This window comes from Podarcis tiliguerta (genome assembly GCF_965153285.1).
Source record: "Podarcis tiliguerta genome assembly, chromosome: 3".
In the NCBI taxonomy this organism is placed as follows: Eukaryota; Metazoa; Chordata; class Lepidosauria; order Squamata; family Lacertidae; genus Podarcis; species Podarcis tiliguerta.
In genome coordinates this window covers 5762656-5834744 of record NC_139536.1, presented here as the reverse complement: position 1 = coordinate 5834744, position 72089 = coordinate 5762656, and the positions used below count along the sequence as shown (strand labels likewise).

Here is a 72089-nt window from a genome sequence, read left to right as displayed (position 1 = left end):
TAGAGCCTTTTATTCTGGGTAGTCCTTGGGGCTCTGATGGCTTCAGTTACACACTTTAGTTTCTCTATAACGTATAAGCCATGTGTGCCTCACTTCTTGCTGTCGTGTTTCGTGGACTGACACCCTCCACTCATGAGCAAATATCTGGATAAGCACGTACAGCATTTCTTCCTGTGAATGTAGCAAGGGTGGTAAACACCAGTGGCCACTGGCAGGGGTGGGGGTGGGGGGTAGGAGTTGGGATGCCACAGCACCCAGAGCGTCACAGAGCCACTCCTGTTCAAAGGGCTGTGGAGTTGTCCCTCTCTTTCATCCTATTGTGATTTAACTTCCTTCTCCCCATTTATGTTTGTTTCTCTCTTTGCACAGGATCTGCACAGGGCTGGAAAGCTAGGCAATGCCTTAACAAAGGTGCTATTTGCCACCCTATGTATTGTCCCGATACTCATGAAAAGATTGGAGATTGTTTTCCTAGTTATCCCTGTTGCAGAAGGTAATTTCAGCTGACCAAATGAGAATTACACTCCCATTACCCTCTGGATTGATCATTTTAAGTACCCAATGCAGAGTCCCCTAAACTGATCATCCTTTGCCTGCAAGCTCAATTGCTCCATTGCAAAAATAAAAATAAAAATACCTATGCCAGAATCATCCCATTTTGCCGCTTGATGCAAAATGCTAATTGCTGCTTGGCCATTCTGCCGGCACGGCTCCTAAGCCCATCTACCTGCTCCTCCTGCCATGGCCTGATCTGCCGCTGACACACACCATACCCTGTTGGTTGCAGGCAAAGAAGCGGCACTACCATTGTTGCCCATTTTAAGCAAGATGGTGCCGAGTTCTTTCCCCACAGGCAGAACCAGCAATGTAGGAGGGGCACCAATGGGTTTGTTGTCTGAGGGGCTTCTGCCAGCAGAAGCAGGGTCCTCACCTGCCTCATGGCTGGTCCAGCTGTCTTTGGCCCCTTTGCCCTGTGAGCTTATGCCAGTTCGCCGTTGAAAAATCCCTAAACCACACCGTATGGGCACATTTAATTTGTTGTGCAGCTTCATCCATTATTTATCTCAGTGCCTAAGGGATGTCTAGTCTGCAGCTTTAACAGATGCTGGGCACTTACTCTGTGTGGTGTTCTGCCCCCCACCATTTAAGATTACCTCAGTTTCACATGCCATACATTCCATGCAAATCTCCCACTTTCAATTCCAAGCAGCTTCATTCTTATTTTATATTTTAAAGAAAGAACCTGAGGCAGTAGACTTTTGTCTAGGGTCCAGGCAAAGAAATTAGCAACTGGACTGAAAGAACCCCAGGGTGCCAGTTCTCCCGTGTTTCTCAAAACATTGTCACAAAATTATGAGCAAGCTTCCTGTTTTCCCAGAACTCTTTCTCAGGGCCACATAGACAACAAATCCCTGCCATGCATAACATCCAGTCTGCAGGAGAATATTGGAGACCTTGCAAGCTCCCTCACTATTTTGTGACATATTTAATTGTACCTAGAAAAGGAAGTCCCCCAGGGGTAGGGGTGTCTGAGAGACTTCATTTAATTCTCATCGAAAGGTGAATCTTTGTAATTCATAGTTTCTGGAAATGAAAAACTGAAACAGACCTATCCCTACCCAATGGCTTATTATCATGAAATCTTTCTTGTGGTCCAACATGCCTTGCTTTGTATTTTCGTGTCTCAAACATGGTCACTTTGCTATGAAACTGAGTTAACTGTTGTTTTTTTCTTTCTGGTTTCTATGTTTTAGACGGGAGGAGTGATAGATGCCTTTGAAAAGTGGAAGATGCTCCCTCTCTTTGAGAGCCGCAGGATCCCGCTTGATCCCCAGCTACGGACTTCTTCTCCAAAGCATCCAGATTGAAAAAGCAACATTTTCAAGGCTTACATGAGCTTGTGTCTTGCAATAAAAGCAGATTCAAAAGCCCTTTTCCCTCTGATTTTCATTTCTAAGCATGAGTGCTATTGCTAGTTGTCAGGGAACTGCCATCGGCAGCACAAGAGGTGCCAAGGCTCTCTGAAGTAGAGAGAGACGTAACACCTGAAGAGGGAACCAGTAGGGGGCGAACAGGAATGTCAAGGGAAGGAGAGTCGGAGGAATGGCTCAGAGATGCTTCCAGCGAAAACAGTGGGGATGTCTCAGGTCCTCCTATAGGGACACCCGTTCCTCGCCGGAAACTGTCACGCAGAGAGTCCAGAAGACGTGTTTCCGTTAAGGAGCTTTTATGTTGGAAACGTTTCCGAAAGCAACCACTTTCGGATTCTGCTAGCGACTGACGCAGCCATGCTGGAGGGGCTCCGTCACAGGCAGAGGTTTGAGAAACTGTTCAAACTCTGAGGGATTTGCAGTTTACACACAAGCAGCTCTTCATCCCATCACAGCAATCCGAAAGTCACCGACAGCTAGCTTGTGCCAGGGAGAGGCATCATGAGCGAACCAGCCGGAACTGGAGGGGCAGCTGGAGGAGGTCCAAGCCTGGAAGAAAGGTACAGGACGTTGGAGATCCAGCTTGCCTTGCAGACGGCGAGGCTGGAAGAGAGGAGGGCTCAGGATGCAGAAAGGGGGAAGGAGAAAGCCACCCCACTCAACAGAAAGATGCCAGGATTGGTGCAGAAATTTGGGGGGGACCCCAGAAACTATCATGCCTTTAGGACAGAGATGCAATACGCTCTCAATCTGCAATTTGATGACTTCCCTGATGAGGAATCGCGAGTGGCTTTTGTAATTAGCCATCTCGAATCAGGGGCGAAGGACTGGGTTAGACCCTTGATGGCAGCAAATAATGAGATCCTAAAGGACACAAGGAAGTTTTTTCGTGCCATGGACCTGATGTTTTCCAGCGACATTGAGCAGGGAGGGGTGCGAAGGCAGTTAATGGCTTGCAGACAGGGAAACAGGACTGTCCGTGAGTACTGGACTGAGTTCACTATGCTGATTCATAGATTGGGGTGGGACTTGTCTTCTGAGCCCATTCAGATGCTTTTCGAAGAAGGTCTGTCTTCGTCCTTGAAAGATGAACTTTCCCGGACCCCCAGAGCGGAGTCTATGGACCAGCTGACTAAAGCCGCGCTGGCCATAGGGGCGCGCCAGGAAGCGAGGGCTTTGGAGAAGCGGGAGGGGAAAGGAGAACGTTGGAGGGAGCTCCGCATTCCAGACATTCCAGAGCAGCCTTTCCCGCCGGCAGAGCCGATGGAAGTGGGAACAGCGCGTGCGCGCGCAGTTTCAAACATCGGTGAAGGGCGGAAGAAGGAGGGAAAGGGCGGGAAGAAATGTTATCTCTGCCAACAGCCAGGACACTTTGCCAGAGTCTGTCCACGGAGAAAGGAATGGCAAGGCATGGCAGGAGCTGTTGGGGGAGAGGAGGAGGAAAGCACGGAGCAAGTAAAAGCCAACGCCTGGCTGCCGTCGGGGCACAGCAGCCAGGCTCAAAAGCAGTGAGAGTGCCCGCACCAGAACCTCCCAGACCTGCTCTAGTGATAGAGGTGTTGCTAGAGCTGCCAAACGGACATCCTCTACAGATCAAGGCCCTTCTGGATTCAGGCAGCTCCTGTAATTTCATGAGTAAGGAGTTCGCAGCTGAGCACCAGATACAAACACTCCCCTTAAGTAAACCCCTGCAGGTAACCACGATTGACGGCAGAGAGTTGTTGGGAGGAGAAGTGAACCAACAGACAGTCCCCATGACAATGAGGGTGGCAAGGCACACCGAGCGGATAGCGTTTAATGTGGCCACCTTGGGAGGAGCTCCCATAATTTTGGGGATGAGCTGGCTGGCACTACACGATCCTCTAGTGGGCTGGCACCAGAGGGTGGTCTCCTTTGGGTCAGCGCATTGCCTAGAACACTGCAAGCAGGGAAAGGATCCAGGGGGAGCCAAGCTCACCCTAGCTGGGATGGAGGTAATGAAGCAAGGGGAGGTGCCTCCGCAATATGCAGATCTGAGCAACGTATTTAGCGAAAGGGAAGCGGACAAACTGCCGCCGCATAGACCCTTTGACTGTCAAATCAACCTACTCCCTGGGGCTCAACTCCCAGTGGGCAAGCTGTACGCCATGTCAGACAGGGAGATGCAGGAGCTGAGGGAGTTCATTGACAAAAACCTGAAGAGGGGTTTCATCAGAGAGTCCCGAGCGGTGGGGGGCAGCCCAGTGTTTTTTGTGGACAAAAAAAACACAGATAAGCCGAGGCTTGTAGTGGACTTCAGATCCCTAAATGCCGTGTCGGAACCCCTGGCTTTTCCTATGCCCCGAATTGATGACATTCTGACCAGGGTAAGGAAGGGGAAGATTTTTACAAAACTGGACCTGCGGGGGGCGTACAATCTGATACGGATAAGGAAGGTGGATGAATGGAAGACCACCATGTTCACCCCTTTGGGAGCATTTGAATACCTCGTAATGCCCTTCGGTCTCCAAGCCGGCTCCGCATGTTTTCAAAGTTTTATCAACCACGTCTTGGGACCTTTGCTCTACAAGAATTGTGTGGCCTTTTTGGATGACGTGTTGGTGTATTCGGAAGATGAAGAACAGCATGTGAGGGACGTGAGAGAAGTGTTGGGCCGGCTGCAAGCCAATCAGCTGTGGGTGAAACTGGAGAAGTGCCAGTTTCATGCCAAGGAGGTGGAATTCCTGGGGTACCGCTTGTCAGACAAAGGATTGGCCATGGATCCAGGCAAGGTCCAGGCGGTGCTGGAATGGAAGACACCGAAGACCAAGAAGGATGTGCAAAGGTTCCTGGGGTTTGGGAACTTTTATCGGAAGTTCATCAAGAATTTTGCACACTTGACAGCGCCCATCACCGACTGCCTCAGTAGCAAGAAGAAATTTGTTTGGACGGCGGAGGCGGAGAGAGCTTTTGAAGAACTGAAAAGGGCTTTCGCTTCGGAAGAACAACTTCTGCATGTGGACCTACAGAAGCCCATGAGAGTGGAGACAGACGCGTCAGACAGAGCGGTGGGGGCGGTGCTTCTTCAGCCGGGAAGAAATACGTCGGAGTGGAGACCGTGTGCCTTTTTCTCGAGGAAGCTGAATAAGTCCGAGCGGAACTACACGGTGTATGACAGGGAACTACTCGCCATTCACGAAGCGTTCCGGAGGTGGAGACATTTATTGATTGGGGCACAACACAAGGTGCAAGTGTGCACCGACCACAAGAATTTGGAGTATTGGAGAACAGCTCGAGTACTCAACCAACGACAAGTGAGATGGGCACAGGAATTTTCCAAATTCCACTTCGAGATTTGTTATGTACCAGGCCCAGAGAACGTCAGGGCGGACGCTCTCTCACGCAAACCAGAGTACTTGGAGGGGGAGGGGGCAATCGAAGAAAGACATGTCATTCCTGAGGACCGCTGGGTGTGTGGGGCGGCGCTGGTGGGGAGACGAGAACTGGTAGAAGAAACGGAAAATGACGAATATGCCCAAAATAAGCTCAGAGGTCTCAGGGGAGAGGGTGAGAGCCCGGAGGGTTTTGAAGAAAGAAATGGGGCATTGTATTACAAAGGGGCACTGTATATACCAGAAGGTGAATTGAGAGGGAGGGTACTCAAGCAGTTGCATGATAGTCCCACGGCGGGACATTTTGGACAACACAAGACCATGTGGATGGTCACCAGGGAATTTTGGTGGCCCAAGGTGAGGGAAGATGTAAAGGAGTATGTAAGAGGGTGTGACCAATGCCAGAGGGCCAAGGGGGAAAGAAGGGCGCCGGCAGGGTTATTAGAACCACTACCCACGCCAGAACGGCCTTGGGAGGCGGTATCAATAGATTTTATGACGGATCTGCCCAAATCCAAAGGGAAAACGGCCATCATGGTAGTAGTGGACCTGTTGACTAAGATGTGCCACTTTGTAGCATGTTCACATGCAGTCACAGCGGAAGAAACAGCGAAGTTGTTTGTAGAACACATCTTCCGGCTGCATGGCGCCCCCTTGAGGGTTATCTCAGACCGCGGGAAACAATTTACTTCCAGGTTCTGGAGGAAGCTCATGAGCTTGCTGCACGTGGAAGTCAATTTCTCGACGGCCCGGCACCCTGAAACCAACGGGCAGGCGGAAAGAGCAAATAGCATCCTCCAACAATATCTGAGGTGTTATGTCAATGACAGAGAGAATGATTGGGTCGAAAAGCTGGCGCTGGCAGAATTTGCCTACAACAATGCGGAGCATGTATCCACAGGGATGAGCCCCTTTTTGGCCAATTACGGGTGTCACCCCAGGGCATTCCCGGGGGAGGGAGGCGAGAGATGGAGCGTCCCAGCGGCCGAACATTTTGTAGAAGAGATGGAAGCGATCCATCGTCAGCTTCAGCTCAACTTAGAAAGGGCCAAGGCACAATATAAGAAGCAGGCAGACAAGAACAGGAGGGAAGGTGAAACAGTAAGGGTGGGGGATCAGGTGTGGTTGTCCACCCAAGGGTTGCCGTTCAAAGGGGGTTGTAAGAAATTAAGACCCAAGAGATTGGGACCCTTTGAGGTCATTCAGCAGGTCAACCCAGTGGCTTTCAAACTCCGGTTACCCAACCACATGAAATTGCACCCAGTGTTCCACAGGTCGTTACTGTCACCGTACAAGGGGGGAGGTGAAGGGGAGTACAACAGGGGACCAGTCTTGGAAGAGAGGGAGAGCAGTAACCATGTAGCGGAAATCCTCGATTCCAGGTGGAAGGGCAATCAGGTGGAGTATTTAGTGGCGTGGGAAGGGGAACCGGAGTCGGAAAACACTTGGGTGACAGCAGAGGAGGTCAATGACGAGGTTTTAACAGAAACGTTCCACCAAAGATTCCCGAGGAAACCACAGCCGGCAGCAAGGTTTAGGAGGGAGTATTTCGGCACCACAGACGAGGAAGAGGAACTGGAAGGATTCGCGGAGTCGGAGTTGGAAGAAGGAACGGACTCAGACGACGAGGAGTACCGAGAGACTAGGAACCGCAACAAGTGGAGAAAGGTGTTCGAAACTTCAGACGATGAGGAAGGTTCTTTCCGGGGTTTTGCCTCCTCCCAACCCGAAGGGGAGGAGACGGGAGGGGGTGAAGGGGGCCCTGGAGGGGAGGTGGATGTCAGGGAACTGCCATCGGCAGCACAAGAGGTGCCAAGGCTCTCTGAAGTAGAGAGAGACGTAACACCTGAAGAGGGAACCAGTAGGGGGTGAACAGGAATGTCAAGGGAAGGAGAGTCGGAGGAATGGCTCAGAGATGCTTCCAGCGAAAACAGTGGGGATGTCTCAGGTCCTCCTATAGGGACACCCGTTCCTCGCCGGAAACTGTCACGCAGAGAGTCCAGAAGACGTGTTTCCGTTAAGGAGCTTTTATGTTGGAAACGTTTCCGAAAGCAACCACTTTCGGATTCTGCTAGCGACCGATGCAGCCATGCTGGAGGGGCTCCGTCACAGGCAGAGGTTTGAGAAACTGTTCAAACTCTGAGGGATTTGCAGTTTACACACAAGCAGCTCTTCATCCCATCACACTAGTGAAGCCAAAATGGCACCTTACGTCCATGAGAAGGAGGTGTCAGCAGGCATGGTTGTGGAGAGGCCCAAAACATCATTAGAAAGAAAGACTAAAAGGGGGTGAGGATCCCCCAAAACAGTCTAGTGAGGAGGACTGGGCCACAATGTGGAAAATAAAGAGTGACAAAATATGGCGGGTGGAACAATAGGGAGAAGAAATTCTGTTCAGTTTCCCTTTAAATGGTAACCAACCTGAGTGGCACTCTTTGAAAAAGTATGCCAATTGAAATATAGTCATCCTTCCAAATTCACAGGTCTCTGAATTTTGGGGTTATTACTCTGACCAGACCAGATCTGGAAGTTTCCTCTGATAGATTCTAGGCCCCTCCAGCCACAAGATTACAGGATGGGAAGTAGCCCAGGCTTTTACAGAAACTAGCTCCACAAAGCCCACTCATTACAGTATATTAGGCATAATTGCAGGCATATGTGACTACCAGGAAGAATTCTTCATCCTAGGATCCAAAACCAAAGTGTTCCAAAACTAAGGTGCGCTTTCCCATAGAAATTAATGCGAAATGGATCAATCCATTCCAGACTTTTAAAAACAACCCCTAAAACATCAATTTAACATGAATTTTACTATCTAATGAGACCATTGTTCCATAAAGTGAAAAAAATCAACAATGTACTGCAAACCCACAATCAATCTATCAATAGCTGAACTGGGTTCCAAACAGTCAGAAAAACAATTCCAAGAAAAGTGCCTCAAAAACAAAAAGGCAAAATAAATAGGAAAAAAAGAGCATAACACTCGTAATGCAAGCGTAATACTCAAAATGGAGCAAAACTCCAAGAGAGAGAAGTGTGAGGAGGGACTCTGCTTGGCTTACGTGACTTAAGGAAAGTATTTGTATGGAGAGTGGTTTAGGCAGGTGCGCCATCTCTGGTTGTGGCATCTTAAAGTGCAGTCCTAAAACAGGCCCACTCAGAAGGAACTCCTGTTGGTTTCCATGGGGCCTGCGCCCATGTAAATTAAAGGAGGATTGCAGCCTTGAGTGTTGCTGGACGGGGTAGGGGAAACGGCTTCAGAAACAGGGTCGGGAAGGGGAAAGGGGACTTGGTCATCTTCTAGGTTGAAAACACTGCTTTTCCCTCTGCGCAGTCTTCTAGGAAAACTTCACCTAAGCCAGAATAGCAGAGTAGCAGCGGTTGCCTTCGTGTGGAAGGAGAAGGGAAAGACTCCAAAACACTGCTGTATTTACAACCAAATACAGAAAACTCCATCAGAGCCAGAACACATCCTTGCTTTCTCCTCTTGCTCTCCCTCTCTGAGAAAAGTGAAAGTAAGCACACAGACAAAGGAATTGCATGCCTTCCCATAGAAGTCCCTCCCAGGCACAGGGCATTCCAGAGGTTAACCCATTAACCACCATACTCCACAAATACTTTCCTTAAGTCACATAAGCCAAGCAGAGTCCCAGGGAAGGCAGCAAGGCCACCAGAAGGAGAGGGCCAGGGATGTGCAGCCAGTCCTTTTGTCAAGGCAACGACCTTAAACATCTTGGGAGACCTTCTTGGCTGTGAGTCCTGGAAGCTCTGCTCCCTGCTCAAAGGCCTTTTCCCACCTGGGTTCATTCAGCCCAGCTGCTTGTTACTATGTAAAGACCCAGAGCAAATGTCTGCAACCTCATATGCTTCTTTTATTTATTTTAGAATCATAGAGTTGGAAGAGACCACAAGGGCCATCTTTTAGTGAAGGTGTTTTGAACTGAATGTGGGGCACTTTGCATGGAATATATGGGACCGAATCCTCAGCTGTTCAAGCAAAGTGGAGGGGAGAAAAGCACAGTGAGCAAATGCCCAGCAGCTATTAAAGCTTCAGGATGGAGATTTATAGTGATCCCTTATCCACTGAGAAAAAAATTGGATGAAACTGCAAATTAATCTAAGCATGCATATAAAGTGTGATTGAAGGATTTGATCAAGAGGAACTGGCAAAACCTCACAGAGTAAAACAACCAAAGACAAGGCTAATTCTGGATTGAATTAAGTTTGTAACCTGAGGTATCACTATATACTGGAATCATATAAATTATCATCAACCTGTACATACAATTTGGAAAAGTTTAGGATGCTTGTCATGATTAACTATTGATTAGTCTGCATGTTTACAATAATTTGCCCAGAAGTCACCTCTATTCAATGTCAGAGGTAGAGCTGGCTGCTTTGAGGGAATTTCTGGAGAAGAACCTGGCAAGAAATTCGAAGGAACCAGGTGGCGCTGAAGTTGGATTTGAGTGGGGAGTATAACTCAATTCGAATCAGAGAGGGAGGTGAGTGGAAAACTATATTTTCCACCAGGTATGGCAGCTTCAAGTATTTTGTCATGCCCTTTGCATTTCACTCAGTAACAGCAACGTTCCAAGATTTCATCAGCTACATACTCAGAGTCCTGGTGGACTGTTTTGATAACATTTTGATTTATTCAGAGAATCAAGAACAGCATATACATCCTATGAAAGATGTGCTTCAGAGGTGGTGAGAACACTGGCTGTATGCCAAGTTGACAAAATGACAGTTCCACTTCTCAACAGTAGATTTCCCGACATTTCTCCCCCTGTGTGTAGATTCACCCTTAGAATGGTGTGGTTCCTCCACTCTCAGCAGACCTCTGAATCTCTTTGTTGTTTATGCTGATACACCTTAGCTTTCACTCTGCTTTACATCTTCCTCCTCCTCCTCCTCACACTTCTCTCTCTTGGACTTTAGGATTAGAAGTCACCTCCAAACTCTACACTAGGAGATCAAAGGAGAAGCAGGCCAGCCAGAGCACAGATGGGCAAGAGAGGCTGGCAGGCTGTGGCCTTCAGGGCAGGACACAAGGGGGAAGAGTTGGGGACACTGAATTATAGATGTGATTCTTGGAAGAAGAGAAACAGATGGAGTCTCCCCATTGCTTTCTCCATATAGGGTCCCTTGCTATTCTCAAGAAATCCTCCCAAATTTCTTCCATGAAAATAGGGACATCCTGTTTTATTATGAATAATAATTTTACTACAGTCATACTTCAAGTTACAAACGCCTCAGGTTAGAAACGTTTCTCGTTACAAACTCCACTAACCTGGAAAAGTTAACTCGAGTTGAGAACTTTGACCCAGGATGAGAACAGAAATCGTGTGCAGGCGGCGCAGCAGCAGCAAGAGGCCCCATTAGCTAAAGCATGCCTCTAGTTAAGAACAGTTTCAGGTTAAGAACGGATCGTTCGAATAAATTAAGTTTGTAACTAGAGGTACCATTGTATTTATGCTGCACCCATCTTAAGTGTAGTCAGGATGTCTGCAGATCTCCAGAGGCAAACCTTTTAGTATCTTTATTTCAGATCCTATCATTTATGTCTAATTTGTTCAGTACAGTGGTACTTCGTGTGGGTACCTCCACGGGGAAGAAGAAGAGGACACCGAAGATGCCAAGGGGCAATGTGTGAATGTAGCGCCTCACAAGGGGGCGCTATACTTCGGTTATAGACGCTTCAGGTTACAGAGTCCGCTAACCCAGAAATAGTATCTCGGGTTAAGAACTTTGCTTCAAGATGAGGACAGAAATCGTGCTCCGGTGGCGCAGCAGCAGCAGGAGGCCCCATTAGCTAAAGTGGTGCTTCAGGTTAAGAACAGTTTCAGGCTAAGAACGGACCTCCGGAACAAATTAAGTAATTAACCAGAGGTACCACTGTATGTGTGTTTTTGAATGATTTAAGACTAAATTTTTATGTTATTATTATTTTCCATCTTGCAAGCCGCCTTAAGCATGGTATGAACTATGGAAAGGCACCACTCCAATAAAATTCTGTCTGGAGGTATATAGCCATTCAGCTAAGTACCCACCATTCACATCTTAAAAGAGTGAGCTCTGTTGCCATAGGGAGGGATGGATGTGCATTCTCTTATCTCACCAGGCTGGATGCCATGGGATCCTAGGATGAAGAATTCTTCCTGGTAGGCACATGTGCCTGCAATTATGCCTAATATACTGTAATGAGTGGGCTTTGTGGAGCTAGTTTCTGTAAAAGCCTGGGCTACTTCCCATCCTGTAATTCTGTGGCTGGAGGGGCCTAGAATCTATAAGAGGAAACTTCCAGATCTGGTCTGGTCAGTTTAATAACCCCAAAATTGAAAGACCTGTGAATTTGGAAGGATGACTATATTTCAATTGGCATACATTTTCAAAGAGTGCCACTCAGGTTGGTTACCATTTAAAGGGAAACTGAACAGAATTTCTTCTCCCTATTGTTCCACCCGTCATATTTTGTCACTCTTCATTTTCCACATTGTGGCCCAGTCCTCCTCACTAGACTATTTTGAGGGATCCTCACCCCCTTTTAGTTTTCCTTTTGAATGATGTTTTGGGCCTCTCCACAAACCATGCCTGCTGACACCTCCTTCTCATGGACGTAAGGTGCCATTTTGGCTTCACTAGCAATAACACTCATGCTTAGAAATGAAAATCAGAGGGAAAAGGGCTTTTGGATTTGCTTTTATTGAAAGATACAAGCTCATGTAAGCCTTGAAAATGTTTCTTTTTCAATCTGGATGCTTTGGAGAAGAAGTCCCTAGCTGGGGATCAAGCGGGATCCAGCGGCTCTCAAAGAGAGGGAGCATCTTCCACTTTTCAAAGGCATCTATCACTCCTTCCGTCTAAAACATAGAAACCAGCAACAAAAAGACAAGAGTTAACTCAGTTTCATAGCAAAGTGACCATGTTTGAGACACGAAAATACAAAGCAAGCCATGTTGGACCACAAGAAAGATTTCATGATAATATACCATTGGGTAGGGATAGGTCTGTTTCAGTTTTTCATTTCCAGAATCTATGAATTACATAGATTCACCTTTCGATGAGAATTAAATGCAGTCTCTCAGACATCCTTACCCCTGGGGGACTTCTTTTTTTAGGTACAATTAAATATGTCACAGAATAGTGAGGGAGCTTGCAAGGTCTCCAATATTCTCCTGCAGACTGGATGCTATGCACGGCAGGGATTTGTTGTCTATGTGGCCCTGTGGAAGAGTTCTGGGGAAACAGGAAGCTTGCTCACCAGTTTGTGACAATGTTTTGAGAAACACGTGAGAACTGGCACCCTGGGGTTCATTCAGTCCAGTTGCTAATTTCTCTACCAGAACCCAAGACAAAAATCTACTTCCTCAGGTTTTTTCCTTAAAAGATAAAATAATAATGAATCTGCTTGGAATTGAAAGTGGGAGATTTGCCTGGAATGTATGGGATGTGAAACTGAGGTAATCTTAAATGGTGGAGGGCAGGACACCACACTGAGTAACTGCCCAGCATCTGTTAAAGCTGCAGAATAGACATCCCTTAGGCACTGAGATAAACAATGGATGAAGCTGCACAACAAATTAAATGTGCCCATACGGTATGGTTTAGGGATTTGTCAAAGGCGAACTGGCATAAGCTCACAGGGCCGAGGGGCCAAAGACAGCTGGACCAGCCATGAGGCAGGTGAGGACCCTGCTTCTGGTGGCAGAAGCCCCTCAGACAACAAACCCATTGGTGCCCCTCCTGCCCCGCTGGTTCTGCCTGTGGCGAAGGAACTCAGCACCATCTTGCTTAAAATCGGCCACAATGGTAGTGCCACTTCTGTGCCTGCAACCAACAGGGTATGGTGTGCAGCAGATCAGGCCATGGCAGGAGGAGCAGGTAGATGGGCTTAGGAGCCGTGCCGGCAGAATGGCAAAGCAGCAATTACCTTTTTGTATCAAGTGGCAAAATGGGATGTGCCACCCTTGGCTGATTCTGGCATAGGTATTTTTATTTTTATTTTTGCAATGGAGCAATTGAGCTTGCAGGCAAAGGATGATCAATTTAGGAGACTCTGCATTGGGTACTTAAAATGATCAATCCAGAGGGAAATGGGAGAGGGGCAGGAGGTGTAATTCTCATTTGGTCAGCTGAAATTACCTTCTGCAACAGGGAAGATTATGAGCACACCTTCCAATCGTTTCAAAAGTTTTGGTACAACGTAAAGGGCCGCAAATACCATTGGCACGAATGCACTGAAAAGCATCCTTAATTTCCTGGTCCTGTGCAGATCCTGTGCAAAGAGAGAAACAAACATAAGTGGGGAGAAGGAAGTTAAATCACAATAGAATGAAAGAGAGGAACAACTCCACAGCCCTTTGAACAGGAGTGGCTCTGTGACGCTCTGGGTGCTGTGGCATCCCAACTCCTACCCCCCACCCCCACCCCTGCCAGTGGCCACTGGTGTTTACCACCCTTGCTATATTCACAAGAAGAAAAGGTAAATGTGCTTATCCAGATATTTGCTCGTGAGTTGAAGGTGTCAGTCCACGAAACACGACAGCAAGAAGTGAGGCACACATGGCTTATACATTATAGAGAAACTAAAGTGTGTAACTGAAGCCATCAGAGCCCCAAGGACTACCCAGAATAAAAGGCTCTATATTACATCAATAAACATTTCCCACTAATTAGAAACCTTATACCCCAAATTTTTTGGCAGAGACAAATCAAAATTTTATTTTGTAAAACATATTCCATAAATTTGCATAGAATTCCATAAAATCTAACCAAACTGAGAAAAGAGGAGGTTACTTTTGTTTTTCCTTACCAGTTTTACATGCAAAGCCATTTTCCATATATTAAAAAAAAGGTAAAGGACTGTTTTGACAGTTAAGTCCAGTTGCAGACAACTCTGGGGTTGCGACGCTCATCCCACTTTACAGGCGGAGGGAGCCGGCGTTTGACCAGAGACAGCTTCCGGGTCATGTGGCCAGCATGACTAAGCTGTTTACCTTCCCGCCAGAGTGGTACCTATTTATCTACTTGCATTTTGATGTGCTTTCAAATTGCTAGGTTGGCAGGAGCTGCGACCGAGCAATGGGAGCTCACCCCACCGTGGGGATTCAAACCGCCAACCTTCTGATCGGCAAGCCCAGTAGGCTCAGTGGTTTAAACCACAGGGTCACCCGCGTCCCCTTTTCCTTATATTACTGTGCCATAATGAAGTCAACATGTGAACATCAAAGCACAGCCGTCCTCTCAAAGGCAGCTGTCCCTCCAAGTAATGTGTTTAAAAAATGTACCTGAAAAAGTGTAATTTCATGACAATAGCATGAAAATATAGGTTTTAAAAGCGGAAATTGCATAGCAGTTATGGACATAATGGGGAAAATTCAGCAACACAGTGTATATTTTCCCTAGTAGACACACTTTGGTAGGCAATTTTGTCGGATATATACATTTTTTATGCAAAGAATTCCCACTAAAGAGATTACCACTAAAGAAACGTCTCTAGAAAGAAAAGTGAGTTTCCTTTGCAAGGCCACAGAACAGCCACTGTACTCCTCTCCCTCTTCCACCCCATAATAGGCTGGCAGGTGTCCCTCTGTCTTCTTCCTCTCCATCCCTTACCTGGGGAAGCCAGGAGCAGCAAAGAGAGAACAGCCAAGCACAGGTGAAGGATCTTCATGGCTCAGGATGAATTGTGGTGGCAAAGCCCAATGCCGGCTTTTAAGCTAAATGGAGCCCCAAAGCTTGCCAAGAGAGGGCAGGTAGGGAGAAGAAGATTTCATAATTGTAATTTCTTTGGGACGTTGTGACCTAGGCTGACGTGGACAAGAACATTGCCAAAATCACGTGCCTCTGGAAAAGCACTCCTGCATTCGGTCAGTCATAGCAGTTTCCACAGAAGTAAGATCACAAACATTCAGATGTGCTGTATTCATGTTTCAGAATGAGATGGCTTGAATCAAATAAACATTTATGAGGAGGATGCAATGCCCCACATAGGCAGTGCCTGGGGGATGTATCCCTCAGGTAAATGACTCACCCCTCACCTGTCCCCATTGCATTGCTGGACCCCTGCGGTTACCTGAAGGAAGGGCACTTTTCACATGCTCGCCTCCCATAATGTTTATTCTTAGTAGTAGCCCGTGCTTCCCCCCCCCCTGTAAAAAATGTTTAGGGTTACTCTCATTTTCCTACTCATATTGAAATACTGCTCCTCAATCTGGCCAAACTTAGATTCACAAAATGTTTAGTGGTATGCGGACCCCTGCACCCCCCCCCCCCCGGAAATAGCACTGGTAGTAGTAATAGCTTCAAACAGTTCTCCCCGCAAAAAAGAGATTCAAGTCCACTGATTGAAGAGGTTGAGTGGGAAATGCAGGGCAAGGAGATTTTAAAGGTGAAATGATGGACTCTTTGCTTACTTGAAGGAAGGGCAATCTTCACATGGTCTCTTGTCCTGTTTCTCATTCTTGCAGTCATCATCATCATCCTTTTTCTCAAACACCTTTTTCTAACTAGACTCAATGGAACTTACAAAAATATTTTCAAACTGGAGGGGCTCTGCTTCTCTGCTTGCTCCACCTGCCATGTTCCACTCTGCACCCCATCATAACTGGCCAGCCTGTCCTTTCCTTTCTCCTTTCCACCCTAGAATATGACTAAGCCCCCTTTCCCCCTTCCCAACCCTGTTTCTGAAGCCAATTCACTCTTCTGTCCTGCGCTCCATGGAGTTGCTGTTATTTGTGACTAAAGATCAGGGGTGATGGGATATCCAGATCAGAAGCATCCAAAGGCCAATGAGTTAACCTTCTCAGCTTTGAGGTTTCATTTGAGCTTTCATGCTCAGGCCTGGTGCTTTCATGTGGGACTGAATGTGGGACACTTTGCATGGACCTAATGCTCAGCTAAGGGACACGGTTGGCACTGTGGTCTAAACCACTGAGCCTTGGGCTTGCCAATCAAAACGTCGGTGGTTCAAACCCCCATTACGGGGTGAGCTCCCGTTGTTCGGTCTCAGCTCCTGGCAACCTAGCAGTTCGAAAGCACGTCAAAGTGCAAGTAGATAAAGAGGTACCACTCTGGCGGGAAGGTAAATGGCATTTCTGTGCACTGCTCTGGTTTCGCTAGAAGCAGCTTAGTCAAGCTGGCCACATGACCCGGAAAAACTGTCTGCGGACAAACGTCGGCTCCCTCAACCATTGAGTGGACTTAACTGTCAGGGTCCCTTTACGTTTACCTTTTAATTCTCAGCTATTCAAACAAGATGGAGGGGAGAAGATCACAGTGAGCAAATGCCCAGCAGCTAGTGAAGTTTTAGGATGGACAGTTATGGTGATCCCTTATCTATTGAGATAAACAATAGATGAAACTGCATTTTCATATAAGCATGCAAATAAAGTGTGAATGAAGAATTTGACCAAGAAAAATTGGGAAAACTTCACAGAGCAAATCAACCAAGTCAAGGCTGATCCCAGAGCCTTGAGGCAGGTGAGGATGCTGCTTCATGTGGCAGAAGCCCCCAACCAGGCAGAAGGCCCATGGGTGCCCCTCCTGCCCTGCTGCTTCTGCCAGTGGAGGAGAAGCGCCAGCATAATCAGCACTGATTTTGGACAAGATCACTGCCATTTGGGGCAATACGGGAAGTGCCGCCCTAGGCTGATTCTGCCATAGGTGTCTTTTGCAATGGACAAAGTATGAAAACAACTGGCTGTGCAACCAATTAATCTTGCAATCAAAGGACGATGTATTCAGGGATCACTTAAGTAATTGATGCTTTGTGTAACAAATGGAACAGGTAGCTGGTACTCACTGCTGTATGAAAATGACATTCTTTGTAATAAAGAGGTTGCATTAGAGATACTTTGTACTGCCAGTGGTTGTTTAATTAATGAAAAACCTAACTAAGACAACTGTAAATCTTGCAGGCTGTATAATCAACCTACATAATGAGTATAATGAGTTTTGTTTTGGTTAATTCTGTTTCTGAAGGAATAGAATGGATCTAAGACACGGAAGAAGGGAAGAGGGAGGGAGGAAAGATGAGTTTGTATCGATGCAGTTTTTACATAATGGAGGAAATAATAAAGTTTTAATGGAAAATTCAAATGGATATAGCAGACAAATGCTATATTAAAGGAGGTTAAACTGGAATCAAATAAATGATCATCATCTTGTAAAGAAACCTATTGTTCATGTTAGCAGGCATCATAAAAGTTTTCCAAGTTTTACGTAATGAAACTGTTTTCTCAGTTCACTGGCTCCCTTTGCCTAAATCCGAGAAAGGATGTTCATTTAGGGTGGTAGCCTAAAGCTTCTCAGATCAGAGGCTCCTCAAAATGAACGATCCAAAAAATGCTACAAGAGGGGCAGGGCGTGGGGAGGAGAAATGATACTTTCCTCTGCACTCTTGTTTGATTCTCATTCACAAAGCAGAATTTCCCTTCTGCAACAATTATACAGTGGTGGACAGATCCCAATGGCAGTGAAGACAGCAGGACAAACGAAATCCTGTGTAGTATAAGAACACATAGCATGGTCCACAAGTGAAAGGAAAGTTCATTCAGAAGAGGAAGAAACGGAGGCAGAACTTCATAGGCCCCCCTAAAATAAATCTTGGCTGCACCCATGCTTCCCATAATTGTAATTTCTTTGGGATGTTGTGACTTAGGCTGACATGGAGGAGAATGTTGCCAAAATCACATGCTTGTGGGAAGATATTGCTGAAATCTGTTAGTCTTAGCTGTTTCCACAAAAGTAAGAACCCTACTACAGATCGCAAACATTCAGATCTGCTGCATTAATGTTTCACAAGGAGATAGCTTGGATCAAACAAAAAGTTTATAAGGAGGATAAGCAGTGCCAGGGGGATGTATCCCTCAGGTAAATAACTCACCCCTCACCTGTTCCCATCACATTGCTGGACCCTTGTGGTTACCTGAAGGAAGGGCACCTTTCACAATAATAATTGGCCAGCCTGTCCTTTGCCTTCTCCTTTCCACCGTAGAGGATGACTAAGCCATATTTATTTATTTATTTATTCATTCATTCATTCATTCATTCTGCTGCTTTATAACTGGCGGTCTCAGGGCAGTTCACAAAATAAAATTAAGATATACAGTAATACCACAAAATACCTAATAAGAATAAAAAGCAAATCAATACCTCCCCAAAAAACCACATAGTCAAATATTTTAAGAAGAAGAGGCCTCATCTCTTCTCAATCAGACAAAACAGATCCACAAACTGATTGAATGCATGCAGATGCAAGATGCACACCCGGCTGCAACACCCATGACTACGAACTTCTTGAAGAATCAGCAGGATTCAAAGCTGTTGCCAGACAACAGTGAATACAGGTCGGCAATTGGTAAACTCTTGTATCTAGTTACCACATGTAGACCTGGCTTAGCAAATGCTGTGGGGATTTTTAGTAGAAAAGTGAATTCTCCCACTGAGCATGATTGGGCAGGTGTAAAAAGGGTGGTGCGGTATTTGAAGGGTACCATGAATTGTAAGTTAAGGTTATCAGCTGTCAGGAACCCTAAGTTGGTTGGGTATACAGTAGTACCTCGCAAGACGAATGCCTCGCAAGACGAAAAACTCACGAGATATAAAATTTTTTCGTTTTCTGAGTTGCTTCGCAAGACGGATTTCCCTATGGGCTTGCTTCACAAGACGGAAACGTCTTGCACCTTTTTTTTAAAACCCCCAATGCATTCCTGTGGGAAACCGTTAATACACAGTAATTTCGTCTTGCGAGGCACCACTGTACTGATGCGGATTGGGCTGGGGACAATGCTCACTATAAATCCACAGGTGGATTTGTTTTTCTGTTTGGAGATGGACCTGTTGTATGGGGTAGTTATAAACAGAGCTGTGTAGCATTGTCTTCCACAGAATCAGAGTGCATTGCAGCGACAGAAGCATGCAGAGAGATAGCCTGGCTCGATCAACTCATCAAGGACTTTGGGTTGGTGAGAAAGGAACCTGTCAGCTTGCTAGAGGACAATCAGAGTTGCCTGAAGCTGACACAGAATGAGAAGTTCCACATGAGGAAAAAACATATTGGCGTGAAGTACCATGATATACGTGAGATGATCCAGGACGGACTTGTGGAACTGTCTTACTGCCGCACCAAGGAGATGACTGCTGACATCCTGACGAAACCCCTGCCAAGAGCGTTTCCAGAACCTACGTGTCAAGCTGGGTGGATGAATAAAGTTATTTATGTTTGTACATGTTGTATTGCCTGAGAAGCGGTATGTGGGGTGTGAAACACAAAGCAGTCAAATACAACATTCCTAGATTGGACCTGTTTAGACATGAGAAGGGATGTTTGTCCAGCCAGTAAATAAGCTTCCTGTTTCCTCCTGGGCTGGGACAAACTCACGTTCTTGTGTCCTGCTGGCTTCACTGACATTGGGAGCTTTCCGCCATTGTATAATTGTTACAGAAGGGAACTTCAGCTTGGCAGATGAGATTCAAACAAGTGACCAGAACAGGTGATCATTTCTCCTCCGCATGCCCTGCCCCTTTTCACAGCATTTTCTGGACAGATCATTTTGAGGAACCTCTGATCTGAGTAGCTTTAGGCTACCACCCTAAGTGGACATCCCTTCTTGGATTTAGGCTAAGGGAGCCAGGGAACTGAGAAAATAGTTTCATTATGTAAAACTTGGACTACTTTTATGATGCCTGCTAACATGAACAATAGGTTTCTTTACAAGTTGATGATCATTTATTTGATTCCAGTTTAACCTCCTTTAATATACCATTTGTCTGCTATATCCATTTGAGTTTTCCATTAAACCTTTCTTATATCCTCCATTATGAAAAAACCTCATCAGTACAAACTCATTTCTCCTCCCTCCCTCCCTCCCTCCCTCCCTCCCTTCTGTGTCTTAGAGCCATTCTATTCCTTCAGAAACATCAAAAAACAAAAACAAAACTCATTATAGTCATTATATACATTGGTTATACAGCCTGCAAGATTTACAGTTTTTTACAGTCTTGACCATCTTTTTCATTAATTAAACAGCCACTGGCAGTACAAAGTATCTCTAATGCAACCTTTTTATTACACAGAATGTCATTTTCATAGAGCAGTGAGTACCAGCTACCTGTTCCATTGGTTACACAAGGCATCAATTACTTAAGTGGTCCCTGAATACATCGTCCTTTGATTGCAAGCTTAATTGGTTGCACAGCCAGTTGTTTTCATACTTTGTCCATTGCAAAAGACACCTATGGCAGAATCAGCCTAGGGCGGCACATCCCGTATTGCCCCACATGGCAGCGATCTTGTCCAAAATCAGTGCTGATGATGCTGGTGCTTCTCCTCCACTGGTAGAAGCAGCAGGGCAGGAGGGGCACCCATGGGCATGGTGCCTGGTTGGGGGCTTCTGCCACCTGGAGCAGCATCCTCACCTGCCTCAAGGCTTGTCCGGCTCTGGGATCAGCCCTGTCTTTGGTTGTTTTACTCTGTGAGGTTTTGCCAGTTCCTCTTTATTTGCATGCTTTATTTGCACGCAAATTTGTACACTTTATTTGCATGCTTAGATTCATATGCAGTTTCATCCATTGTTTTTCTCAGTGGATAAGGGATCACTATCATTGTCCATCTTGAAGCTTTAATAGCTGCTGGGCATTTGCTCACTGTGATTCCCCCCCCCTCCACCTTGCTTGAACAGCTGAGGATTTGGTCCCATATATTCCATGCAAAGTGTCCCACATTCCGTTCCAAACGCCTTCATTAAAATAAATAAAAAAAGAATCTGAGGTTGCAGACTTTTGCTCTGAGACTTTGCAGAGTAACTAGCAGCAGGCCTGAATGAACCCAGGTGGGAAAAGGCCTGTGAGCCGGGAGCAGAGCTTCCAGGACTCAGAGCCAAGAAGGTCTCCAAGATGTTTAAGATCGTTGCCTTGACAAAAGGACTGGCTGCACATCCCTGGCCCTCTCCTCCTGGTGGCCTTGCGGCCTTCCCTGGGAGCCTGCTTGGCTTACGTGACTGAAGGAAAGTATTTGTATGGACAGTGGTTGAGGCAGGAGCGCCATCTCTGGTTGTGGCATCTTAAAGTGCAGTCCTAAAACAGGCCCACTCAGAAGGAACTCCTGTTGGTTTCCATGGGGCCTGCGCCCAGGTAAATTAAGGGAGGATTGCAGCCTTGAGTGTTGCTGGACGGGGTATGGGAAATGGCTTCAGAAACAGGGTCGGGAAGGGGAAAAGGGACTTGGTCATCTTCTAGGTTGAAAAGGGAAAGGAATGTTTGTGATCTGTAACTGGGACCTCACTTTGGTGAAAACTGCTATGACTACCAGACTGAAGCAAGAGGCATGTGATTATGGCCATGTTCTCTTCCACGTCAGCCTAAGACACAACGTCCCAAAGAAATTACAATTATTTAATCTCCCTCTCCCTCCCTGCCTTCTCTTGGCAAGCTTTGGGGCTCCAATTGGCCTACAAGCTGGCATTCAGCTTTGCCACATCAACTTATCCTGAGCCGTGAAGATCCTTCACCTGTGCTTGGCTGTTCTCGCTTTGCTGCTCCTGGCTTCCCCAGGTAAGGGATGGAGAGGAAGAAGACAGAGGGACACCTGCCAGCCTATTATGGGGTAGAAGAGGGAGAGGAGTACAGTTGCTGTTCTGTGGCCTTGCAAAGGAAGCTCACTTTTCTTTCTAGAGACGTTTCTTTAGTGGTAATCTCTTTAGTGGGAATTCTTTGCATAAAAAATGTATATATCCGACAACATTGCCTACCAAATTGTGTCTATTAATGGAAATATGCACTGTGTTGCTGAATTTTCCCCATTACACCCATCATTGCTATGCAATTTCCCCTAATATAACCCATATTTTCATGCTATTTTCATGAAGTTATACTTTTCCCTGTACATTTTATAAACACATTAGAAGAAGGAGAAGAAGAGTTTGGATTTGATATCCCGCCTTTCACTCCCTTTAAGGAGTCTCAAAGCGGCTAACATTCTCCTTTCCCTTCCTCCCCCACAACAAACACTCTGTGAGGTGAGTGGGGCTGAGAGACTTCGGAGAAGTGTGACTAGCCCAAGGTCACCCAGCAGCTGCATGTGGAGGAGCGGGGACGCGAACCCGGTTCCCCAGATTACGAGACTACCGCTCTTAACCACTACACCACACTTGGAGGAAGAACTGCCTTTCAAAGGATGGCTCTCCTTTGGTTCGCACATTGACCATTAAGGTGCAGCAATATATGGAAAACTGCATTGCATGTAAAACTGGTAAGGAAAACCAAAGGTAGCCTCTTTTTTCCTCAGTTTCGTTGGATTTTATGGAATTTTAACCTTTAAAGCCCTATACGGCCCAGGACCCTCGTACCTATGGGACCGCCTTTCCTGGTATGTCCCACGGAGGACCTTACGGTCTTCAAACAAAAGCACCTTGGTGGTCCTGGGCCACAGAGAGGTTAGACTGGCCTCAACCAGAGCCAGGGCTTTTTCGGCTGTGGCTCCGATCTGGAGGAACGCTCTGTCACAAGAGAATTGACATCTTTCTGCAGGGCCTGCAAGACAGAACTGTTCCACCAGGCCTTTGGCCAAGGCACAGTCTTTGGTAATCCTCACAGAAGTTTAGCCCAATGGTTGCCATTAATTTGATTTGAACTGATTTTACAATGAATTGGTTTTAGAAAGGTTTTTTGATGCGATATAGAGCCTTTTTTTCTGGGTAGTCCTTGAGTTTCTGATGACTACAATTACAGGCTTTAGTTTCTCTATAACTTATAAGCCATGCATGCCTCACTTCTTGTAAGAGAAGGAGGTGTCAGCAGGCATTGTTGTGCAGAGGCATAAAACGTCCCCGATCCACCTTGTTTAGATAGCTCAGGATTCGGTCCCATATATTCCATGCAAAGTGTCCCTCTTTCAGTTCCAAGCACCTTGGGCATGAAAGAACCAGGACTGGATCCGAACCCATTGCCCTTTGGATGTTTCTGATCTAGAGATGCCATCACCCCCAATCTACAGCCATACTGACAGCGACCCCAGGGGGTTTTGAACAGAAGAGTGAAGCAGCTTCAGAAACAGGGTTGGGGAGGAGAAAGGGGGATTTGTCATCTTCTAGGGTGGAAAGGAGAAAGGAAAGGACAGGCTGGTCAATTATTATGGGGTGTAGAGTGGGAAATCGCAGGTGGAGCAAGCAGAGAAGCAGAGCCCGTCCAGTATTAAAATGCGAGTCCTGTTTGAAAAAGGTGTCTGAGAGATATGGTGGTGATGAGTTAGGAAGAGGAGGAGGAGGAGACATGTGAAGATTGTCCTTTTCATTTGATCCAAGCTATCTCCTTCTGAAACATGAGTGCAGCAGATCTGTATGTTGAAATCCCCATGGACAACCAAACTAGGTGTCTCCAGGAGCACATCCGCCACAACCTGAAGCAGCTCGGACAGGGAATCCTTGGTGCAGCGGGGAGGTCGGTACACCAATAGGAATCCTGTACTGCCCCTATTGCCCAACTTCCAGAACATGCACTCAGAAAACTGGGTCTTCCCAGTAGGATGCCTGATGCAAGCTAATGACTTCCTAAAAATCACTGCAACCCCCACCCACGCCCACATGACCTGGGTTGCTGTGCCTAAGAGAAACCTGGTGGACAAGCAGCAGCAAGGACAGGCCCATCTGCTTCACCCAACCAAGTCTCTGTTACACATGCCAGGTCAAGTCCTCCATCCACAATCAGGTCGTGGATGGCAGTGGTCTTATTCATCATTGACCTGGCATTGCACAGCAGCACCTTCAGGTCATGTGGGTCTCCCTTATTGATTCCAGTATCCATCTGGCCAAGACCAGATCCGGAGGCAGGAATAGACTTCAAACAATGACTAAACCTGCCTCCTTGGTAATGACATGGTCTGGTCTTAGCATAACTCCTCCTCCTACCAGTGATCACCAAGATCAGGTGTTCCAGCACGTGCGCGTGCGCACACACACACACACACACACACAGACAGACACACACCCTGTGGAATCTGCCCCAGCCATTCTCTTGGCTCTGGCCCACTTCCTGGCCACTTTGACCCTCTTCACCCAAGCATCACGATGAGCTTGCACTTTGAGTATATGAGATTATTCCTTGCAATAAAAGCAAATTCAAAAACTCCATTTCCTCAATGTCTGCTTTTCAGGCATGGGTGTTGTTGCTTGAATAATATTACCTTGCCATCAGTAGAAGGCAAACCCTGAAGGGAGAGAGGAAGGACCCAGAGAAGCAGACACGGAGCAATGGATCCAAACTACAAGAAAGAAGATTCCACCTAAACATTAGGAAGAACTTCCTGACAGTAAGAGCTGTTCGACAGTGGAATTTGCTGCCAAGGAGTGTGGTGGAGTCTCCTTCTTTGGAGGTCTTTAAGCAGAGGCTTGACAACCATATGTCAGGAGTGCTCTGATGGTGTTTCCTGCTTGGCAGGGGGTTGGACTCGATGGCCCTTGTGGTCTCTTCCAACTCTGTGATTCTATGATTCTATGATTCTATGACCCCCAAAAATAGGCCAATGAGGAGGACTGAGAACCCCTCTCCCATAATGTTTTCTCCCTCTCCCATAATATTAGAACCCAATGCGGACTGAATGAAGCTGGATGTTGGGGAATGGTGGGGGGTTCAGGTCAGACAAAGGTAAGTCCATTTTCATCCAGCGTGGGTCACAGCACTTCATTCATTGCCACAAGTCACTGTGATGACCGCCAGCCTGGAAGCCTTTAAAAATGAATTAGACAAATCCACAGGGGATAAGCATCTCTTATTGGTGTGATCAAAGTTCCTCACAACATCAAACCATCTTGCAGAAAACACTAACGGCTGCAGGGCATTACAAAATTTAAAGTTCCTTGCAACATCAAGCCGTTTTGCAGACTACACTAACAGTTACAGGGCATTACAAAATTTAAACGAAACAATGGGAACAGTTCATATTAACAAATCTCCACAGAAAATTGACAGTAAGTTCTGGCAATAGAGAAAGAAGAATTGAACCCAGATTAAGGACAAGACAAAAAAAAAATCACCTCCAAAGATACATCTTGCCTGAACAATACCCACTTTTTTTCTTTTTTGAGTTTTATTAGGACTTTAATGTAATATTTTTATTGATACTTTCCATTACAATTTTATATCAATCAGTCAATATAACCACATCCCTTCTCCTCTTCCACGATTTCATTTATTTATGCATTACATCTGCATATTCTAATTACTCTTTATGTTTCATTTTTCTCCTTGCTCCTTATAACTTCAATACTTGAATCTCCTGAATTTACTCCAACCCTGCTAACCTTTTAACTGATTTAAGATAATTGTTCAGTTATTCTGAAAACATTTTTCATCCTTCCTTAAAGATTCCATCTTCCTGAGCCCTTATTCTGTTAGTTAGGTTTGTTAATTCCACATATTCCATCATTTTCACCTGCCGTTCCTCTGTTGGTATTATTTTCTCTCTATTTCTGGGTGTAAACCATTTGCGCTGCCTTGGTTGTGTAGAGAAATAAAAATGTGGGGACATCCATACCTAATATTCCTAATAAGAAGGTTTCTGGTCTTTTTAAGCATTTTCTTCATTTCATTATATATCAACTCCAAGAAATCCTTTGCTAATTTAGATGTCCACCCAAAATAATACCCTCTTGACATTTTTGTCTTTGCCAACCTGGTGCACTCTACATAATTTTTTTTGTTGCATTACAGCAACCATTAGGGACATGAGTTAAACCACAGAGCCTATAACTTGCCGATCAGAAGGTCAGAGGTTCGAATCCCAGCAACGGGGTGAGCTCCCATTGCTCGGTCCCTGCTCCTGCCAACCTAGCAGTTCAAAAGCACATCAAAGTGCAAGTGGATAAATAGGTACCACTCTGGCGGGAAGGTAAACAGCGTTTCCGTGCGCTGCTCTGGTTCGCCAAAAGGGGCTTAGTCATGCTGGCCACATGACCTGGAAGCTGTACGCCGGCTCCCTCAGCCAATAAAGCGAGATGAGCGCCGCAACCCCAGAGTCGGCCACGACTGGACCTAATGGTCAGGGTTCCCTTTACCTTTACCTTACAGCAACCATTATCTCTGACTCCAGGTCATGCTGGTTGGGGCTGAAGGGAGCTGCAGAACAACACAGCTGAAGGCCACCAGGTTGAACCAGCCGGAATTTCCAAGGGATCTCCAATGACACACCCCACACAGGAACACTGCAATGTTTATTCCATTACATCACAAGGGCATGGTGATCTATGGGCAGGGTGCTTTAGACCAGGAAGGCCTGAGTGTTAATCCACACTTGGCCATGAAACTTACTAGATGACTTCGGACCATGCACATTCTCTGCCAGAGCTACTGTGTCGTGGTGATGAGAAGCGAGGGCTGCAGAGATCCAGGTTGCAATCTCTGCCCAGCCATGAAGCACATTGGGGTGACCTTGGGACAGTCGCCATCTCTCAACCCAGCCAGCACACTCTGTTGTTGTGAGGATATCAGCTGGGGATCAGCCATGTACAGTGCCTTGAGCCCATTGGAGGAAAGTGTTGGAGGGGGATTTCCAGCTGGTGGCAGAGAACATAGTGACTCCAGGAGACATAGGTGTAAAAACCCAAACTAAAACGAAGACTTTATTACTAAACAATAAACACAAACTCTGGTGGGTGTTATTCCTGCAGGCAGGCTACAAAACTCAGCTTTTTTCCTTTATAGCAATGGCCAGCTTCAGCCAATTAGTCCCAGAAATCTCTTAAAGGTATACACACATGTTTCTGTGCCGAATGTTCCCTAACAGAAAGGTGCAATAAATTTGTTGGAAGCTGCCCTGAGAAGCTGGGGCAACCCAGTCAGATGGGTGGGATACAAGTAATTAAGTAGTAGTAGTAGTAGTAGTAGTAGTAGTAGTAATTAGGTTTATCTCATGAAGTTGTTGTGAAGTTAAAATGGGGTCAGCAGGAGAGGGCATACTTCGTAGGAGGTGCAGTATATCTGTATCTCTTACTATAGAATAAAATTGTAAGTCGGCGTCACTCTGTTTTCATTGGCTCCTTTCCTAAGGTTCTAAAGGCAGGAGTGGGATGAGGATGCTCTGAGAAAACAGTGTGTCAATGCGGTCTTGGGAGAGAAGCAAATGAGGGTGGGTTGCTATAGGCTTTTTAGCCCTCTGGTGATTAGCAGGAGGAAAAGAGAAGGAACTTGGGAGGGCAGGTGGACCTCACTAGGGGGCATTTGGAGGGACGGGGGGGGGGGAGAGAGGTGTGTGGTAATGTTAGGTTCCCAATGATGGTGACGTAGGGCAGAATGCTGCAGAAGAGGAGGAACCGGGGAGGTAGCAGGTGGAAGGGGCTGAGGTTAAAGGGTGCATTTGCAGTGCTGTGGATGAGCAAGATGGAGCACTGGGATGAAAGAAAGGGGTTGTGGGTAAGGGGGGCGGAGATTCTGGAGGGTAGTCATGTCTGTGGTAGGTGGCTGAGGGAGGTTGAAAGGAAAGACTGGAACAGAAGGAGAGTGTTTATAACACTTTTAGGCAATGCTTAGCTATATGGACTCATTATGAGGTAGCTTCCTATGTTCTAAAACACACACCTTACCTCTGGCCTCCTTTGGAAAAAGATGGCTGGTCTCAAACACCCAGAGATGGAAACCCTCCCATAGTAACTTGATATATTTCAGAAGTCATTGTTGGAAAGGATATTGGAGGCAGCCTGGTCCAACCTTAAGCTCAGGGAAGAATCTCCAGCACAGGTTGGAACTGCAGCATCCTTAAGAGATAACTATTCAGCCTCTGCTAATACCTCTTGGGCTTGCCGATCAGGTCGACGGTTCAAATCCCCGTGAGGAGGTGAGCTCCCATTGCTCTGCCCCAGCTCTTGCCAACCTAGCAGCTCGAAAGCACACCAGTGCAAGTAGATAAATAGGTACCGCTGCGACGGGAAGGTAAACGGCATTTCTGTGCTCTCTGGTTTCGGTCACAGTGTTCCGTTGCACCAAAAGCAGTTTAGTTATGTTGGGCACATGACCCAGAAAGCTGTCTGTGGGCAAACACTCGCTCCCTCAGCCTGAAAGCGAGATGAGCGCCGTAACCCCATAGTCGCCTTTGACTGGACTTAACAGTCCAGAGGTCTTTTACCTTTTACCTATACCTCTAGTAGAGAAGACCTCCCACATCAGACTGATCCACTGTCAACACAAAACCACCTTGCCTGTAGAATACCAGCTTTCAGAAAGGAAGGCTACAGAATGATGAGAACTGTAGCTACATTGGCTACTCCAGGTTATGGATGTCTTGAAAAACACTAAAGCATTCTGCAGCAGTCAATTATCTGTTTTTCTCTTTGGCTTGATGGTATCCTAATCTCTGGATTAATTTGTAGTTTGAAACCCCCTTTGCTTCATCTTCAAGGTGTCTAATATACACTGTGAGCCTATTCATATTTTCAGTTTGTGTTTTAAATCTCCCAACTTTTTTGTTGTTGCTACACTGTACATTCCTGCTCTATTGCTTGTTTTAAATACTTCTATTTAAAAATTAACAAAACCTCCACATTGTCCTAAGAAAGGTAGGCAGTTTTTGTTTTGTAAGAATGAGGAAATGCTGAGAGAGGAAAGAGGCAACTTGAAACTGTCCTTAACGTTTGTGGTCTGTAGCTGGGATGCTGTCTTTGTGGACACTGCTCTGACTGACAGACTGTAGCAATACCTTTCCAACGGCCTTTGATTTCGGCAAGATTCCCTTCAACCGCTCCTGGTGTCACAACGTCCCAAGGATCCTATAAATATCGAAAGCTCCGTCTTGCCCTGGAAACCTTTGAAACTTGGCCTTGCTTGTCACACTGCACCCAGCTTTCCCACATTGCTCCATCTCAGCTGAGTCATGAAGATCCTCCAGTTGTGCCTTGCAGTTCTCTCTTTGCTGCTCCTGTCTTCTTCAGGTAAGGGAGAGGGACACTTGTGAGCCAATGGGAAGGGGAAGAGGAATCAAGACGTCCTTCTGTGGCCCTGCAAAGGGAACAGGCATTTCCATCTAACTTTTATACCATAGAAGGAAACTGCCTTGGTCCTTCCATCAGAAATGGGTTTCCCCAGAAGCTGCACCCTGCACCATGCGCTGCAACTCCCATTGCACACTTGCGCAGAACTGTAGCAGCTTGTGGTCCGTTCCAAGATTTCTAAACCATTAAGCAGCTTACAAATGCTTTTAAATAAATAAAATTAGCTAGAGATGTTTCTTTAGTGGACACTGACAGCCAGAAGATACTTGCTTGAACAAGCACCGGTGGCCTTCTAGCTCAATTTCAGGCAGAGGCATGGCCCAGTCAGTGGTCTACCTGGCTCAATACAGTCTACACAGACTGGCAGTGGCTCTTTGGAGTGCTAGGCAAGTGTCTCTCCAAACCATCCTTGGAGATGATGAGTTGATGCTTGGCTGCTCCACTGAAGAGGGAAAATACTTGCTCTCTGCTGCCCCAGGGGGCAGGACTATTTGGATCAAGTTATACATAGGTTTCAGTAGAACATTAGAAAAAGCTTCTTGATGGTAAGAGCAGCTGTGGTGGGCTCTCGCTCACTGAAGAGCCATCTGTTGGGGGATGCTCATGTTCTGGATTCTCTGCATTGTTCACAGGGTGGAGTGGATGACCCAGTGATGTCCTCCATCCTCTCCTATAAACTAATAGGAAACTCACTCGGAATCCTGGTTTCCATGAAGGCAAAACAACGCCGTCCTTGCACAAAAGGGATTGCTTGGGGGACCTCAAGCACAGCAGATATTCAAAAAAATCTTAAGGGTGAGGGACTCAGGAAACTTTCTCCCACCCAAAAAAGTAGCCCACAGACTAATGAGGCCCATTATCTATTTGTGGGGGTGGGGACTGGAGAGGAGGGCGCATGGAATGGTGTACAATGGCTGAAGCCATGGCCAGCTGAGCCCATGAAAAGGAGCACTCTGAACTATAAGCACTTCATTGAAGGTCCCCTTTCTGATGAAGTGATTCTAAAGCAGGAATGGGGAGCAACTTCAGCTAATGGCTGAGAGGTGCTGGGCGTGGAACCCCCCAACATCCAGAGAGTCGCGGAATCCCTCATTCCTGAACTTGTGCCTCTCTTTCTTCCTCTTCTGAATTTCCTCTCCTTTCCCCAGTGGACAGTAACCTATTTTTCTTCCTCTGTGTAGGATCTGCCCAGCTATCACCAGTTAATGGTCATCAATGCAGAGCCTCCGGTGGTGTTTGCCAATTTAGAAAGTGTCGCTCACCCAGCAATCAGTGGGGGAGATGTGGATGGCTGAGGAGATGTTGCATAAGGTAACTTTAGCTCACCAGACAAGAGATCAAATGAGTAGCCAGAATATAAGTGTCATCAAAGTTTTTTTGATGCTTGCTAGACTTAACCAGAAGTTTCTTTAGATATCTGAAGGCAGCCCTGTTTAGGGAAGCTTTGAATGTTTAATAGAATATTTTATTTTAATATTTTGTTGGAAGCTGCCCAGAGCGGCTGCTGGGGAAACCCAGCCAGATGGGTGGGGTATAAATAATAAATTATTATTATTATTATTATTATTATTATTATTATTATTATTATATTGTGTAAAGTATGCATGTTTGTATGCATTATTCTAAGATTTATAGTTGGCCCATCAAAAAGATTTTCCCCAGGGCAATTTCCAAATGGCAATAAAATTTGATCCATAAAGAAGAGGAAGAGAAGAAGAGTTTGGATTTGATATCCCACTTTATCACTACCCTAGGGAGTCTCAAAGCAGCTAACATTCTCCTTTCCCTTCCTTCCCCACAACAAACACTCTGTGAGGTGAGTGAGGCTGAGAGACTTCAGAGAAGTGTGACTGGCCCAAGGTCACCCAGCAGTTGCATGTGGAGGAGCCGGGAATCGAACCCGGTTCACCAGATTATGAGTCCACCGCTCTTAACCACTACACCAAAATATTAAAATGGTTTGTAGTGCAAGTGCTGTCTCTGGCAGCAATCCTATATAGCTCCATAGATCTGTCCCATTTGCAAAGCCAAGATTCAGTGGTACCTCTGGTTGCGAACGGGATCTGTTAAAAACAATTCCTCAGATAAAAAAACAGCTAAAAGATTGTGGAGACCCGTCTATTGGGGAAAATGTCTCCCTGTCCCACTAACCTCAATCTGGCAACCCGACCTGCCCAATTTCTTATCTGCAACCAGTGCGGGGTGCTGGCATAGTATATTGAGTTTATACCACTAGGAAATCTTGGAAATAACATCCTAAAACTTCCCCTTCTACTTTTTCTTTTAGGCCTATGAGCCTAATTCTATTTTACCTACTCCCAATGCCCATATAGCGGGACGCGGGTGGCGCTGTGGGGTAAACCACAGAGCCTAGGACTTGCCGATCAGAAGGTCGGCGGTTCGAATCCCCGTGACGGGGTGAGCTCCTGTTGCTCAGTCCCTGCTCCTGACAACCTAGCAGTTCGAAAGCACATAAAAGTGCAAGTAGATAAATAGGTACCAGTCCGGCGGGAAGGTAAACGGCGTTTCCGTGCGCTGCTCTGGTTCGCCGGAAGTGGCTTAGTCATGCTGGCCACTTGACCCGGAAGCTGCAATCCGGCTCCCTCGGCCAATAAAGCGAGATGAGCGCCGCAACCCCAGAGTCGGCCACGACTGGACCTAATGGTCAGGGGTCCCTTTACCCCTCACCTTTAATTCCCATATCTTCAATCTTCCACTTCCCATTCAGTTCTGTTTTGCTATTGTGCCAAGTTGAGGTGGGACCTGCCCTGCGCTATATAAATGACCGCTCCCCACACCAAAATGTGGGGGGCCCTTTTGCACTGTCGCACACAGTTGTCCTCCCCCCCCCCCACCCGATCCCATGCGGCTCCCAGCAGTACAGCCTGGATATATCCCACCCCCAAGCTGGATGCCTGGAGGTAGCCGCCTGTCTCTGCCAGATACCCAATCCTGGCTTGGGGGGGGGGGGTGTTCCCAGGAGAGAGCTGGCCAGGTAAGGGGAGGGATCGACCAGCCCACACAACAGTGGGCGGAACTTACCTGGGAGTTCTCAGTCGGCTTCAGAGCTTCTCTCACCCTGCCCTCCCTTAGCCTTCTTTTGCAGGTTAAAATCTTCTTCACCGGTACACAGGTGCTGCTACGTTATGGTCGCTGTTGAAGGGCCGGAAAGGAATTTTCCTGCATTGGCAGGTTTTGCCTTCCCCGTAGCAAAACATCACAACTTTGGCAGTTTCAGGTCTTGGGCGGAATCCTTTAGTTTATCTTCCCTATATGGGGGAGGGGCCCTGAATCGGTGACCCACGCCCCTCCTTGTGGCAGTGATCCAGAGTTCCCCATTAAAGGGGTTGTTTTGAGGGGAGGCATTGGCCATACGCCAAGAGGTTGTCATTGCTCTCCCCTGCGTCAGTGGCGAAATGGGGGGTGGGCTCTCTGCTTGAACAGACGTTCTCCAGAGCCAGCCCAATCCCCACATATTCTGGATAACCCTGATGTTCCCCAGATCCCCAGCCGGGGACTGGGGGGGTATAAATGCCCAGTGCTTAAGCCAAGGTCTTCCTAGATCTGAAGTTTTCATAAAGTTGTGGCCAAATTTTAATCCCATAACACATAGTCTTGAGTCATTATCCCACGCGGGTTTTGCCCAGGATAGGGGGGGTCTCCACCTGTCTGCGCAATAGATACCTAAAACCAATACAATATCTTATTGTCTCAAAGTTTGTTGTCTTTACTTTCAGTAAAGGTAAAGGAACCCCTGAGCATTAGGTCCAGTTGTGGCCGACTCTGGGATTGCGGCGCTCATCTCGCTTTATTGGCCAAGGGAGCCGGCGTACAGCTTCCGGGTCATGTGGCCAGCATGACTAAGCCGCTTCTGGTGAACCAGAGCAGTGCACGGAAACACCGTTTACCTTCCCGCCAGAGTGGTACCTATTAATCTACTTGCACTTTGACGTGCTTTCGAACTGCTAGGTGGGCAGGAGCAGGGACTGAGCAACGGGAGCTCACCCGTCACAGGGATTCGAACCACCAACCTTCTGGTCGGCAAGGCCTAGGCTCTGTGGTTTAACCCACAGTGCCACCCGCGTCCCATTTCCTTTCAGTACTTTCCTTTAATTGTTTTGGCTCATTGATTCCCCGTACCATCAGTTCATATTCTTCTGAGTGCTTCGCCATCCTTTTCTCTCTTTTTGATTTCAACATCCGATTCTAGATGAAATGGGACTAACTCTGGTATTTTTCTTTTCCAGATATCTCAGGAAGGAATGATTGCTGCCTGCTTACCCAGGATCCTTTGAAAAATGGGAGATGTTCCCTCACCTTGAGAGCCACTGGATCCTGCTTAATCCCTTGCTGGAGACGCCTTCTGCTTATTCCCCAAAGCATCCAGATAAAAATTAATAAATGAAGACTTCAGAAAAATTCCATCAATTGTATGAGCTTTTCCTTGCAATAAAAGCAAAATAAAACACTCCATCCCCTCTGTTTCCTATTTTCAGGTATGAGTGCTGTTGCTTTTGAAGCCAAAATGGCACATTTCACCTATGGGGAGGAATCCCCCCAAAAAAGCTCCAAGAGAAGGATGGAATGACAAGGAGGAGGAAAAGGAGGTGGGAATGGGAATTAAGGAGAAGCAATTTTATTCAGTTCACTTTTAAAGGCATTCCAACCTTATTTGCACTTTCTGAAGCAACAGATGAACTGAAACAGAATGTGAATACTCTGTGCTCTGAATTTTTCAGTGCACTTCTCCAACCACACAACTTGGGGGAAAATACGTACAATTGGGGAAAGTGTGCCTAAGTATGCATATATTAATGAAAACAAAAATGCAGTATATCAGGAAATATTTCTATATTGGGGAATATTTATTTGCAGAAATATGTATTTTGGGCAAAGTTTCATACAAACAGGAAATTGCCACTGAAATGTTGATTTATTCATATTAAAAAATGCAAGTTTATGTGGAAATGTGGAGAACTGGATTTAAGATTGGAAAAATGAGAAGCCCAGAGAAACCACAGGGGAGAGATTCTCCCATCCCTAGAAGGAAAGGATGAAAGGGAGAGTCCTAGAGACGGACATGGCTGGCTTGCTGGAGCACAGAATAAAGGCACCTCCCCATAGCAACATTTTATTTTGCATGTTGGTCATGAAATCTCTAACCCACTCTTCTTCTCTTATATACGCTGGAGTATGGAGAAAGTAGGAAGCAGACAGTGGAGTCTCTCCCGCTGCTTGGAAAATGTTCTTGCTTTCTGTTTCTTTACACTTCCAAGCCACAGTTTCTGGGTTCTCCAGTAAAGGAAAGTTAAAGGGACCCCTGACCATTAGTTCCAGTCGTGGCCAACTTTAGGGTTGTGGCGCTCATCTAGCTTTATTGACTGAGGGAACCGACGTACAGCTTCCGGGTCATGTGGCCAGCATGACTAAGCCGCTTCTGGCGAACCAGAGCAGCACACGGAAACGCCATTTACTTTCCCCCGGAGTGGTACCTATTTATCTACTTGCCCTTTGACGTGCTTTCGAATTCCTAGCTTGGCAGGAGCAGGGACCGAGCAACGGGAGCTCACCCCGTCACAGGGATTTGAACCGCCGACCTTCTGATCGGCAAGTCCTAGGCTCTGTGGTTTAACCCACAGTGCCACCTGAGTCTCGGGTTCTCCAGTACGGACTGACGAAGAGTTCCTTGGCCCAAGGTAGATGATAGCCTGCTTGCTGATATTTGTAGTTTTGCCTTTCTTCCATGAGGTGGAGTCAGAGATTCGCTTTCCTTTGCGAAAAAGGCAGAAGAAGAAGGAAACGGAAAGTTCTCCTTTGGTGGGTGCATTTCAGTAAACGGTAAAAAAAGAGGGAAAGAGAAAGAGAGACAGGGACAGACAGAAAGCAGGGGAGCTCTGGGGTCTGGTTTTATTCTCTGTGTTATTCAGAGATGTTTAACTTGAACAACAATGAGTCTTTTAAAGGCTTGAGTTCTTAATATGGCATAAGCCAGACTTCCCCAAGCTAGTGGCCTGGGTGGGCCTTATCATCCATGAGTTAGTTAGTTAGTTAGTTAGTTAGTTAGTTAGTTTGTTAGTTTGTTTGTTTGTTTGTTTGTTTGTTATTAAAATATTTCTAGACAGTGGTTTGCTTTTTTATTTTTATTTTAAAAACCAACATGACAGTAAACAATTTACATTAGAGTCACTTTGATAAAAGCAAACTTGAATTGATTTTAAAAGCATTTATAAACCACTTAATATTTTAAACATCTGTAAGCAGCACACCATACTAAAAGCAAATAATGCCATCAAAACAGCAATATATCAAAAAACTAATTAAGTAGCAGTATAGAAAGGGAGGGGGGGAATCAAACAAAACATTGTGGGATTCCAGGAGATGAAGAAAAGGTGGTGGAGGCCAATTCTGGATACACATGTCCTTCCACAGTGGGGACATAGGTTTCCAGGAGGGAGTTGATCATGGTGAGGGTTTGCCAAGCGTGCCTTCCTCGTAGCACGTTTCTTCCCTTTGTCCTGAGTTCGTGCATCTTAAAAGACCATGATACTTTGATTAAGACTGTGCTCCAATTGGAGTGCTCACAGCCCAGTGTTTCCCATTTTTCGGCAATCGCACTGGTGACCTTTGCCTCTTCCAGTACACTGGCTCTTCCAGTACACTGGTGCTCAATGACTCATCTGGGTGCTTGTTCCGGTCTTAGCATCCTCCACATCTCACAATGGGCCAAAACCTCTAATCTTTCCATCTCTACATGTCATTCTGGGGAAGACAGTGTGCTGATTGCTGATCCAGCAGCCCTACTTTCCTTCAGGGCATGGTGACGACTTGCTGGACTTTGCAAGGAAGTGGGAGGAAACAGCTTCCCAAAGATCCTGCAAATATGGATCACTCGGCTCTCCCCTGACAACCTTCTGGCCTGTGGCCTTGCACCAAGTCTCACTGTACCATCTATCCTAACAGAGCCATGAAGATCCTCCAGCTAAGTTTGGCTATTCTGTCTTTGCTGCTCCTGGCTACGTCTGGTAAGTGATACAGAAGAAGGCAGTTGTCTTCAGGTCCTGCATAGTGGGGCTGGGAAACAGCACTATTCAAAGGTTTTGAGAATAGCTCAGTATTTTAACCCTTCTGCTTTCTACCAAGTCAAACCACTGGTCCACCTAGCTTAATACTGTGTAAACTAACTGACAGTGGTGTGTGTGTGTGTGTGTGTGTGTGTGAGAGAGAGAGAGAGAGAGAGAGAGAGAGAGAGAGAGAGAGAGAGGGGTGGGGTGGGAGAATGGAATGGAGAGGAGAGCACTACTCAGAACTATAAACACTTCCTTATTTTATTGTATTATCAAATTTGTTAGTTCAAGGTCAAAGGACTGGTTATAAAAGAAAGCATTGGCTTGGTGCACAAATATATGCAATGATGGCTCCAGGTGTGCCTCCTTGGGGAGAGCATTCCACAAACAGGGAGGCATCACAGAAAGGGCCATTCCTGTGTTACCACCCTCCAGACCTCACATGGAGGGGGCAAATGGAGAAGGGCCTTAGATGATGATCACAGTGTCTGGGCTGGTTCATCTGGAGAGAGGCAGACCTTGAGGTCTTGCAGCCCTGAGCCATTTAAGGCTTCATAAGTCAAAACCAGAACATTGAATTAGGGGCTGGAAATTAACTGGTAGCCAGTGCAGTTGGGCCAAGAATGGTATAATATGCTTGGGCCGTCTTGGCCAGGTGAGCAACCAGACCAGCAAATTCTGCATCAGTTAGTTTCCAAATTGTCTTTGGAGGCAGCCTACGTATAATGTGTTGCAGTAATCTTGAAGGTCCCATTTCTATGGATTCCAAAGCAGGGATGGAGAACATGTGTCAGGGACTGGCTGGACGAGGAGGAGGAGTGGTGTTGAGGTGCCAGGTGGGAACCCCCAAATACAAATCCAAGTGGAAGAAGGCTCAGAGCCCGGGGATTGTTGGTGGGACACTGAGGAGAGGTCAGAGGGAGAAGATTGGGAGGAGGTGCATTGTACCAAAGGGGCAACAGGGTTTAGTGAGCAGGAGGAACCTGCGACAGGGAGCAGTTCACACTCCAAGGCTGAAGCAGAGGAGGGGTGGTGGTGAAGAGGCTGCTGAAGAATGCCTGGAGTCTCCCTTTCCGGTTGTGACAAGATCCCCTGACCACTGGTCCCCAAGAATGTGCAGGGCACTGAGAAAAGCAGAACAGAGGTCAGAGGCGGGCAGACGACTTTAGATAAGGCTTGGGAAATGTTTGGAAGAGGAGGAGCCTTAGAAGGAGTGGAAGACAGGGACCTTCAGTCCTGGTAACTGCTCAGTAGAGACAAGAGCTACATGTGACTTGAGTTGTATGCCGATTCCTTGAATAAAAATTAAACTTCACTGACAACTGTTTCTTTGTGATGACATGTGACTTGAGTTGTATGCCGATTCCTTGAATAAAAATTAAACTTCACTGACAACTGTTTCTTTGTGATGACCGGCATCTGACTCCAGCTCAGACAATATGTGTGGTCAATGGTTGGAGTTGGGAGCTGGAATGCCACCATACCCTGAGGTGCCAGTGAACTTGTACCCCCTTTTCCTTCCTCTTCTGAATTTTCTTTGCCCCCTGAAAACTCATAACCTTACTTTGCTCTCTGCAGTGAACAGTGATATTTTCTCTCTCTCTTTGTGCAGGATTTGCCTGGGAGACACCACAGACTAAGGAAGCATGCAAGGCTGAAGGTGGTAAATGCATGCTTGTGACGTGTCTCCATCTTACTGAGATCGGAAGCTGTGAGGGGAAGATGAAGTGCTGCAAAAAGTAATCTCGTTTTGCCAAACAAGAGATCAAACAAGCTATGAGAGATAAGCGTAATTTCACAAATAGCATCCACGGCCCAAACCCTCCAGGCTGAGCATTTCAAGGAGCCTCTGATTTCAGGGTCTTCAGGCCCTTAACTAATGACTCATTTCTGTGAACCACAATGGGAGCTACAGCCAAGGAAACACACCTGGGTTTTGCCCCATCCCCTTTTGCAAATATTACAGCCTCTTCTTATCTTCTAGGGTTGTAGCCCTTGCTCAGATATATGTAACATGTAGGGCTAATGAAATTGCCATATGCATTGCATTCCTCAGTTCATTAACATATCATTTAAATCATGGTGCCATTCTTTGCTTCAAGGTCCAACTCAAATTTAGTACTAGGATTTCCCCATATTCCTCACACAACTAACTTTTTGAACATTTTGAAAACTCATGTTAATATCTCTAAAAGAGTTTGTAGAGTCTCAGAGTTGATTCTGTAATTGGGATCTGCCATCATTTGTTCATTAGAATCTGACAGTAGAGTCCTAGGCCGTGCGGTTTGTTTTTTTTCTAAAAAAATATTTAGGGGTACTCTCATGTTGACTCAAGAAAATCACCATTTTATAGTTCAAATGTTGTTGTATCATGTTGTTGAGTCATGTCCAACTCTTCGTGACCCCATGGGCCAGAGCACGCCAGGCACTCCTGTCTTCCACTGCCTCCCGCAGTTTGGTCAAACTCATGCTGGTAGCTTCGAGAACACTGTCCAACCATCTCGTCCTCTGTCATCCCCTTCTCCTTGTGCCCTCCATCTTTCCCAACATCAGGGTCTTTTCCAGGGAGTCTTCTCTTCTCATGAGGTGGCCAAAGGATTGGAGCCTCAGCTTCAGGATCTGTCCTTCCATTGAGCACTCAGGGCTGATTTCCTTCAGAATGGATAGGTTTGATCTTCTTGCAGTCCATGGGACTCTCAAGAGTCTCCTCCAGCACCATAATTCAAAAGCATCAATTCTTCAGCAATCAGCCTTCTTTATGGTCCAGCTCTCACTTCCATACATCACTACTGGGAAAACCATAGCTTTAACAGAAAAAACATACAGTAAATGGACATGCATTACCTCATATTACACAGCTGACAGTTCACCTATAACGAGTGTAGGGCAGCTTTCAAAACGCTAATAAGACCCACATGCAAGAACAGCATGAGCACCTTGCCTTTTGTTATGACATTTTGTTGTGTGCGCAGAAGGGGGAAACCGCATGGGAAACTGGTCTGCATCTTTCAATGTTTCTTTTAAAATTCGTCTATAGCTGCAGCTACACAGTGCTTCCAGGACAGCCCTGCAGAGTTTTCCAGGCGCAAATGGGCCTTGAGGGAAGGGGGGAGGAGCTACCGGCATGCGGCTGGGAAGGCTCTGCTTTGCGATTGGTTCCCGTAGCGGCAAGGAAACCCGGGCTGTGCCTCTCCCCCAACCTGCCTTTGCTGTTGCTGCTGGAGGAGGCAATGGAAATGGCATAGACGATCGCGCCAGATCCCAAAAAGCCTCTTCCTGTGGCTGGAAGAGGCTTTGCTTCTTCGCAGAAAGCATGTCAACAAAAATGTTTAGGGGTACCTGTACCCCTGTGGCCCCCCCACCCCACAAAAAAGCACTGGTCCTAGGCATGTCTCCCTTTTCCTTTAGATCTGTACAGTGGTACCTCAAGTTACGAACTTAATTCGTTCCGGAGGTCCGTTCTCAACCTGAAACTGTTCTCAACTAGAGGCGTTCTTTCACTAATGGGGCCTCTATCTGCCGCTGCACCGCCGGCACACGATTTCCATTCTCATCCTGAGGCAAAGTTCTCAACTCGAGGTAACTCTTCCAGGTTAGCGGAGTTTGTAACCTGAAGCGTTTGTAACTTGAGGTACCACTGTAATTTCTTCTTCTTTTGGTCCTCTTTTTAACTAAGGAAGATCTCTGTAATCCATAATAATAATAATAATAATAATAATAATAATAATAATAATAATAATAATAATTTATTCTCCAGCCATTCTGGATGGCTTCCAATAAAAGATTAAAAATACATTAAAACATCAGTCATTAAAAGCTTCCCAAACAGGGCTGCCTTCAAATGTCTTCCAAATGTCAGATAGTTGTTTATCTCCTTGACATCTGATGGGAGGGCGTTCCACTCATGTTAATATCTCTAAAGAGTTTGTTCAGACTCAGAGTTGATTCTGTAACTGGAATCTGTACTCATTTGTTCATCAGAATCTGACAGTAGAGTCCTAGGCATCTCTCCCTTTTCTTTTCTTTTCTTTTCTTTTCTTTTCTTTTCTTTTCTTTTCTTTTCCCTGTTTATTTTGTCTATATCTTCTATTTTCCTTCATTTGTCATTTGTAGTATTGTTCAGTTCTCAGACAAGCTGGACATGCACTAGAACAATTGAAATATGTACAGAAAACCATGACAAGATCTTTATTCTTGTCCACAGGAGTGCCACAGGGTGCCACCACCGAGAAGGCCCTCTGCCTGGTTCCCTGTAACCTCACTTCTTGCAGGGAGGGAACCTCCAGAAGGCCCTTGGCGCTGGACCTCAGTATCCGGGCTGAATGATGAGGGTGGAGATGCTCCTTCAGGTATACTGGGCCAAGGCCGTTTAGGGCCTTAAAGGTCAGCACCGACACTTTGAATTGTGCTCAGAAACGTATTTGTTCTTGTCCACAGGAGTTTACATTTCCCTGAAATACTTGTTATTGATTGCCTTAGCTCATTCATTCCCTGCAATGCTGCACCTTCTTATGTTCATCATTTTGACATCTGATTCCAGGTGAAATGGAAATAACTGCTTTATGTTTTGCTTTGTTTTCAAACAGGTTAGACTGATGGAGGAGGTCTGCTTACCCAAGATCTTTTAAGAGCCACAGTTAGAGATGCCTTCTGCTTCTTCACCAAAACATCTGGATCGAAAAAATAAGCCACCGCAAAATGTTCCATGATTATACCAGCTTGCCCCTTGCAATAAAAGCAAATTAAAAAGTCCCGTTCCCTCTCTTTCCAGTTTTTTCTTTTTCTTTTTGAAGTTTTTATTAGGACTTTAATGTAATATCTTTATTTATACTTTTCCATTACAATTTTTCACATTCCAATCAATATAGCCATACGTTAATAATAATTGACTTTCCTTCTCTTCCACAATTTCATTTATTTATGCAGTAGAACTGTATATTCTAATTAGTCTTTATGTTTTATTTTTCTCCTTGCTCCCTAAAACTTCAGTACTTGAAACTGCTAAATTTACTCCAACCCTGCTAACCTTTTAACTGATTTAATTGTTCAGTTATTCTGAAAACATTTTTCATCCTTCCTTAAAGATTCCATCTTCCTGAGCCCTTATTCTGTTAGTTAGGTTTGTTAATTCCACATATTCCATCATTTTCACCTGCCGCTCCTCCTCTGTTGGTATTATTTTCTCTCTATTTCTGAGTGTAAACCATTTGCGCTGCCATGGTTGTGTAGAGAAATAAAAATGTGGGGACATCCATACCTAATATTCCTAATAAGAGGATTTCTGGTCTTTTAAAGCATTTTCTTCATTTCATTATATATCAACTCCAAGAAATCCTTTGCTAATTTAGATGTCCACCCAAAATAATACCCTCTTGACATTTTTGTCTTTGCCAACCTGGTGCACTCTCCATAATTTTTTTTGTTACATTACAGCAACCATTAGGGACATGGGTGGTGCTGTGAGTTAAACCACAGAGCCTAGAACTTGCCGATCAGAAGGTCAGCGGTTCGAATCCCAGCAACGGGGTGAGCTCCCGTTGCTCGGTCCCTGCTCCTGCCAACCTAGCAGTTCGAAAGCACATCAAAGTGCAAGTGGATAAATAGGTACCACTCCGGCGGGAAGGTAAACAGCGTTTCCATGCACTGCTCTGGTTCGCCAAAGGCGGCTTAGTCATGATGGCACATGACCTGGAAGCTGTACGCCGGCTCCCACTGCCAATAAAGCGAGATGAGCGCCGCAACCCCAGAGTCGGCCACGACTGGACCTAATGGTCAGGGGTCCCTTTACCTTTACCTTACAGCAACCATTATCTCTGACTCCAGGCCATGCTGGCTGGGGCTGAAGCCAGCTGCAGTCCTACACAGCTGAAGGCCACCAGCTTGGACCAGCTGAAATTTCCAAGGGATCTCCAATGACACACCCCACACAGGAACACTGCAATGTTTATTCCATTACATCACAAGGGCATGGTGATCTATGGGCAGGGTGCTTTAGACCGGGAAGGCCTGAGTGCTAATCCACACTTGGCCATGAAACTTACTGGATGACTTTGAACCACACACTGTCTCTACCAGAGCTACTGTGTCATGGTGATGATAAGCGAGGGCTGCAGAGATCCAGGTTGCAATCTCTGCCCAGCCATGAAGCACATTGGGGTGACCTTGGGACAGTCGCCATCTCTCAACCCAGCCAGCACACTCTGTTGTGAGGATATCAGCTGGGGATCAGCCACGTACAGTGCCTTGAGCTCCAACAATAAATTTGTTGGAAGCCCCCCGAGAGGCTGGGGCAACGCAGTCATATGGGTGGGATGCAAGGAATAAAATGATGGTGGTGATGTTTACCCTTGAGGTTGTTGTGAAGATAAGATGGGGTCAGGAGGAATGGGCATATTTCACAGAAGGTACAGGATATTGCTATATCTCTTACTATAGAATAAAATTGTAAGTCGGCATCACTCTGCTTTCATTGGCTGTTTTCCCAAGGTTCTAAAGGCAGGAGTGGGATGAGGATGCTCTGAGAAAACAGTGGGACAATGCAGGATTGGGACAGAAGCAAGTGAGGGTAGGTTGATATGCTTCCGCAACTTGGTTTCTGAATGTTCTGGAAGTCGAACAGACTTCCGGAATGGATTTAGTATGTCAAAAAGGTATGACTGTACTGAGTTAGATAGGCCGATCCAACATGATCAGTGTCCTTTGTTCCTATGTTCCCTGACAACACAATAGAACTAGTAAGTAATTTTCATCATAAAAAGGTACCATTGTTTAACGATCTTAGGGTAGGCAGCAAAGAACAATAATATATTTGACAAGATGCCGAAATTCTGTTTTATCAGAGAAACTGTTGCCTTCTCGTAAAATGCTTTTTTAAAAATACCATAAGATTAATGGTTGGCTGCATAGTCAATCCATGGATTATGTTGAAATTGTTCACATAAGACAACGTCTCATTTTCCCCTTGTTTTTCACATATTTTTAATTCAGCTTTGAGGCGTTTGTGTTTTTAAAAAACCCTTTCTTTCTCTCCTGGAATCCCATGATTTTGTTTTGTTTTGCTTTGCTTTGTTTCATTTCATTTCACTCCCCCCCCCCCAAAAAAAGATCTTTGTATACTGGTACTTAATTTAGTATGTATTAGGTACTTAATTTATGATGTATTGCTGTTTTAATGGCATTAGTTGTTTTGAATATTGTGTGCTGCTTACAGATTCTAAAAATGTTAAGTGGTTTATAAATGCTTTCAAATAAATTCAGGTTTGCTTTTATCAAAGTCACTCTAATGTTGCAAATTGTTTCCTGTGTTGCTTGGTTGTTGCTGTTTTTTTAAAAAAACAAACCACTGTCTATAAATATTTTTAATAATATAAACAAAATTTAAAAATTTATTCCTTCAATACTGAAGATGTGTCTTCTTCTATCTGAAGAAGTGACCAACACGGCTACCTACCTTCACTTTTAATAATATAAACGGCCTTGTCCCAGTATACCTGAAGGAGCGTCTCCACCCCCACCGTTCAGCCTGGACACTGAGGTCCAGCTCTGAGGGTCTTCTGGCGGTTTCCTCCCTGCGAGAAGCAAAGCTACAGGGAACCAGGCAGAGGGCCTTCTCAGTGGTGGTGTCCAACCTATAGAATGCCCTCCCGTCAGATGTTAAGGAAATAAAGAACTATCTGACTTTTAGAAGGCATCTGAAGGCAGCTCTGTTTAGGGAAGCTTTTAATGTGTGTTCTTTTATCGTATTTTTAATATTCTGTTGGGAACCGCCCATAGTGGCTGGGGAAAACCTAGCAAGATGGGTGGGGTATAAATAATAAATTATAATAATAATATTATTATATAAATAAATGAATTCCTGGATGATAAGGCCCACCCAGGCCACTAGCTTGGGAAAGGCGGTTTTTTGCCTTTAAAAGACTCATTGTTGTTCAAGTTAAACATCTCTGAGTAACCCAGAGAATAAAACCAGACCCCAGAGTTCCCCTGCTTTCAGTCTGTCCCTGTCTCTCTCTTTCTCTCTTTTTTTACCGTTTACTGAAATGCACCCACCAAAGGAGAACCTTTCCTTTCCTTCTGCTTCTGCCTTTTTCGCAAAGGAAAGCGAGTCTCTGACTCCACCTCTTGGAAGGAAGGCAAAACTACAAATATCAGCAAGCTGGCTATCGTCTACCTTGGGCCAAGGAAGTCTTTGTCAGCCCTTACTGGAGAACCCAGAAACTGTGGCTTGGAAGTGTAAAGAAACAGAAAGCAAGAACATTTTCCAAGCAGCGGGAGAGACTCCACTGTTTGCTTCCTACTTTCTCCATATTCCAGCGTATATAAGAGAAGAAGAGTGGGTTAGAGATTTCATGACCAACATGCAAAATAAAATGTTGCTATGGGGAGGTGCCTTTGTTCTCTGCTCCAGCAAGCCAGCCATGTCCGTCTCTAGGACTTTCCCTTTCATCCCTTCCTTCTAGGGATGGGAGAATCTCTCCCCTGTGGTTTCTCTGGGCTTCTCATTTTTCCAATCTTAAATCCAGTTCTCCGCATTTCCACAGAAATTTGTGTTTTTTAAATAAAATAAATCAATCAACATTTCAGTGGCAATTTCCTCTTTGTATGAAACTTTGCCCAAAATACATATTTCTGCAAATAAATATTCCACAATATAGAAACATTCCCAAATATAATGCATTTTTGTTTTCATTAATATATGCATACTTAGGCACACTTTCCCCAATTGTAGGCATTTCCCCCCAAGTTGTGTGGTTGGAGAAGTGCACTGAAAAATTCAGAGCACAGACTACAGTGGTACCTCAGGCTACATATGCTTCAGGTTACATACCCTTCAGGTTACAGACTCCGCTAACCCAGAAATAGTGCTTCAGGTTAAGAACTTTGCTTCAGGAAGAGAACAGAAATGGTGCTCCAGCGGTACGGCAGCAGCAGGAGGCCCTATTAGATAAAGTAGTGCTTCAGATTAAGAACAGTTTCAGGTTAAGTAGGGACCTACAGAACGAATTAAGTACTTAACCTGAGGTACCACTGTATTCACATTCTGTTTCAGTTCACCTGTTGCTTCAGAAAGTGCAAATAATGTTGGAATGCCTTTAAAAGTGAACTGAATAAAATTGCTTCTCCTTAATTCCCATTCCCACCTCCTTTCTCCTCCTCCTTGTCATTCCGTCCTTCTCTTGGAGCTGTTTTGGGGGGATTCCTCCCCATAGGTGAAATGTGCCATTTTGGCTTCAAAAGCAACAGCACTCATACCTGAAAATAGGAAACAGAGGGGATGGAGTGTTTTATTTTGCTTTTATTGCAAGGAACAAGCTCATACAATTGATGGAATTTTTCTGAAGTCTTCATTTATTAATTTTTATCTGGATGCTTTGGGGAATAAGCAGAAGGCGTCTCCAGCAAGGGATTAAGCAGGATCCAGTGGCTCTCAAGGTGAGGGAACATCTCCCATTTTTCAAAGGATCCTGGGTAAGCAGGCAGCAATCATTCCTTCCTGAGATATCTGGAAAAGAAAAATACCAGAGTTACTCGCATTTCAGAGGCAGCATTTGCACTATGAACCATTTTAATATTTTATCCCTTTGTGGATCAAATTTTATTGCCATTTGGAAGTTGCCCTGGGGGAAGTCTTCTTGATGGGCCAACAATAATGCATGCAAACACGCATACTTTACACAAAATAATAATAATAATAATAATAATAATAATAATAATAATAATAATAATATCTTCATACTCCGCCCATCTGGCTGGATTTCCCCAGCCACTCTGGGTGGCTTGCAACAAAATATTAAAATAAAATATTCTATTAAACATTCAACGCTTCCCTAAACAAGGCTGCCTTCAGACATCTAAAGAAACTTCTGGTTAAGTCTAGCAACCATCAAAAAAACTTTGATGACACTTATATTCTGGCTACTCATTTGATCTCTTGTCAGGTGAGCTGAAGTTACCTTACGCAACATTTTCTCAGCCATCCACATCTCCCTTTCTGAATGAAGGGATAGATACAACGTACAATTCTGCAGACACCACCGGAGGCTCTGCATTGCTGTCTATTCCCTGGTATTAGCTGGGCAGATCCTACACAGAGGAAGAAAAATAAGTTACTGTCCACTGCGGAGAGGAGAGGAAATTCAGAAGAGGAAGAAAGGGAGGCACAAGTTCAGGAATGGGGGATTCCTTAACTCTCTGGATGTTGGGGGGTTCCATGCCCAGCACCTCTCAGCCATTAGCTGAAGTTGCTCCCCATTCCTGCTTTAGAATCACTTCATCAGAAATGGGACCTTCAACAAAGTGCTTATAGTTCAGAGTGCTCCTTTTCATGGGCTCAGCTGGCCATGGCTTCATCCATGGTACACCATTCCATGCGCCCTCCTCTCCAGTCCCCACCCCCACAAATAGACAATGGGCCTCATTAGTCTGTGGGCTACTTTTTTGGGTGGGAGAAGGTTTCCTGAGTCCCTCACCCTTAAGATTTTTTTGAATATCTGCTGTGCTTGAGGTCCCCCAAGCAATCCCTTTTGTGCAAGGACGGCGTTGTTTTGCCTTCATGGAAACCAGGATTCCGAGTGAGTTTCCTATTACTTTCTAGGAGAGGATGGAGGACATCCCTGGGTCATCTACTCCACCATGTGAACAGAATCCAGAACATGAGCATCCCCCAACAGATGGCTCTTCAGTGAGCGAGAGCCCACCACAGCTGCTCTTACCATCAAGAAGCTTTTTCAACTGAAACCTATGTATAACTTGATCCAAATAGTCCTGCCCCCTGGGGCAGCAGAGAGCAAGTATTTTCCCTCTTCGGTGGAGCAGCCAAGCATCAACTCATCATCTCCAAGGAGGGTTTGGAGAGACACTTGCCTAGCACTCCAAAGAGCCACTGCCAGTCTGTGTAGACTGTATTGAGCCAGGTAGACCCCTGACTGGGCCATGCCTCTGCCTGAAATTTAGCTAGAAGACCACTGGTGCTTGTTCAAGCAAGTATCTTCTGGCTGTCAGTGTCCACTAAAGAAACATCTCTAGCTAATTTTATTTATTTAAAAGCATTTGTAAGCTGCTTAATGGTTTAGAAATCTTGAAACGGACCACAAGCTGCTACAGTTCTGCGCAAGTGTGCAATGGGAGTTGCAGCGCATGGTGCAGGGTGCAGCTTCTGGGGAAACCCATTTCTGATGGAAGGACCAAGGCAGTTTCCTTCTATGGTATAAAAGTGAGATGGAAACGCTTGTTCCCTTTGCAGGGCCACAGAAGGACGTCTTGATTCCTCTTCCCCTTCCCATTGGCTGACAAGTGTCCCTCTCCCTTACCTGAAGAAGACAGGAGCAGCAAAGTGAGAACTGCCAGGCACAACTGGAGGATCTTCATGACTCAGCTGGGATGGAGCAATGTGGGAAAGCTGGGTGCAGTGTGACAAGCAAGGCCAAGTCTCAAAGGTTTCCAGGGCAAGACGGAGCTTTCGATATTTATAGGATCCTTGGGACGTTGTGACACCAGGAGCGGTTGAAGGGAATCTTGCCGAAATCAAAGGCCGTTGGAAAGGTATTGCTACAGTCTGTCAGTCAGAGCAGTTTGCACAAAGACAGCATCCCAACTACAGACCACAAACGTTAAGGACAGTTTCAAGTTGCCTCTTTCCTCTCTCAGCATTTCCTCATTCTTACAAAACAAAAACTGCCTACCTATCTTAAGACAATGTGGGGTTTTTTTAAAAAAAAAAAATAGAAGTATTTAAAACAAGCAATAGAGCAGGAATGTACAGTGTAGCAACAACAAAAAAGTTGGGAGATTTAAAACACAAACTGAAAAAATGAATAGGCTCACAGTGTACCTTGAAGATGAAACAAAGGGGGTTTCAAACTACAAATTAATCCAGAGATTAGGATACCATCAAGCCAAAGAGAAAAACAGATAATTGGCAGCTGCAGAATGCTTTAGTGTTTTTCAAGACATCCATAAACTGGAGTAGCTAATGTGGCTACAGTTCTCATCATTCTGTAGCCTTCCTTTCTGAAAACTAGTGTTCTACCTGCAAGGAGGTTTTGTGTTGACAGTGGATCAATCTGATGTGGGAGGTCTTCTCTACTAGAGGTATAGGTAAAAGGTAAAAGGTAAAGGACCCCTAGATGGTTAAGTCCAGTCGTGAGTTACTCTGGGGTTGCGGCTCTCATCTTGCTTTCAGGCTGAGGGAGCGAGTGTTTGCCCACAGACAGCTTTCTGGGTCATGTGCCCAACATAACTAAACTGCTTTTGGTGCAACGGAACACTGTGACCAAAACCAGAGAGCACAGAAACGCCGTTTACCTTCCCGTCGCAGCGGTACCTATTTATCTACTTGCACTGGTGTGCTTTCGAGTTGCTAGGTTGGCAAGAGCTGGGGCAGAGCAATAGGAGCTCACCTCCTTACGAGGATTTGAACCGCCGACTTGATCGGCAAGCCCAAGAGGTATTAGCAGAGGCTGAATAGTTATCTCTTAAGGATGCTGCAGTTCCAACCTGTGCTGAAGATTCTTCCCTGAGCTGAAGGTTGGACCAGGCTGCCTCCAATATCCTCTCCAGCAATGACTTCTGAAATATATCAAGTTACTATGGGAGGGTTTCCTTCTCTGGGTGTTTGAGACCCGCCATCTTTTTCCAAAGGAGGCCAGAGGTAGGGTGTGTGTTTTAGAAGATAGGAAGCTACCTCATATTGAGTCCATTTAGCTAAGCATTGCCTAAAAGTGTTATAAACACTCTCCTTCTGTTCCAGTCTTTCCTTTCAACCTCCCTCAGCCACTTACCACAGACATGACTACCCTCCAAAATCTCTGTCCCCCTTACCCACAACCCCTTTCTTTCATCCCAGTGCTCCATCTTGCTCATCCACAGCACTGCAAATGAACCCTTTACCCCCAGCCCCTTCCACCTGCTACCTCACCGGTTCCTCCTCTTCTGCAGCATTCTGCATGCTGTCTAGAAAGATTTTTAATAATCTCAACGGCCTCGGCCCAGTATACCTGAAGGAGCTTCTCCACCCTCTTCATTCAGCTATAGACCTTGTTTAGAACCTCGAACCCGGATAATAGAAAATTGGCAACCAGTGCATCTCTGAGCAGCGTAAAATGTTGTCCCTAGTAGCTGCTCCTGTGTGACGTCTAGCTGCTGATTTCTACTAGTTTTATCAACTCTGTTTATAAGGTTTAGCCTCAGGCAAAAACCAAAACATAACTTGTGGTGGTTATAGGGTACATGCTAGGGGGGTTGCCACACGTCCCTTCCCATTTTGTCATATTTCGTTATCCTCATTGTGGCTCAACAGACTGTTTTGGGGGATCCTTCCGCCTTCTAGGGTTCTTTTCTAAAGATCTGCTTTGCTTCTGCACAGCCATGCTGGTTGAAACCTCTGTCTCATGAGTGACCAGTGTCAAAGCAATTATTCTTCCACATCAGTATCATTGGACTGGTCATGATGTTGTGCTTAATTATCATCTTCCAAAGCAACTACTCTATTCCCAACTTAAAAATGGAAAGTGTAATGCTGGTGGACAACAAAAGAGGTTTAAAGACTCTCTGAAGGCAAATCTAAAACAATGTAGTGTAAACACCAAAAATTGGGAAACAGTGGGCTGCGAGCACTCCAGTTGGAGAACAGCCTTTCCCAAAGGTATCATGGTCTTTAAAGACGCACGAACTCAGGACAATGGGAAGAAACATGCTAAGAGGAAGGCACGTTGGCAAACCCTCACCATGATCAACTCCCATCCGGAAACCTATGTCCCCACTGTACCAGGATATGTGGATTCAGAATTGGCCTCCACTGTTAATACCGAGTTTATGGAAGACAATTTTACTCGGCTATGAGTGATCGCCAAAGAAGAAGAAGAAGACTATTAGATCCATGGCTGATTTGCAATAGACTAATAAGGACCTTTCACTTCTCTTTCCCTCAATGCTGCTGCACACAAAAGGGTGAGCAGGCTTGTGTTCTGAATGACTGGATAGTGGTTGGAGCAGGGGTGTAGAGTGGGGAAGGCCAGGGAGAATGTAGCCCTGGGTGGATGATGTTGAGGAGGCGAGAACCAGGCACCCCCATGTAATTCTCCCTGCCCTGCCTGCAGCCAGGGGTCTCTGGAGCCCGACCTGGCATTGTCGCCTTGTCCCTGGGTGCTTCACTGAAGGGCCGCCCAGCAAGTGCTGGAAGGATGTGTATGCCAAAGTTTGTGTTGGTTGACTGGGCTGTTGAGGGCAAGCATTGCAGCATGGCCCCATGAAACCTCTGTGCCCCTAGCCCTCCCAGCAAAAGTGGCAAGGGTTGGGCTGGCACATTATGTTTTGTCCACCCTCTGTGCAGCCGCTGGTCCTGCCCCGGGTGCCAACCAAAGACATAATGCCACTGTGTTCCAAGGTGCTTCAAGGGGCTCACGTGAACATAACCCACCCCCAGGAATTGGGTTGGAGTTCATTGTCCTTCGACACAAAAATCCCACTCTTGGTTCCTCCCAAGCTTTCCTTTACTTTAGGCATATAATTTAGAATAGAAGGCGGAGCGGAGAGGCAAAAGGCTTTTTGCTGCCCCATTAAACAATTGAGAGTGAAAGGTCCTTATTGGCCTATTGCAATTCAGTCATGGATCTAACAGCCTCCTCCTCCTCCTCCTTCCTCTTTGGCGATCACTTGTAGCCAAGTAAGATTGTCTTCCATAAACACGGTCTTAACAGTGAGTCTGTCAGTGATTGTGGAGGCCAATTCTGGATCCACACGTCCTTCCACAGTGGGGACATAGGTTTCCAGGTGGGAGCTGATCATGGTGAGGGTTTGCCAAGTGTGCCTTCTTCATAGCATGTTTCTTCCCTTTGTCCTGAGTTCGAGCGTCTTCGAAGACCATAATACCTTTGATAAAGGCTATTCTCCAATTGGAGTGCTCACAGACCAGTATTTCCCCTTTTTTGGTATTTATACTACTTTTTTTGCCTTCAGAGAATCTTTGAACCTCTTTTGTTGACCAGTAATCAAGCAGCTGAACAACATGACCAGTCCAATGATGTTGATCTTGAAGAATCATTGCTTTGACACTGGTGACCTTTGCCTCTTCCAGTACACAGGCTTTTGTTCTAAAAGTAGGTACTCAATAACTCATCTGGGTGGTTCTTCCCGTCTTTGCAACCTCCAGGTCTCACAATGGGCCCTCTCTACATGTCATTCTGGGGAAGACAATGTGCTGATGGCAGAACATGCAGCCTCACTATCCTTCAGGGCATGGTGACTGCTGGACTTTGCAAGGAAGTGGGAGGAAACAGTTCGCCAAGGATCCTACAAATATGGATCGATAGGCTCTCCCCTGACAACCTGCTGGCCTGTGGCCCTGCACCGTCTATCCTAACAGAGCCATGAAGATCCTCCAGCTATGTTTGGCTATTCTGTCTTTGCTGCTCCTGGCTACGTCTGGTAAGTGATACAGAAGAAGGCAGTTGTCTTCAGGTCCTGCATATTGAGGCTGGGAAACCGCACTATTCAAAGGTTTTGAGAATAGCTCAGTCCTTTTAACCCTTTTGCTTTCTACCAAATCAGACCACTGGTCCATCTAGCTTAAAACTGTCTCCACTAACAGACAGTGGCTCTCAGGGAAAGAGCCTCAGCCTGGAGATATTGGGTTGATGCTGGTCCGCTCCATGAAAGGGTGGAAATGTTTGCTTTCTGCTGCCCAGTGAGAAATTAGATCTATAACTGGCCTAAGTTATAGGAGTGTAGCTTTCAGCTAAACATTTGCAGACCCTTACTGGAGAGCTCAAGTGCTGGATTCCCTGCATTGTTCAAAGCAACAGCACACAAGCAGAAGAGGGACATATCAACAAGGGTTGAGGAGCACCTTAAGATTTGCAGTAGTTCCAAGAAGCTTTAGGGCAGGGAAAACCTCAGTAAATGTTAGGAACAGCCCCCTTCAAATAATCCCATATCCTAAAGAGGTCTGTAAAGGGGTGTGGGTGGGTGGGTGTAAAACTGGGGAGGGAGAATGGAATGGAGAGGAGAGCACTACTCAAAACTATAAAGACTTCCTTATTTTATTGTATTATCAAATTTGTTAGTTCAAGGTCAAAGGCCTGTTTATAAAGGAAAGCTTTGGCTTGGTGCACATATATATGTAATGATGGCTCCAGGTGTGCCTCCTTGGGGAGAGCATTCTGCAAACACGGACCAGCAGATAAAAGCCCAGTCCCATGTTACCACCCACCACACCTCTTGTGGAGGGTGCAAATTAAGAAGGGCCTCAGATGGTGATCACAGAGTCTGGGCTGGTTCATCTGGAACAGCCTTTCTAACCTATAACATTTTGCTCTCTGCAGTGTACAGTGATAGTTTCTCTCTCTCATTGTGCAGGATTTTCTAAGGCGGCAGCACAGAGTTTAGAAGACCAGGAGACAGCACAGAGTCAAGAAGACCAGGAGAAACTAAAGACTAAAGAAGAATGCAAAGCTGAAGGGGGTCGTTGCATACCTGTGACGTGTCTCCGCATGACTCAGATTGGAAAATGCAAGGGGTGGGCGAACGTGAAGTGCTGTAAAGAGAAATAATCTCGGTTCCCCAAACAAGAGATTGAACAACCTGCCAGAGGTAAGCGTAATCTCACAAACAGCATCCAGGGCCCGAACCCTCCAGGCTGAGCATGTCAAGGAGCCTCTGATTTCAGGGCTTTCAATCATCTCTCCACAATCGCTTGACTAATGACTCATTTCTCTGAACCACAATGGGACTTACAGCCAAGGAAACCTACCTGGGTTTTGCCCCATCCCCTTTTGCAAATATTACAGTCTCTTCTTATCTTCTAGTGTTGTACCCCTTGCTCAGATATACGTATCATGTAGGGCTACATGTTAAGAGTCTTTTAGTCGTGTCCGACTCTTCGTGACCCCCTGGACCAGAGCACAATTTGGTCTCTGGTTCCTCTGCCCCTTCGAAATCCAGCTTGCACTTTTGGGACTTCTTGGTCCACATAGTGCTTAAGCCTGCCTTGCAGAATTTTAAGCATAACCTTGCTAGCGTGTGAAATGAGTGCAATTGTGCGGTAGTTGGAGCATTCTTTGGCACTGCCCTTCTTTGGGATTGGGATGTAGACCGATCTTCTCCAATCCTCTGGCCACGGGTGAGTTTTCCAAACTGCCTGGCATATTGAGTGTAACACCTTGACAGCATCATTTTTTAAAATTTTAAATAGTTCAGCTGGAATATCATCACTTCCACTGGCCATGTAGGGCTAATGGAATTGCCATATGCCTTACATTCCACAACTCATTAACATATCATTTAAATCATGGTGCCATTCTTTGCTTTCCCATAGAGCAAAAGAGAAAAGGTCCAACTCAAATTTAGTACCAGGATTTCCCCATATTCCTCACATAACTAACTCTTTTCACCCTTCATTTTGAAAACTCATGTCAATATCTCTAAAGAGTTTGTACAGTCTCAGACTTGATTCTGTAACTGGAATCTGTCCTCATTTGTTCATCAGAATCTGACAGTAGAGTCCTAGGCATGCCTCACTTTTCTTTTCTTTTGCCTGTTTATATTGCCTATATCGTCCATTTTCCTTCAATGGTAATTTTTTGTTTTTGTTCAGCTCTCAGATGAGCTGGGGATCTTCTCTAGAACAATACAAATATATACAGAAAACCATGACAAGAAAATAACAACAACAACAATTTGTTATTTATACCTCGCCCATCTGGTGGGGTTTCCCAAACCACTCTTCCCTAAACAGGGCAGCCTTCAGATGTCTTCTAAAAGTCAGATAGTTCTTTATCTCCTTGACATGTGACGGGAGGGCATTTCACAGGGCGCCACCACCGAGAAGGCCCTCTGCCTGGTTCCCAGTAGCATCACTTCTTGCAGGGAGGGAACCTCCAGAAGGCCCTCGGCTCTGGACCTCAGTATCCGGGCTGAATGATGAGGGTGGAGATACTCCTTCATGTATACTGGGCCAAGGCCGTTTAGGGCCTTAAAGGTCAGCACCGACACTTTGAATTGTGCTCAGAAATGTATTGGTTCTTGTCCAAAGGCGTTTATATTTCCTTTCAATACTTATTGTTGATTGCCTTAGCTCATTCATTCCCTGCAATGCTCCACCTTCCTATGTTCATCATTTTGACATCTAATTCTAGGTGAAATGAAAATAACTGCTTTATATTTTGCTTTGTTTTCAAACAGGTTAGACTGATGGAGGAGGTCTGCTTACCCAGGATCTTTTAAGAGCCACGTAGAATGCTGCTTCATCCCCAGCTAGAGACGCCTTCTGCTTCTTCACCAAAGCATCTGGATCGAAAGAATAAGCCACCGCAAAATGTTCCATGATTATACCAGCTTGACCCTTGCAATAAAAGCAAATAAAAAAACCACGTTCCCTCTCTTTCCAGTTTCCAGTTATCCGTCCTTGCTTATGCAGCCAAAATAGCACCTTGCCCTCATGAGACAGAAGTTTCAACCAGCACGACTGTGCAGAAGCAGAGCAGATCTGTAGAAAAGAACCCTAGAAGGAGAAAGGATCCCCCCCCCAAAACAGTCTGTTGAGCCACAATGAGGATAATGAACTATGACAAAATGGGAAGGGAGGTGTGGCAACCCCCCCCCCCAGCATATACCCTATAACCACCACGGGTTATGTTTTGGTTTTTGCGTGAGGCTAAACCTTATAAACAGAGTTGATAAAACTAATAGAAATCAGCAGCCAGATGCCACACTGAAGCAGCTACTGGGAACAACATGTTACGCTGCTCAGAGATGCACTGGTTGCCAATTTTCTATTATCCAGGTTCGAGTTTCTAAGCAAGGTCAATAGCTGAACGAAGAGGGTGGAGATGCTCCTTCGGGTATACTTCAGGAGCTTCCTGTACTGTATCAGAAGCCACGGAAGCCGTGTCAGACGTTCAGGTTCCAAAGAATGTTCACAAACTGGAACACTCACTTCCGGGTTTGTGGAGTTTGGGAGCCAAAACATTCGAGTAGCAAGGCATTCGAGATGCAAGGTACGACTCTGCTGTCTAAGCTGACTGTCAGCATCCCTGCAGGGTTTCAGAGAGGGGTCTCTCCAAGCCCTACCTGAAAATGCCAGGGACTGAACCTGCAACCTTCGTGGAGGAGAGGACTAATGAGAGCAGTTATGCATGATGGCTGTGCTCTGTCTCCACAGTTGGAGAGAGCAATACTTCTGAATACCAGTTGCTGGAAGCCACAGTTGGTGGGGAGTGCTCTTGCGCTCGAATCCTGGCTTCCTGCAGGCATCTGGTGGACCACTGTGAGAACAGAATGCTAAGCAAGATGGGCCCCGGGCCAGATCAGTAGACTCTTCTTGCAGGACCAGGCATCGAACTTCCCATACCCCAAGCTGTATAATAAGAAACCAATAAGACTGGACTTTGGGTCAAAACAGGCCACAACTTTACTAGATACAGATGAAAGAGGTATGACTTAGGCGTGGGGCAATCAAAATACTTCTGGCTCACCCACTGGAAGGGATGCGTGGTCAATCCTGGCGGGGGTTCCTAAGACGTACATCAAATAGGGTGACCCCTGCAGGGACGACCGTTTGGGAGAGTGCCTTCAGCCTTGGCCCTGCCTAGGCACACGGACATGGCTACTCCCCCCGGATCCCTTTAATGGGATACCCCAGCATTTGGAGTGGCAGGTGGAGACTACAACCTCCCCTCCGTCCAGAAGGATTTCCCCAATGCCCAACCAGTTGTGATAAGTGCTATAAAGGTAGGCAAAACCACTGGGTCATTGCCAATTACCCTGGTGGGCAATTTCCTACCAGGCCCCTTGAACAATGGCAACCACCGTAGCCAAGGTAAAGTCAGCCCAGCGCAATAACAAGCAAGCTGAGCCTCAGTTGCTGGCTGCTTAAATGGGCAAGGGGTGTATAGGAGAGAGGTCCACCGGCGGTTCTATCAGCACTGCCCCTGGCACAGCCTGCAGCCACATTTGCCAAAGTAGGCTAAGATTTGGTTCCTGATGGGTGGAGGGGCTTCAAGCCTCCTATGGCTATCAAGAGGGCATAGCAGATTGAATTCCCACGTTGGGAGCCAAGATAAGCCTCTTCTGTCCCGCAATGTCGCCACACACAAAGGGGTGAGTGGCCTTGTGTTCTGAATGAAGGGGTAGTGGTTGGGGCAGGGGTGTAGAGTGGGGAAGGCCAGGGGGACCGTAGCCCTGGGTGCATGATTTTGATGAGGCGAGACCTAGGCACCCCCATGTAATTCTCCCTGCCCTGCCTGCAGCCAGGGGTCTCTGGAGCCCGACCTGGCATTGTCGCCTTGTCCCTGGGTGCTTCACTGAAGGGCCGCCCAGCAAGCGCTGAAAGGCTGTGCACGCCAAGGTTCATGTTGGCCAACTGGGCTGCCGTCTGTGTGGGCAAGCATTGCAGCATGGCCCCGTGAAACCTCTGTGCCCCTAGCCCTCCCAGCAGAAGTGGCAAGGGTTGGGCTGGCACATTATGTTTTGTCCACCCTCTGTGCAGCCGCTGGTCCTGCCCCGGGTGCCAACCAAAGACGTAACGCCACTGTGTTCCAAGGTGCTTCAAGGGGCTCATGTGAACATAACCCACTCCCAGGAATTGGGTTTCGGTATCTGAAATGAGTGGAGTTCATTGTCCTTCGACACAAAAATCCCACTCCTGGTTCCTCCCAAGCTTTCCTTTATTTTAGCCATATAATTTAGAATAGAAGGGGGAGCAGAGAGGCAAAAGGCTTTTTGCTGTCCTATTAAACAATTGAGAGTTAAAGGTACTTATTGGTCTATAGGAAACCAGTCATGGATCAATCTTACAATATTCTCCTTCTTCTTTGGCAATCACTCATAGCCAAGTAAGATTGTCTTCCATAAACACGGTCTTAACAGTGAGTCCGTAAGTGACTGTGGAGGCCAATTCTGGATCCACACGTCCTTCCACAGTGGGGACATAGGTTTCCGGGCGGGAGTTGATCATGGTGAGGGTTTGCCAAGCGTGCCTTCCTCTTAGTACATTTCTCCTCTTTGTCCTAAGTTCGAGCGTCCTCAAAGACCATGATACCTTTAATAAAGGCTGTTCTCCAATTGGAGTGCTCACAGCCCATTGTTTCCCATTTTTCGGTGTTTATACAACTTTTTTAAAAAATTGCCTTCAGAGAATCCTTAAACCGCTTTTGTTGACCACTAATCAAGCAACTGAACAACATGACCAGTCCAATGATGTTGATTTTGAAGAATCATTGCTTTGACACTGGTGACCTTTGCCTCTTCCAGTACACAGACATTACTTCTAACAGTAGGTGCTCAGTGACTCATCTGGGTGCTTCTTCCAGTCTTTGTGCCTCCAGGTCTCACAATGGGCCAAAACCTCTAATCTTTCCATCTCGACATGTCATTCTGGGGAAGACAGTGTGCTGATGGCTGAACCAGCAGCCCCACTTTCCTTCAGGGCATGGTGACGACTTGCTGGACTTTGCAAGGAAGTGGGAGGAAACAGCTTCCCAAGGATCCTACAAATATGGATCACTCGGCTCTCCCCTGACAACCTTCTGGCCTATGGCCTTGCACCGAGTCTCACTAGACCGTCTATCCTAACAGAGCCATGAAGATCCTCCAGCTATGTTTGGCAATTCTGTCTTTGCTGCTCCTGGCTAAGTCTGGTAAGTGATACAGAAGAAGGCAGTTGTCTTCAGGTCCTGCATATTGGGGCTGGGAAACCGCACTATTCAAAGGTTTTGAGAATAGCTCAGTCCTTTTAAACCTTCTGCTTTCTAGCAAATCAAACCACTGGTCCATCTAGCTTAAAACTGTCTCCACTAACAGACAGTGGCTCTCAGGGAAAGAGGCTCAGCCTGGAGATACTGGGTTGATGCTGGTCCGCTCCATGAAAGGGTGGAAATGTTTGCTTTCTGCTGCCCAGTCAGAAATTAGATCTATAACTGGCTTAAGTTACAGGAGTTTAGATTTCAGCTAAACATTTGTAGATCCTTACTGGAGAGCTCAAGTGCTGGATTCCCTGCATTGTTCAAAGCAACAGCACACAAGCAGAATAGGGACATATCGACAAGGGTTGAGGAGCACCTTAAGATTTGCAGCAGCTCCAAGAAGCTTTAGGGCAGGGAAAACCTCAGTAAATGTTAGGAACAGCCCCCTTCAAATAATCCCACATCCTAAAGAGGTCTGTAAAGGGGTGTGGGTGGGTGTGTGGGTGGGTGGGCGTGTGGGTGTAAAACTGGGGAGGGAAAATGGAATGGAGAGGAGAGCACTACTCAAAACTATAAACACTTCCATATTTTATTGTATTATCAATTTTTTTAGTTCAAGGTCAAAGGCCTGGTTATAAAGGAAAGCTTTGGCTTGGTGCACATATATATGTAATGATGGCTCCAGGTGTGCCTCCTTGGGGAGAGCATTCTGCAAACAGGTACCAGCAGATAAAAGCCCAGTCTCATGTTACCACCCACCACACCTCTTGTGGAGGGTGCAAATTAAGAAGGGCCTCAGATGGTGATCACAGAGTCTGGGCTGGTTCATCTGGAACAGCCTTTCTAACCTATAACATTTTGCTCTCTGTGGTGTACAGTGATATTTTCTTTCTCTCATTGTGCAGGATTTTCTGAGGAGACAGCACAGAGTCAAGAAGACCAGGAGACAGCACAGAGTCAAGAAAACAAGGAGACAGCACAGAAGAAACCACAGACTAAAGAAGAATGCAAAGCTGAAGGGGGTCGTTGCATACCTCTGACATGTCTCCACATGACTCAGATTGGAAAATGCAAGGGGTGGGTGAACATGAAGTGCTGTAAAAAGAAGTAATCTCGGTTCCCCAAACAAGAGATTGAACAACCTGCCAGAGGTAAGCGTAATCTCACAAACAGCATCCAGGGCCCGAACCCTCCAGGCTGAGCATGTCAAGGAGCCTCTGATTTCAGGGTCTTAAGGCTTCTCTCCACAATCGCTTGACTAATGACTCATTTCTCTGAACCACAATGGGACCTACAGGCAAGGAAACACACCTGGGTTTTGCCCCATCCCCTTTTGCAAATACTACAGTCTCTTCTTAACTTCTAGTGTTGTAGCCCTTGCTCAGATATACGTAACATGTAGGACTAATGGAATTGCCATATGCCTTACATTCCACAACTCATTAACATATCATTTAAATCATGGTGCCATTCTTTGCTTTTGCATAGAGTAAAAGAGGAAAGGTCCGACTCAAATTTAGTACCAGGATTTCCCCATATTCCTCACATAACTAACCCTTTTTTAAAAAACTTTTATTCTGCTTTAAACAGGTACATGTAAACAGGTACATATAAATATAGACAACCAAAATTACAAAGGAAAATTCCTTAATAGTAATGGGGGGGGGCTAAAAAAACTACAAAAAATATTGAAGTACATGACACAGAACATAAGCAACTATGGGAAAGATAAAAGAAAAGAAAAAAGAAAAAGAAAAAAAAGAAAAAGAAAAAGGAAGATGAGCCAAAGCAGGAAAGCTCATCTATTGTACACTTCCGTCAAGCTCACAACAGATCGTTATTCTTATCAATTAACTCTATCTGCATTCCAAAGGAATCCCTCATCTTGGTATCAGGGAGCATTTCTCTATGCGATATCATTCTAAACATAGCCAGATCTTTCTTGCTGAGCCCTTGTCCCCTAAATAATTATTTAAACATACCCATTCTTCTTTCACCAATTTTTTAGGTTTATCTCTTATTGGATCTGTCAGCTTTGCGAGCTCCAAGTATTCGCACAATTTGACTACCCATTCCTCTTTAGTGGGTGTATTTTTTATCTTTCCAGTGTTTTGCCACTATAACCCTTGCTGCTGATGTTGCATACATAAATAGCTTAGTTTCGTTTTTGGGAATATTATCTGAAACCATTCCTAGTAAAAATTCTTCCAGTTTCTTGCTAAATGTAGTTTTTATCAATCTCTTTATCTCTTTAGAAATCATGTTCCAAATTCTTTGTATCTCTAGACAGGACCACCACATATGGTAGTATGTTCCTATCTGTTCCTTACATCGCCAGCACTTGTTATTATTTGATTTATTTATTTTTGCAAGTTTTACAGGGGTCAGGTACCACCTATAGTACATTTTCATAAGATTTTCCCTTATAAGGAAACAAGCAGTGAATTTTATATTTTTAGTCCATAATTCATTCCAAATATTGGGTTTGATCGTATGTCCCAGGTCACTCTCCCATTTTACTGTAATTTCTTTGATATCTTCCTCCTTTCTTTCCCAATTCAAAAGTAGTTTGTACATTTTAGAAAGGGTCTTTTGATTATTATATAAAATATCCTTCTCCAGATTGGATATTTTTTTGTCAAATCCTTTGGTTCTTTTATCCTTTTCAAGGGCGGCTTTTAATTGATAATACTCCTGCCAGGTTATTCCCTTCTGTTTCAATTCGCTTAGGTCCTTTATTTTCGGATCACTACTTGTTTCCTCTACTAAATCCTTATATGTTAGCCAATCGCTGTTCATATTCATCCTGTGAACCAACATAGATTCCATTGGTGACAGCCACCATGGTGTTTTGGTTACTACTGATTTTTTACTCCTCTCCCATACTTCATATAATGCCCTTCTCACAATATGATTTTAAAATTCTTTGTGGGATTTAACCTTGTCACAGCCTATGTAGCCATGCCACCCGTACACAATATCCCATCCTTCCAGATCTAGGACTTCCACGTTTTTAATTAATATCCAGTTCTTAATCCATGTCCAGCATGCTGCCTCAAAGTACAGTTTAAAGTCAGGGACCGCAAAGCCTCCTTTTTCCTTCAACTCTGTTAGTAGCTTAAATTTTATGTGTGGTTTTTCCCCTTGCCAAATAAACTTGGCAAGGTCTTTCTGCCAATCCTTAAAACACTTTACGCCTCTAATTATAGGTATTATTTGGAAAATAAAAATCATCTTTGGCAATACATCATTTTAACTGTGGATATTCTCCCCCACAGGGACAAATTCAATTTCCCCCACGTCTCTAATTCTTTTTTTATTTCCTTCCACTTCTTCTCATAATTGTCCTTATATAAGTTTATATTCTTATTGGTGATCCAAACCCCCAAATAATTTACCTTATTGGCTACCTTTAAACCTGTTGTATTTTCCAGTTCCTCTTGTTCCAACTTACGTAAATTTTTCGTTAATAATTTGAATTTTCCTTTATTCAGTTTGAACCCAGAGACCTTCCCAAATTCTTCCAGTTGTGCAAGCGTTTTTTGGATACTTTCCACTGGATTTTCAGTGGTTACGATTACATCATCGGCAAAGGCTTTAATTTTGTAGTATAGAGTTCCTAGGTTAATTCCTCTTATATGCAGTTTTATCCTGAAGATTTTATCAATATCAAGTGATAAGTCCTCCTCCTGAACCCCCAACCAGTCCGCCAGGGCTTTTAACAATTTTGTCGAAATGTCCTCATCCTGGCTCTCTGGTATTCCTCTCAGGTGGAGAATCATTTCCTTTTGTCTCAACTCAAGGACAGCCAATTCGTCCCAAATCGCCTCCTGCATCTTCCTTGGGTCCTCTATTTCCCCCTTGTCTTGGGGGTTTTTCAGTTCTTTTTGCTCAGCCCCCATCTTTTTGGTTATTTCCTCTTGCTTCAATGTCTTTGCCTTTACTTCTTGCACTGTCTTATCAATTTCTTTATTCTTCGTTGTCAGTTGGTTCATTTGATGTGTAAGGTCCATTATAAGAGCTGAATTTTTTTTCAATTTTATTGCCCATAGTTACTACTTTCTCTTCCAGTGATTTTATATTTCCGCCTACTGAGTTTATTCTGTCCCCTAAGTCTTTCTGCATGGCAATAATCAAATCCTTTACATCCATACTTGCTTCACCTTCCGCCATCGAAGTTCTCCTTGCTTGGCTGGCAATTAAAGTTTGGCCAATTGTTGATTGCCTTTTCTTTGAACCCATTTGGGTATTTTTGGGTGGCTGGTTGTTTTGAGATTGAGTTCACTTGTCTTTCGATTCCGCTTCTCCGCCTCGGATTCTATATAGTCTCCAAAGATTAAAGCTATTGGGAGTTCCCCTGTGGGAAGTTTAATTGGATCTAATTTTCATGGGTAATTAATTTTACCTTTATGCTGGAAATATTTGGAATTTTAAATTTCCCCTTTGATGTTTATGCTTTACAGTTCATTTAAGGAAGTATTGGCGTTGCGGGTATGGCTATTACTTTTCCTCTTGGCTGTTGTATCTTTTCCTTCCACAAGTGGCCGCTGTGTCGCTCTTCCTACTATTCTTGAGTATTATGTCTCTTGGCTGTTATGTCTTCTTCTTCCACTAGTGGCCGCTGTGTAGCTCTTCCTACGGTTCTTGACTACTATGTCTCTTAGCTGTTATGTCTTTTACTTCCACTAGTGGCCGCTATATCACTTTTCCAGCCGTTCCTCACTCTTATCTTTCTCTGGTGTTAAAGCGGCTCTTTAAAGTCTTTTCCAGTGTAGTCTTTCAGTAATAGCCACCACCCAACTCACTCAATCTGCTGACTCACTCCTCCAGCCTTCTCCTCGCGTCTCCAGATCACTGCAAGTCTCTGGTAAAGAGCTCTCCTTATTTCTGTCATCTGTTTAGCTGGTCTAAACTGTTCCCACGCTCCAAACTCCAGTGACACTTCTTGGGTTGACTGTGTTATTTTGGGAGTGCAGAGAAGCCCCTCAAGATCTCTACCGCACTGCCGGTTCTGCAGCGTTAATTTCTGTTGTGAGGGATGACCCCCTTTTAGCATTCCACTTGCAACTTCTTAATTTTATCTGTTTGTTAGTCCGCCCCCCTTTTTTTTGTTTCTGATGTATTGTTGGGGCTTAGTTAACCCCTTTCTCACTGTATAAATTGGGGGGGGGGGTGCTCCTTGAATTTGTGTCAATATCTTACTGGAGAGTCCAGTGCTAGCTCATGGGGTCTGGAGGCGAAGGCACTGGAGGGCGGTGTCGCTCCTTTGCGCAGAGGTTCTCCCCTAAATTTCTTCTTTTTTAAAGTGTCTTAAAGTCCAGTTCTAGTGTGGGGAAACCCCTTTTTTGCGCTGCTGAGCCTCTGCTCCCAGGAGATCCGCCCGAGTAGGGGCAACGTACGCCTCCTGTTGCTCCTGCTTCACCTCTCCAGGTGCCGAGTCTCGAGCAGCTCAGAGCTCAAACTCCGACCCAACACTGAGCGCGCTGTTCTGGAAGTCCTCTCCTCACATAACTAACTCTTTTCATCCTTCATTCTGAAAACTCATGTCAATATCTCTAAAGAGTTTTAACATTCTCAGAGTTTATTCTGTAACTGTTTATATTGTCTATACCTTCTATTGCCCTTCGTTTGTCATTTTTTGTTTTTGTTCAATTCTCAGATTAGCTGGGGACCTGCTCTAGAACAATACAAATATATACAGAAAACCATGCCAAGAAAACAGCAAACAACAACAATTTGTTATTTATACCCCGGCAATCTGGCTGGTTCTCCCTAGCCAATGGGGGTAGCTCCCAACCGATTATTAAAAGCACGATGAAACATCAAACATAAAAACTTCTTTAAATAGGGTTGACTTCAGATCTCTTCTAAAAATCAGATAGTTGTTTATTTCCTTGATACCTGATGGGAGGGCATCCCACAGGGCAGGCGCTGCTACCGAGAAGGCCCTCTGCCTGGTTCCCTGTAGCCTCACTTCTCGCAGGGAGGGAACCTCCAGAAGGCCCTCGGTGGTGGACCTCCGTGTCCAGGCTGAACGATGAGGGTGGAGATGCTCCTTCAGGTATACTGGGCCAAGGCCGTTTAGGGCCTTAAAGGTCAGCACCAACACTTTGAATTGTGCTCAGAAACGTATTGGTTCTTGTCCACAGGAGTTTACATTTCCCTGAAATAATTGTTATTGATTGCCTTAGCTCATTCATTCCCTGCAATGCTCCACCTTCCTATGTTCATCATTTTGACATCTAATTCTAGGTGAAATGAAAATAACTGCTTTATATTTTGCTTTGTTTTCAAACAGGTTAGACTGATGGAGGAGGTCTGCTTACCCAGGATCTTTTAAGAGCCACGTAGAATGCTGCTTCATCCCCAGCTAGAGACGCCTTCTGCTTCTTCACCAAAGCATCTGGATCGAAAGAATAAGCCACCGCAAAATGTTCCATGATTATACCAGCTTGTCCCTTGCAATAAAAGCAAATTAAAAAACCACGTTCCCTCTCTTTCCAGTTTCCAGTTATCCGTCCTTGCTTATGCAGCCAAAATAGCACCTTGTCCTCATGAGAGAGAGGTTTCAACCAGCACGATTGTGCAGAAGCAGAGCAGATCTGTAGAAAAGAACCCTAATATGAGAAAGGATTCTCCCAAAACAGTCTGTTGAGCCACAATGAGGATAGTGAAATATGACAAAATGGGAAGGGACGTGTGGCAACCCCCCTAGCATGTACCCTATGACCACCACAAGTTATGTTTTGGTTTTTGCGTGAGGCTAAACCTTGTAAACAGTGTTTATAAAACTAGTAGAAATCAGCTGCCAGACGCCACACAGAAGCAGCTACTGGAGACAACATGTTACGCTGCTCAGAGATGCACTGGTTGCCAATTTTCTATAATCCGGGCTTGAGGTTCTAAACAAGGTCAATAGCTGAATGAAGAGGGGGGAGATGCTCCTTCAGGTGTACTTGGGCCAAGGCCATTGAGATTATTAAAAATCTTTCTAGACAGTGGTTTGCTTTAAAAAAAAAAAAAACAGCAACCAAGCAAGGCAGTAAACAATTTGCAACACTAGAGTCACTTTGATAAAAGCAAACCTGAATTTGTTTGAAAGCATATATAAACCAGTTAACATTTTAAAAATCTGTAAGCAGCACACAGTTTTAAAAGCAAAGAATGCCATTAAAACAGCAATACATCCTACATATTCCATAAACACAGTATTAACAGTGAGACCATCAGTGATTGTGGAGGCCAGTTCTGGATCCACATGTCCTTCCACAGTGGGGACACAGGTTTCCAGGAGGGAGTTGATCATGGTGAGGGTTTGCCAAGCGTGCCTTCCTCGTAGCACATTTCTTCCCTTTGTCCTGAGTTTGTGCGTCTTAATAGACCATGATACCTTTGATAAAGACTGTTCTCCAATTGGAGTGCTCACAGCCCAGTGTTCCCCATTTTTGGCGATCACACTGATGACCTTTGCCTCTTCCAGTGCACTGGCTCTTCCAGTACACTGGTCTCAATGACTCATCTGGGTGCTTCTTCCAGCCTTTGTGCCTCCACGTCTCACAATGGGCCAAAACCTCTAATCTTTCCATCTCTACATGTCATTCTGGGGAAGACAGTGTGCTGATGGCTGAACCAGCAGCCCTACTTTCCTTCAGGGCATGATGACAACTTCCTGGACTTTGCAAGGAAGTGGGAGGAAACAGCTTCCCAAAGATCCTGCAAATATGGATCACTCGGCTCTCCCCTGACAACCTTCTGGCCTGTGGCCTTGTACCGAGTCTCACTGCACTGTCTATCCTAACAGAGCCATGAAGATCCTCCAGCTATGTTTGGCTATTCTGTCTTTGCTGCTCCTGGCTACGTCTGGTAAGTGATACAGAAGAAGGCAGTTGTCTTCAGGTCCTGCATATTGGGGCTGGGAAACTGCACTATTCAAAGGTTTTGAGAATAGCTCAGTGCTTTTAACCCTTATGCTTTCTAGCAAATCAGACCACTGGTCCATCTAGCTTAAAACCGTCTCCACTAACAGACAATGGCTCTCAGGGAAAGAGCCACTGACTGGAGATACTGGGTTGATGCTGGTCCGCTCCATGAAAGGGTGGAAATGTTTGCTTTCTGCTGCCAATGAGAAATTAGATCTATAACTGGCCTAAGTTATAGGAGTTTAGATTTCAGCTAAACATTTGCAGACCCTTACTGCAGAGCTCAAGTGCTGGATTCCCTGCATTGTTCAAAGCAACAGCACACAAGCAGAAGAGGGACATATCAAGAAGGGTTGAGGAGCACCTTAAGATTTGCAGTAGTTCCAAGAAGCTTTAGGGCAGGGAAAACCTCAGTAAATGTTAGTGACAGCCCCCTTCAAATAATCCCATATCCTAAAGAGGTCTGTAAGGGGGGGGTGTAAAACTGGGGAGGGAGAATGGAATGGAGAGGAGAGCACTACTCAGAACTATAAACACTTCCTTATTTTATTGTATTATCAAATTTGTTAGTTCAAGGTCAAAGGACTGGTTATAAAAGAAAGCATTGGCTTGGTGCACAAATATATGCAATGATGGCTCCAGGTGTGCCTCCTTGGGGAGAGCATTCCGCAAACAGGGACCAGCAGATAAAAGCCCAATCTCATGTTACCACCCACCACACCTCTCGTGGAGGGTGCAAATGAAGAAGGGCCTCAGATGGTGATCACAGGGTCTGGGCCAGTTCCTCTGGAACAGGTTTCTCAACCTGTGGGTCTCCAGATGTTGTTGAACTACGACTCACATCACCCCTAGCTAGCAAGGTCAGAGTTCAGGGATGATGGGAGTTGTAGCCCAACAACATCTGGGGACCCACAGGTTGAGAACAGCTGGGAGAGAGGCCGACCTGGAGGTATTGCAACCCTGAGCCATTTAAGCCTTCATAAGTCAAAACCAGAACATTGAATTGGGGCTGGAAATTAATCGGTAGCCAGTGCAGTTGGGCCAGGAATGGTGTAATATGCTTAGGCCCTCTTGGCCAGGTGAGCAACCAGGCCACCAAATTCTACATCAGCTAAAGTTTCCAAACTGTCTTCTGAGGCAGCCTACGTATAACGTGTTGCAATATTCTTGAAGGTCCCATTTCTATGGATTCCAAAGCAGGGATGGAGAACACATGTCAGGGACTGGCTGGACGAGGAGCAGTGGTGTTGAGGTGACAGCTGGGAACCCCCAAATCCAAATCCCAGAGGAAGAAAGCTCAGATAATGGGGATTGGTGGTGGGACACTGAGGAGAGGTCAGAGGGAGAAGATTGGGAGGAGGTGCAGTGTACCAAAGGGGCAACAGGGTTTAGTGAGCAGGAGGAACCTGCGACAGGGAGCAGTTCAGACTCCAAGGCTGAAGCAGAGTGATCTAGAGGCTGCTGAAGAATGCCGGGAGTCTTTCTCTCCAGCTGTGACAAGCTCCGCTCCCCACTGGTCCCCAAGAACGTGCCAGACAATGAGAAAAGCAGAACAGAGGTCAGATGTGGGCAGATGACTTTAGAGAGTGCTTGGGAAATGTTTGAAAGAGGAGGAGCCTTAGAAGGAGTGGAAGGCAGGGACCTTCAGTCCTAGTAACTGCTCAGTAGGGTCAAGACCTACTGGGACATGTGACTGAGTTGTATGCCGATTCTTTGAATAAAAAATAAACTTCACTGAAAACTGCTTCTTTTTGCTGACCGGCGTCTGACTCTTGCCCTGACTACATGTGTGGCCAAAGGTTGGAGTTGGGAGCTGGAATGCCACTGTACCCTGAGGTGCCAAGAACTTGTACCCCCTTTTCCTTCCTCTTCTGAATTTTCTTTGCCCCCTGCAAACCTGTAACATTATTTTGCTCTCTGCAGTGCACAGTGATATTTTCTCTCTCTTTTGTGCAGGATTTTGTAAGGAGACAGCACAGAGTGAGGAACCCCAGGAGACAGAACAGAAATCCCAGGAGTCACCACAGACTGAGAAAGAATGCAAAGCTGAAGGGGGTCGTTGCCGACCTGTGACGTGTTACCCCAATACTCGGATTGGAATGTGCAGGAGATGGCGTGGCCTAAGGTGTTGTAAATAGAAGTAATTTTGGTTCCCCAAACAAGAAATTGAACAACCTGCCAGAGGTAAGCGTAATCTCACAAATAGCATCCACGGCCCAAACCCTCCAGGCTGAGCATGTCAAGGAGCCTCTGATTTCAGGGTTTTCAATCTTCTCTCCACAATCACTTGACTAATGACTCATTTCTGTGAACCACAATGGGACTTACAGCCAAGGAAACACACCTGAGTTTTGCAAATATTACAACCTCTTCTTATCTTCTAGTGTTGTAGCCCTTGCTCAGATATACTTAACATGTAGGGCTAATGAAATTGCCATATGCGTTGCATTCCTCAGCTCATTAACATATCAATTAAATCATGGTGCCATTCTTTGCTTTCCCACAGAGTAAACGAGGAAAGGTCCAACTCAAATTTAGTACTAGGATTTCCCCATATTCTACAGATAACTAACTCATTTGATCCTTCATTCTGAAAACTCACGTTAATATCTCTAAAGAGTTTGTACAGTCTCAGAGTTGATTCTGTACTGGAATCTGTCTTCATTTCTCCATTAGAATATGACAGTAGAGTCCTAGGCATGCCTCACTTTTCTTTCAGATCTGTAATTTTCTTTTACCAGTGTATATTGTCTATATCTTCCATTTTCCTTCATTTGTCATTTATTGTTGCTGTTCAGTTCTCAGACGAGCTGGGACATGCACTAGAACAATGGAAATATATACAAAAACCATGGCAAGATCTTTATTCTTGTCCACAGGAGTTCACATTTCCCTGAAATAATTGTTATTGATTGCCTTAGCTCATTCATTCCCTGCAATGCTCCACCTTCGTATGTTCATCATTTTGACATCTGACTCCAGGTGAAATGGAAATAACTGCTTTATATTTTGCTTTGTTTTCAAACAGGTTAGACTGATGGAGGAGTCCTGCTTACCCAGGATCTTTTAAAAGCCAGTGGATTGCTGCTTCATCCCCAGCTAGAGACGCCTTCTGCTTCTTCACCAAAGCATCTGGATCGAAAGAATAAGCCATCGCAAAATGTTCCATGATTATACCAGCTTGTCCCTTGCAATAAAAGCAAATTAAAAAACCCCGTTCCCTCTCTTTCCAGTTTTCAGGTATGAGCCCTTGCTTATGCAGCAAAAATAGCACCTTGCACTCATGAGCCGTGGGTGGCACTGTGGGTTAAACCACAGAGCCTAGGACTTGCCAATCAGAAGGTCGGCGGTTCGAATCCCCGTGACGGGGTGAGCTCACGTTGCTTGGTCCCTCATCCTGCCAACCTAGCAGTTCGAAAGCAGGTCAAAGTGCAAGTAGATAAATAGGTACCGCTCTGGCAGGAAGGTAAACGGCGTTTCCGTGTGCTGCTCTGGTTCACCAGAAGAGGTTTAGTCATGGTGGCCACATGACCTGGGAGCTGTACACCGGCTCCCTTGGCCAATAAAGCGAGATGAGAGCCGCAACGCCAGAGACGGCCACGACTGGACCTAATGGTCAGTGGTCCCTTTACCTTTACCTTTACTCATGAGACCAGCATGGTTGTGCAGAAGCAAAGCAGATCTTTAGAAAAGAATGCTAAAAGGCGAAAGGGTCCCCCCAAAACAGTCCGTTGAGCCACAATGAGGATAATGAACTAGAATGTCCCCAGATTTGCAAATCTGTCCCCAGGAAATGTGGCGGCAGCAGCCTCAGCAGCCCGGAGCCAGCCTGGTAGGGCAGTTGGCTCTGGCTGGCTTCAGGAACTGCTTGCTGCCGCCACCACTGCCACTGCCAAGAGGGAACCAGGGACATCCGGCGGTTCAGATCTCCTACGCCCTTCCCCTTTGTTTTGACAGATCAGGGGAGGATCAGGAGTCGCGGGCGGCCGGCCGTTGCCCACCACAAGCGCAAGGTGCATGGTTTTTCTGCCAGGCAAGGAGCAAAGCGCTTCTTTCGCACCTTGTGAAACATAAATGCTCCGAGTTTTTAAAAAACTGGGCAATGGCTGCCCTCCTGTGACTCCCAAGCCTCCCCTGATCAGTCAAAACAAAGGCGAAAGGGGGAAGGAGATCAAGGGAGGCTCAGGAGCCATGGGCGGGCAGCCATTGCCCAGCTTTTTAAAAACTCAGAGCGTTTATGTTTCTCAGGGTGTGAAAGAAGGGCTTTGCACTTTTATACAATATGCATGTGTGCTTTGGCCCAGGGTCTTTTGCCTCACCATCACCACTGCTGACTCCCTGTTGCTACTCAGCTTCAAAAGAAAAAAGAAAAAGAAAGAAAGTGTCCCTGGATTCATTGAAAAAAATCTGGTAACTATACTATAACCACCACGGGTTATCTTTTGGTTTTTGCGTGAGGCAAAATTTAGAAACCTGGAGACTCAGGCAGAGTTGATAAAACTAGTATTTGATACCAGTACAGAAAGCAACAGTCAGACTGCAAACAGGATCAGCTACTAGGGACAACATGTTACACTGTTCAGAGATGCACTGGTTGCCAATTTTCCATTATCTGGGTTCAAAGTTCTAAACAATGCCAACAGTTCAGCCGGTTACACTGTGGTTAGAGCTGGGATTATGGTTTAAGAAATCTAAGGCGTCATAAATACATGCACTTCCCTAAGTGCACAAGGGAAATGCACATATGTGCATAAACCACATGTCTGAAATAGTATGGCCAGCAAGATCAAAGCCATGTTTAGTTGTTAATGGACCCCGGAAGCCCCTCCAGTCACACAGCAGGAAATTCTTCCTGGCCTCCTTTCTGTGAAACTGGTTTAGCAAGTATGGATGAACTATCTGAGCAGACTTGTTAAAAGAGCAGATATCTATGTATGAATGAAACATGCCCTTGATAAGGCATCCTGGAGTCAAGGTATTCACCATTTCAAAGAATGTCCCAGGGCGGGCATTTATCAGGTGTTGTCAGACATCTTGATTGACAGACTTGTAAATACATTGGATGGATGAGGTGTTAGGGGAGAGGTGGTACCTCTGGTAGGCGACAGGCATGTTGTGCTCCTTCTGGGGTTGTGTGTCCACCTTTGGTCCCTTCAAACAGAATGGAAATAGACTGCTGGTGCTTATAACAAAAAAGCTTTAAAACTGATTGAAGGTGGGAGCTGGGGAGGCTCTGCTTTGGAACCTGGCATGTAGATCACAAAACCTATAAAAATCAATATGGAGGTGCCACAGAACTATGCATTGTGAGTGCAGGGGCAAAGGTGTAGCAGGCCAATGTACAACAAGTCAAAACATAAGTGCCCAAGAGAGCCAGTGTGGTGTAGTGGTTAAGAGCGGTAGACTCCTAATCTGGGGAACCGGGTTCGCGTCTCCGCTCCTCCACATGCAGCTGCTGGGTGACCTTGGGCAAGTCACACTTCTTTGAAGTCTCTCAGCCCCACTCACCCCACAGAGTGTTTGTTGTGGGGGAGGAAGGGAAAGGAGAATGTTAGCGGCTTTGAGACTCCTTAAAGGGAGTGAAAGGCGGGATATCAAATCCAAACTCTTCTTCTTCTTCAAAACACCTGAAGACAATAATAATACAGTGGTACCTCTGGTTGCGAATGGGATCCATTCCGGAGGGTCGCGGGTCGCGATTCGCAGCTTCTGTGCATGCCTGCGACGTCATTTTTCGTGTCTGCACAGGTGCGAGTGGCCAAACCAAGAAGTAACCCTTTCCAGTACTTCCAGGTCGCCAGGGGACGCAACCTGAAAATGCGCAACCTGAAGCAAACGTAACATGAGGTATGACTGTAATAATAATATATTATTACGGTCAAAGACCAGTTCAGAAGCACAACTGAGACTGCTTTCACAAGAGTGAAATAGACATTTAAAACAATATACAATAACAGCTCATAGATTAAAATTAAAATAGTTGCATGAACACAAAAAGACCTAAGGTTAAACTAACATGCAGATTGCCCCTGGGACACCCAGAAGGACGACTACGGCAGTTTTCCTAGAGATCGATTTGCTCCCGGGGGGGGCGTGTTCTACGCCTACAAATCTGTGTACTGAATCTGGCGACCATCCGAGTCATCTTGTAATTTTTGCCTAAGAGGAGA

General features: G+C 45.6%; 3 long non-coding RNA genes across 3 annotated transcripts; 2 read left to right on the top strand and 1 right to left on the bottom strand.

Annotated features, from left to right (window-relative positions):
- Positions 1–26551: 26551 nt before the first annotated feature.
- On the top strand, positions 26552–33728 carry LOC310673995. The gene is made up of 4 exons (XR_014509292.1): positions 26552–26927; positions 28955–29199; positions 30441–30570; positions 33507–33728. It is a non-coding gene; the product is annotated as an uncharacterized lncRNA (long non-coding RNA).
- A 2336-nt stretch (positions 33729–36064) lies between these two features.
- Positions 36065–54627, top strand: LOC310674051. The gene is made up of 3 exons (XR_014509359.1): positions 36065–36281; positions 37936–38062; positions 54501–54627. It is a non-coding gene; the product is annotated as an uncharacterized lncRNA (long non-coding RNA).
- LOC310673770 lies at positions 45604–46337 on the bottom strand. Its single transcript, XR_014509221.1, has 2 exons — positions 46277–46337; positions 45604–45816 (listed from the first exon to the last, which is right to left on the bottom strand). It is a non-coding gene; the product is annotated as an uncharacterized lncRNA (long non-coding RNA).
- Positions 54628–72089: the final 17462 nt, after the last annotated feature.